Source organism: Anguilla rostrata, chromosome 14, assembly GCF_018555375.3.
Source record: "Anguilla rostrata isolate EN2019 chromosome 14, ASM1855537v3, whole genome shotgun sequence".
Taxonomy (NCBI): Eukaryota; Metazoa; Chordata; class Actinopteri; order Anguilliformes; family Anguillidae; genus Anguilla; species Anguilla rostrata.
The window spans coordinates 40,479,865-40,540,812 of record NC_057946.1 but is presented as its reverse complement, the minus strand read 5'-3'; the positions used below and the strand labels follow the sequence as shown (position 1 = coordinate 40,540,812).

Genomic DNA, 60,948 nt, shown 5'->3' with positions numbered 1-60,948 from the left:
TGGAGTCAGTAGATCACTGATGCACTGTGGAGCTAATCCATTTAGGACTTTAAATACAAATAGTAAAATTTTTAAATCAATCCTATATTTCACCGGTAGCCAATGCAAAAGAGCCAGAGGCGGAGTAATATGTAGCCTCTTCTTTGTTCCAGTTAAAAGTCTAGCAGCTGCATTCTGGACCATTTGCAATCGAGACAGAGTGGAATGGGTCAACCCCATGTATAGGGAATTACAATAATCCAGCCGAGAGGTGATGAAAGCATGGATAACTGTTTCCAGGTCCTTATGAGATAAAAACGACTTTAATTTGGCTATGGTTTTAAGCTGAAAAAAAACTGCCCTTCACAACACTACTGACTTGTCTGTTAAAATTCAAAGACGTGTCCAAGAAAATACCAAGATTTTTAACTACAATTTGCGCATTTTTAGACAGGGGACCAAGCGCAGTGCTTAGGCTAGTGACAGAGCTAGGAGGGCCAAATACAATTACTTCCGTTTTGTTATCATTCAGTTGAAGGAAGTTTCTCGCCATCCAGCATTTAATGTCATCTAGACAGTTAAAAAGGTTATTTAATGAGCAAGCATAGTCAGGTGTAACTGGCAGGTAAAACTGTGTGTCATCCGCATAACAGTGATACACAATATTATGATTCTCAAAAATAGTGTAATTGGAGAGTCTAAATTAATCCTGGCATATGAATGTTGTTTGGGCCCTTCGATTGGTGACCTGTCCAGGGTGTATTCCTACCTTTCGCCCAATGTGTGCTGTAATAGGCTCCAGCCTTCCCAGGACCCTGACCAAGAGTGAGCAGTTTAGAATGTATGGATTATTATTATTATTATTATAACAGCAACCACAGCCGGCTGCTGGCATAAATGTTCTATGTAGGTGTTTAGGCCTACAGCCATCCCTAGGCTGCAGAGACATTTAAATTATTCAGTATAAATATTAGTTATGTGTCTACGGCGATTGGCCCCCAGATCCGCGATCGCTTTCAACAAAATGAATGTGTGTGAAAACTAAACAAAAAGAGCAGAAAGTAATTTCATCAAAGGAGGGACAATTCTTCACTGATGAGATTGACACTGAGACACACCCACCTACATATTATATTATATTATATATATTATCCATCCATCCATATCAAAACCCGCTTATCCTGGGCAGGATCATGGGGGGGGGGGGGGTGCCGGAGCCTATCCCAGCATGCATTGGGCAAGAGGCAAGAATACAGCCACCAATCTATCGCAGGGCACACAGCATTCACTTATCATTCACTCACACATGGGCAATTTAGAGTCTCCAATTAGCCTACCTGCATGTCTTTGGACCCTGGGAGGAAACCCACGTGGACACGATGAGAATATGCAAACTCCACATGGAAAGGCCCAGTCCGGATTTGAACCCAGTGAGGCGACAGTGCTACCCTCACGCGCCACCATGACTACATATATAGTGCCCACCAAAGAATATGGGAACAATAGGGTGAAATTTGTTATTTTTGCTATATACTTAAGGCATTTGGATTTGAGATCAAAAGATGAACATGAGACAAAAGTACAGGTAATCAGCTCTTATTTCATGGTATTTACTTGCATATGGCCTATGTTTAACTACTTCACAGAAACAGCTGTTTTTGTGTTAAGGCTTCCCATTTTAGCTGTGCAAAAGTAAGTTACAGGTTGAACTTAAAATAAATCAAAGCAATAAACCAACTTCAACACAGTATGCACAGTAAACTTACAGTGAGCACCATAATTCATTGGACAGTGACACATTTTTTGTTACTTTGGTTCTGTACTCCAGCACTTTGAGTTTGAAAGGATACAACGACAATGAGGTTGAAGTCTAGACTGTCAGCTTTAATTTGAGGGTATTTTCATCCATATCGGGTGAACCATTTAGATGACAGCACCTTTCGTACATGGTCCCCTCATTTTAAGGTACTACAAGTATTGAATTGTTGAATTGGCTTCACAGATGTGTTTGTTAGGCAGCTGTATTCAATTGTGCCATTTGTGAATGCAGAAGAGAGCTGTTGACGTCTAGTCTTGATTCTAGACTTTGCAATTGCCTTTGGAGATTGTTGTTGGGGTGCGACAACATGAGGAAGACAGCAGTGTTGATGCAAATTAAGCCGGCTGTCATAAGGCGCAGAAATGAAAATCAATCAATCAGGAACATTGCAAAAACCCTGGGCATGCCCAAGTCAATAGTTTGGTTCATCATTAACAAGAAAAAAATAACTGGTGCACTCAATTATGTCAAAGACCTGGTAGACAGAGGAAGACCACTGTAGTAGATGACCGGAGAATACTCTCCATGGTGAAGAAACCCCCCTGATAACAGCCCAACAGATAAAAAACACTCTCCTGGATGCAGGTGTAGATGTGTCAAAGTCTACCATACGTAGAAGACTACACCAGCAGGACTACAGAGGGTACACCACAAGATGCAAACCACTGATAAGCCTGAAGAACAGAAAGGCAAGATTACAGTTTGCTAAAAAGCACCTAAAAGAGCCCCAAGAGTTCTGGAACAAAATCTTGTGGACAGATGAGACAAAGATTAACATGTACCAGAGTGATGGAAAGAGGAAAGTGTGGAGAAAAAAAGGAAATGCCCATGATCCAAAGCATACCACCTCATCCGTGAAACATGGTGGAGGGGGTGTTATGGCTTGGGCCTGTATGGCTGCCAGTGGAACGGTCTCACTTGTCTTCATCGATGATGTGACTGCAGACAGAAGTAGAACAATGAATTCTGAAGTCTACAGAAATATTTTATCTGCTCAGATAAAACCAAATGCCTCCAAACTCATTGGACAGCACTTCATCATGCAACAAGACAATGACCCGAAACATACTGCTAGAGCAAGAAGGGGTTTTTGACGGCCAAAAAGTGGAAATTCCTTGACTGGCTGAGTCAATCACCGGATCTGAATCCAATTGAACATGCATTTTACATGCTGAAGAGGAGACAGAAGGCAAAAAGTCCCCAAAACAAGCAGGAACTGAAGATGGCTGCAGTACAGGCCTGGCAAAGCATCCCCAGGGAAGATACCCAGCGTCTGGTGATGTCTATGCGTCGCAGACTTCAATCAGTCATTGCATGCAAAGGATATGCAACCAAATATTTAAAATGATTACCATATTCTACATTATGTTAAACTGTCCAATTTTTTTTGATGCCCAAAAATGGGGGGAACTGTGTACAAAAGGTTCTATAATTTCTAAATGGTTCATCCGATATGTATGAAAATACCCTCAAATTAAAGCTGACAGTCTGCACTTCAACCTCATTGTCATTGTATCCTTTCACACTCAAAGTGCAAGACCAATATAACAAAAAATGTGTCACTGTCCAATGAATTATGGTGCTCACTGTATATCACTTTTTGGCAGAAACTTCTTTAGTACCTATCTAAAATATCCTTCATCACACATAAAAACTGTTTTAGCCAATCAAAAAAAAAAAACACAAAACACAAAAACTTAAATGACTAAAGCCCCAGAAAGCGATCTTTTTAGGCCCATCCACCCACCTCAGCAGTCAGCAGATAATATAGCCAGGCCTTGAACCTGCAAATACATGGCCCACTCTGAACTCAAAGCAAGCTATTTTATTGATTTTGCCTCTCAGAATCTAAGAAAAGAAAAATAAAACAATTGAATGCCTTTCAGAATGACATAATAAAATAATTGTCCTTCAACAGGGAAACTTGAAGGGTTAAATATCTCACATCATATTATCATTTATATGTCTAGATATTTAATTAAAAATCAGCAAGCAGCATTACCAGAAAATTGAGGGTTTTTATGTTATATTATGAGTCCAGTTCCTGAATCATAACACACAGTTGCATTAACAAAAGAAAAAGTACCATTATGATGTAAAGAATTGTATGATTATTTAAATCAGATGGGTGATTGCGTGGAAAATAGAATCCGTAGGCCATGCACAGAAGCACCCATAGAACTTGCCTGAGTTTCTGTCATTTCTGATGATACAAAAAACTCAAGTAATGAATAAAACATTTGACCTCTTTAAGGATTTAGTTGTCTTTTAAATGACAATGACGTTAAAATGAACGTGATTTTACTAGTTGGCGATACAATGCGCCTAGTTATAAATAAAAAAAATAGTAGATCAGCACTTTGGAGCTTGAAATTAATTGTTAAAAAAGACGCCGACCCCCATAAAGACAAAATAAGAAATATACTAGCCAGGCTTCTCAACGCCTTTTTCTCCGATTAAGTGAATGAGTCGTTCGGCTGGTGAAAGCCATCGGTTGAGGGAAAACTGGATTCACAAAAATAATTATTTAATACCACGAGAGGGTGCCCTTGTACTTATTAACAGAGACGATGACTGAAGTGTTTTGACAAGAGAATCGTAATCACGTCTGAACACAACTCAGGTCATGGAACAGGGTAGTAGCCCTGGAAGTCGAACCGCGCGGGGAGCCTGTTTAATAAATTGACGTTATATTAGTAGCGCGAGCACAATCCCAGCCAGTTGTAGTAATTGATACCATGGTTCATGATATACCTACTGTGGCGAGGGTATGCATGAAATATTAATCTGAGGGAAAGAGTTCCCCGAGAGGGCTCAACGCACCCGCGCACACTCCAGACAAGGCGGAGTCTCTTTGTACACTGAGGCTCTGAGATTAGTATCAATTCTTCTGTCTATGTAAACATATTCAACTCAATCAAGAGTTCAAATTAGCTTCCTTAAGGTGACCTTTAAAATGATATCACCACTTTAATTATTAATTCTGATACTAGTATAATTGAACTAGGCTTATCTGAGATTTAGTATGACGTCGTCAAAGCAGAGCCAAACGCAAGAAATCTGCACTAAGTAGGCTAGGTAACTAGGTAGGTTATTTTGAATGGGCTTCTCTCTACGTCAGTCTGTCCAGACCATAGGCATTTGCAGTATGTGCTGTCAATTAAAATGGAGAAAACAAGGGATTAAACCTTAATCAATCCAATTTGTGTAACGCTTTTAGCAGAGAACTGTTACAAAGATACTTTACATTGTAGTAAGGCAAGAGACAGAGCAAACAGAGCAAACACCAGGCCCGAACCCCCAAATAGCAGCTACATAAGGTTAAAAACTCCCAGTGAGGGGAAAACCCTAAAACGTCTGCGAGAAAAAAAACTCCCCAATGGGAAGAAATCTCGAGAGGAACCCGGCCCATCCTCCACTGACCAGCCTGGTGTGGAGTAGCAGACAGCAAATAAAATGGGTTAAGCAGGTTACAGCTGAGACGACAGCTAACAGGAATAGGCTAATAGAATACCAAATGGTATAGTTCGGAATAGTGGAGTTCACAGCAGCCGGATGATGGATCTGGGGGTCGAGACATCGTCGAGGCATGGGCAGGGGAGGAACAGGGCTGAGGCAGTCCACGACCGTGGAGCGAAGGACCGGACTGGAGCGATCCCGTAGATTCAGGCCGAGGAAACAGGCTGGAGCGGTCTTTGAACTCAGAGCGAGGTAAGGGGCGGGTGCTATACCAGTAAGATACACAGTGATCCAACAGACGTGCAAACTGAGGTTGGTATAATATGGATTCTCATTTTGTGAGTTGAAGAAAGGGGTAACCAGGAGAATGCTGGATTAGCTGTTTCTTATTTAATGCGGAATAATGACATGACTGTAGCCTACATAGGCACCAGAAGTTTTCGCAACAACGGTTAATTTTCTGGGAGGAACTGAAATTTGAGACGCTCAGACGATTGCCCACACCCACTGAAGTGGGCGACCCATAAATCCCCAAAGATCACAGTTATGTACCGTCCCAAATTTCTGCTTTCTGCTTCTAGTTTAATACGCTGCCCTTCGGTTTAAACTAGAAGAACCGTCAGGTGAGTCATTCAAATAAAATAGATTATTTAATGTTTAGTCTACACACATTTTACACACGTGACAATGCCTGTCAACTCGGAAAAAAGAACATTTTTGTCTTTGAAAGTGTCCGCGGATAACCTATACGTAGGACATTTTCAATGCGAATGCCATTTTGAAGGTTACTTTGCTTTCAGGTGAGATCTGTGGCATTCCGTTGGCTATGTCGAAGGGCAACGATTGTCCGGCGACAGAAAAAATGATGCGTGATATCTCAAATGGTTAGGCTATTGTTGCAGCTCGTAAAATAACTGATCGCTTGTTTTTCCTGTTCATATATGTTGTTATTATAGTGTGTTTTCCCATTATATTTACGTTCTAGGAAGTGTCCGTAGAGAATTCAATACTTTAATTCCTGAACCTCTACACTTCCATTCGGTACGATGTTCGCTGACAGACGACGGATCGGGGCGCGGCGTGGCGTGGCGTGTTAAAGTGGAAACCGACTATAACGGAAGCGAGATTCTCTAATGGCTTGCTATCCTTGTTCTTATGCCACTAGCCTATATTTGAGAGGTACACATGACCTGTTTCCGCGTCTCCCTCTTTTTGGTGTTAATTTGTGTTGTGCACTGCTGCGGGAACGTCAAAGAAACTGAATCTGAACCGAGTTTCATCACATCTGGAGCAACCTACTGTAGCCCTTCTCCTACGCTGTCATATGACTGCCTAATAACTGGGTTCATAACAATAGCCTACTTATATTGTACAAAGCCTATTATTTAAAAAATACGAAATTAATAATAATGAGATTAGGTTATAGCCTATAGCAAAATATCGTAGCCCACGATAATGGAAAATTTGGCGCTTTATAGGAATGAAGTAGCCTAGCAACGAAAATTAGTGAACGTTTTTCACTAGCCTATCAGCAAACAGCATTATGACTGCCTACATCCCGATGTCTACCTTTTATTTAAGTCATGTAATAATTGTCAGAAGTGAGCAGGCGCGTAGCCTACTTTTGCATGTCCAGCAGTTCAATTGCGTAGCCTACACATGAGTATAAAGCTGAACAATATTTCAGCCGTAGCCTACTCTCTAACATGCAACTTCATGCAAAGGCCAGGGAAAGTTTCGTTTTGTTCTAAACAATGTTGTTGGAGATCAATCCTTTTGTACTGAAAATTGCATATTAGGCTACGTATTGTATTTGATTATGCTTTCAATATTTACTGGATATGCTTTCAATATTTGGCCGCAAATGGATAATTAGCTATAGTTAACCTGCCGATATGTGGTGACGTTTTAAAGCTGGATACACAGGCCTAAGGGTAAAGCGCAGACTAATACCGCTCGTTCAAACTAACTGTATGGGCTACCAAATTTTCGAAACGTTCAGCGTCATGATTCTTAAAAAAAGGTGCGTGCGGATTTTGTCACGAATATAGTTGAAAATATTTCGTACTTATAGGCCTACAGTACCAAATATGCTATTTGTGTAGTATTATATGTTTGTAATTGTGTAAAACAAATGTGACTTAAGGGGGCCTACTTGGGCAAATGTTGTAGTCTGTAGGCCTATGTTACAGCCTCTGGTTACAGCCCTTCCAAGACAAGGCGCGCCGTCACAAATAGAGCCGAGGCAAGCATATGGTGAGCGCTTCGCCATCAAGTTTCTTGGCTTTCTAGTACACAGGGAAGTTTCCTATGGACATCGCAGAACTTTTACGAAGCCACGTAGGCTACAGCTTATTTACGGACGCCGTGACCTTAATTGCGTTGATTCTGTGTGTATGGTTCCCTATTTCTATGCAAATGCACCAGCGCAGAGATTGATGCGAGTCGTTTTTGTTAATTGGATCCCAGGCAGAAGGTCTAATTGTTTCAAGATGTAAGCTGATCTGAGGGAGCAGGCCAGAGCTGCCTGCGGACCGTGCCTGCTGTAGGCTCATTCCCGGCCGGCACAGTGCCTGTACCACTGGAAATAAAATGAGCCACATGGCGCCATTTATGATTATAGTGATATGATGCGTCTGTAAATGGGGTCTATTTTGTATGCGAAGTGAACTAAAGACAAAGCTAGCGAAATATATCTGAGTTGAAAAGTAAATAAGATGTAAATTAATTTCAGATGTTATTGTTTTAAATTAATTGAGAATTGGATATGTTAAGAATGTTTTGTCATAGTTTATATCCAGTTTCTTGGAGAACAGCACCGACTGTCCATTCATCCATTATGCCTGCTTATCCTGGGCAGGGTTGCGGTGGGTGCTGGAGCCTATCCCAATGTGCGTTGGGCCAGAGGCAGGAATACACTCTGGATAGGCCGCCAGTCTATTGCAGGACACACACACCATTCACTCACTATTCACTCGCACACTCATACCAATGGTAGGTTAAGTATCTTCAGTTAGCCAACCTGCATGTCTTTGGACTGTGGGAGGAAACTGATATACGGGGAGAACATGCAAACTCCACACAGAAGGGCCCAGGCCAGGATTCAAACCCAGGATCCGCTTCATGCTGTGAGGCGACAGTGCTACCCACTGCACCACCGTGTCGCCCCAGCACCGACTATTAAATTGCAAAATATCCTACACACTCCCCGGCCATTCGCTTCAACTTGTGGAAAAAAAACCTGTTAGAGCAATCTGAAGTTGGTGAGAGTGACAGGATATCCTGTGTGTCAAATGACGTACCATGATATTAAAATAAATACTACAAACTGTAGCCAAAATGTTTTTGAATGAACATCTAAAAAACACAAAAATTATTTTTTTCTTTCAGCTCAATTTTCTCCTGCAGCTGAAGACACACTGCTTGGCACCATGGCAGCGGTGAGTCCTGTCAGCTCTCTGTGTGCCTGACTGTCCCGGTTTGCATGTGCACATTAAAATGATGGAGTGCCTATTTTAGACTGACTTTTGACTAGTTTCACTTCCTGCAATTTCATGCTGTTTTGTATGAAGGATGGAAGTAGAAAATTTCCATAGGTATGCTTATCTGTGCTTTATGTTATGATACCATGAATCCTCTCATGAAATCTTTCCAGAGCAAACAAGCTACCTGTTACTTTAAGCCCTTCCCACAGCCCCCCCCCCCTCCCCCTTTTAACGCAAGCCTGAAAATGACACACCCAAAATAAAATGGTTCCTGTTCTTGAACCTTTGACTACAGACATAATCCTGGTCCCTTCTGAAGGGTAACTCTTGCGAGTTTGTTTTCCAGACTGGAGATAATAACATTTCCAATGTAGACTGTAGTCTCAACATGTATATCATGGAGAAACTGACAATAATAATAATTCCTCCAGGGAATTGCTAAGTAAACAACGGACGTTCTATTGATGCTTGTATGAACACGTTTTTGGGACTAAAAACTATTATGGGTTTAGTTTGCTGGACCCTTGTCGTGATAAGGATACCATCTTTACGGTGACTTGTGTTGTCTGTGGATGTCCAAAACACACAAGGGAGGACTCCCAAGCCTGTTTTGTGTCCACTCATGTTACAAAATGAGATGCCCATTGTCGCTATATCATTGGGATCATAAAATAGCTTATAGAGATAGAACCATGAGATTCAACATTTTCAAACAGGATGTCCATGTGACCAGATGGACTGAACATTTCACTGTAAAAAAACACAATGAATGCATGCAAACCCAGTCTGGCCTGAATACGGGCAGGTGTGAATGGATGCAGACCCAGTCTTTCAGTAAACAGTACCCTCCTCCTCCACCAAACACACACACACACGCATGCACACACACACACACATATTATTCTGCCCTACTCATATGTTGATGGTTGTTGAAATGGCAGTCCAGCCATGTCACTCTGAACATATTCTCTGAAACAGAACATCCATTGTCTGTCAACAGTAGTCATTCAGCTGAGCTGGGTGTTTACATGTGTGTGCATGCGCGTGTGTGTTTGGTGGAGGGGGAGGGTACTCTTTACTGAAAGGTGTTTCCCTGCAGATGGGAACCCGTGGAGTTGTGAAAGAAGCTGCTGGATTTAAAGCAGAGGAGGACGTCGAAAAACTGAGGGGGGCCATGAAAGGAGCGGGTGAGTGATGTCACTTCCTGTAAATGTGTACATCATGTCATTACAGACACAAACAGTTGCATCATTCTTGAAAGTCTGTACACCTGTAGTTAGAGGATTGGTGAGCAACATCTCTTGTATGCAGCTATATGGTTGTCTCAGACCGAATTCAAGTGTGACTTAGTGTGCTAGGACATAAGTGCATCTCCTGATTTCTGAGTACTAATGCCAGACCATAACCTGTACTACTATAGGCAGGAAAGTTGGAAGGGGTGGTGCGTGCAGTCTGAAAGGGTGGGTGTTAAATCTGATAAGGTGGGTGTTCAGTCTGCATCTGAAGATGGATATTGATTCTGTTGTCCTAACCACTGTGGGAACTTTGTTGTGCCGTTGGGGCCTAGTCCAGACAGACTGTCCACATGCTATCTTAAGCAGGTTACTGAAACTCTACACAGACTTAAGGAAGCTGATCAAGTAAGGATGGTGGTTCTGACCTGTGTATGGCTATTCTACAGTACTTTACAGTAATAGTCCTTAGCACAGACTGAACCAGGGTGGATCTTTCAGTGAGGTATGTTAAGCCCAAGCAGTTCTGTTAGCATTCTGGATCAGAATTTCCACATGCATGACCTGAAATGATCTGTTTTCTCTTGCCAGAGTGTGCAGTTGGCTTTGTCCTATAAAAATGCTATGTGCCCTGTGATGGGATGATGCAGCTCATGAGTTTATCTCTGTATATCCCAGCCCTGTGGTGAAGGGATGAATGATGCAGCTCATGATTTTAACACTGTATATCCCCCAGCCCTGTGGTGAAGGGATGAATGATGCAGCTCATGATTTTAATGCTGTATATCCCAGCCCCGTGGTGAAGGGATGAATGATGCAGCTCATGAGTTTAACGCTGTATATCCCAGCCCCGTGGTGAAGGGATGAATGATGCAGCTCATGAGTTTAACGCTGTATATCCCAGCCCCGTGGTGAAGGGATGAATGATGCAGCTCATGAGTTTAACGCTGTATATCCCAGCCCCATGGTGAAGGGATGAATGATGCAGCTCATGAGTTTAACGCTGTATATCCCCCAGCCCCGTGGTGAAGGGATGAATGATGCAGCTCATGAGTTTAACGCTGTATATCCCAGCCCCGTGGTGAAGGGATGAATGATGCAGCTCATGAGTTTAACACTATATCCCAGCCCCGTGGTGAAGGGATGAATGATGCAGCTCATGAGTTTAACGCTGTATATCCCAGCCCCGTGGTGAAGGGATGAATGATGCAGCTCATGAGTTTAACGCTGTATATCCCAGCCCCGTGGCGAAGGGATGAATGATGCAGCTCATGAGTTTAACGCTGTATATCCCAGCCCCGTGGTGAAGGGATGAATGATGCAGCTCATGAGTTTAACGCTGTATATCCCCCAGCCCTGTGGTGAAGGGGTGAATGATGCAGCTCATGAGTTTAACGCTGTATATCCCAGCCCCGTGGTGAAGGGATGAATGATGCAGCTCATGAGTTTAACGCTGTATATCCCCCAGCCCTGTGGTGAAGGGGTGAATGATGCAGCTCATGAGTTTAACGCTGTGTATCCGAGTGTTTGCACAGCTGCGGCAGCCATCGGCTTTCTGAAGTGTGTTAGAGTGGAGAGCTTCGCCTGGCCTCTGAACATGGAAAATTCTTTAACTGAGTAGTTTCTGGTGATAAAACCCTAACTGAGCATATTTTAGTTTCTGGTGATAAAACCCTAACTGAGCATATTTTAGTTTCTGGTGATAAAACCCTAACTGAGCAGGTTTTTAGTTTCTGGTGATAAAACCCTAACTGAGCATATTTTAGTTTCTGGTGATAAAACCCTAACTGAGCAGGTTTTTAGTTTCTGGTGATAAAACCCTAACTGAGCAGGTTTTTAGTTTCTGGTGATAAAACCCTAACTGAGCAGGTTTTTAGTTTTTGGTGATAACACCCTAACTGAGCAGGTTTTTAGTTTCTGGTGATAAAACCCTAACTGAGCAGGTTTTTAGTTTTTGGTGATAACACCCTAACTGAGTAGGTTTTTAGTTTCTGGTGATAACACCCTAACACTGTAAATAGTGGCTTCTTTCTGCCCAGTGGGGTCCGGGCAGCAGGCTTGGAATGCAGATGAGTTTAAAGTTCAGTGCTCATGTGTTCTAACTCCTCAGGGGTGATTCAGAATTGCAGGCCCATTGTGCTGAACAGGGCGTGGCACGCAGAGAGAGATGTCTATGGCAGAGACTGCCCACCATAGACATCTAACCTGGTGTGGAATTGTGGAACAGTGTAGTAATGCAGCGTGTTTCCCGCAGGCACGAACGAGGCGGCTATAATCGAGATCCTGGCGCACCGCACCATTGCCCAGAGACAGCTGATCCAGCAGGCCTATAAGCAGTCTGTGGGGAAGGTGAGCTGAGCCGTCCATCTCCCAGAAGGCCACACTCACAATGAGGTGGCTGCTGATGTCACTCTCTTCAGTCAGTGATTGTGGTGCTTTGCATCCCCTTCAATTTGAATGCGTTTCCATATTCAAAACCTTTAAAATGTGAAACCAATATAATGGAGACCAAGGTAATGGCGTTCAGTGGAACTTCAGGAGACACAGTAAAATATAATGGGCTGTCAATCACAGACTTGTGTAAGCCAATCACAGTCTCTTTAGCAGCTAGCTCAACCCTTTTTGGGGTTCATGAAGTTTCACTCATCTTAAAATGTTACATTTTTCTTTTTAATATAGGTCCAAAATATATATTTTACATCTGTTATTCAGTGCTTTTAACTATGGTGAAAGAAATATGTCCAGTTTGTTTTTGTTTAATAGTATATGTGAGAGGAAATGGGGTTAGTTGGTAAAAGAGGCATAAGAGTAAATCGCTCTCTGACTGCTGTGGTTTTCAGGTGATACTGTGGGTAAGACGTCACTGCCAAAGTCCGCTCCCTTCAGTACACACAGCACATTGCCTGTGGCAGTGTTTAGACCAAAAGACAGAGGACAGAATAACAACATTCTCTAAAGAAGGCAGTATATCTAGCATTTAAGTCTTTCAGCCTCACCTTATGAAGAAGAAAATAGTGTGTATATACTTTTTGATCTGCAGGTTTGACAGAAAGAGCTATTTGTATGCATACACAGTGAAGTTAATCATTAAGTCTGACTGCAAAGTGTGTGGGTGTTGTGTCAGGTATTATCTCTGACAAGACCGTAAAGTGGCTGTGTGATTGTATCGATTGGAAAATCTCTTTTTCTCAAAGTTAGAGAATTCAGTTTTATAAGAGAGGCCCAAGACACACAGAGTACTGTTCTCAAAATCTTCTTCTTTGTGTCCATCAAACATTATCTAAACCAGTGGTGTCAAACTCGTTGCCATGGAGGGCCGTGTGTATGCAGGTTTTCATTCCAACCAATTAATGCTGCCTTAATTGAGTCCAATTACTCATTCAGCCATATGCGTTTAACTGCATTGAAGCACAGAATATAAGAAAATTTTTATTTAGACAGTGCGGGTCACCATAGACGTCAGGTCACCATTGTGCACAAACCTGCATCCCTAATTCAGCAAATAATTTAACTAATTATATAATCAAGATCTGAGGCTGGAATGAAAACCTGCATACACACGGCCCTCCATGGCAACGAGTTTGACACCACTGATCTAAACTAATTGGATCTGGTTGAAAAACTGCTTCAGTGTACCTACACAAGACGAGGTGAATCTAAATCTCATGTACATGACCGAAATTGTCAATAAAGTTACAGTATCTGTCCGCAAGTCACCTAAACCAGGGAAAAATAAGAGAGAGGCATGACCTTTCTGCGAACAATGACATTACACAGAGGGAGCTGGGGTTTTAATGATAATCAGTGGGATTGTTTTTCCAAAAAGTAGAGTGTAGTATCTTGCTATTCAGTATCTTTGCTCAAAGTGTGTGAGAGGAGGCCTGCTTCAAGGATTGGACATACCCACGGAATGTGCAGATGCCTCGCTGGCCAATCAGAATTAGTGAGCATGAGTCAGTCATGGGTGTGGCCTCTCTGTGACTCATTCTGACCAAGAGGATTGAATCCAGCGCTGGCGAGAGCTCTGTAACCCAGTGTGGTTATAAATGTGTCTCCGGAATTAGGATTGCCGACATTTGCATGTCTCCTTACTAGCTCTGGTGACCTGGCACCAAAACTATTTTTGTCCTATATATTTATTTTTCTTCTTGAAACTATGCTCTTATCCACTGATTTTAGACCATTCGTATTTTACAATTGTTAGCCATTTATTTTTATTAATTTATTTATTTGACCTTAAAAGAGAAGTTTTAAGTTTTAGTCTGCAACTTTCCGGTCTGCAGTGGCAGTTTCCTAATCGTGGCCAGTCAGGACCACAGTTTCACAGCCTCCAGAAACTTCCTCTAGTCACTTTTACTGCAGTGGAGCAGATAACATATCAGAGGCTGGAGGTGACACACACCCTTGACATATCAGTGTAGTCTCTGCTGTTCCTCTGGAGTGATGTTTCACACACACACACACACACACACACACACACACACTCTGTACACACACACACACACACACACACACACATGCACGCACGCACACATACACACTCACACACACACAGATACATGCACACACGCACGCACACACACTTACTGTAAATCCCCCTCCTGTCTTCATTTTCCCCACACACCAGCCCTGGGAAGCTTGTCATATCATTTCATATCTGGTTTTTGGTTGCACTCAAAATGCATCTGAATCTCTCCCTGTTCCATGGGAATGGAATAAACCACCTCCTCCTCTTACAAAGCCAGCAGCAACAAGGTCTCGACTCTTTGCAGTTCTGGCCCCACGATGGTGGAACGATCTTCCAGTGGAGGTCAGAACAGCAGAGTGTCTGAGCACCTTCAAACGGAAACTCAAGACGCACCTCTTCTCTGTGTACCTCTCTCCTCTTCCCTAAACCCCCTCCCATAACAATAAAGAAAAAAAAAAAAAAAAAAATTTTTGTTCAGACTATCTTGTTTCTCCTTATTGTATGCATCATAGTAAAGGCTTTTTATCTACATGTTGTTCAATGGACTTAAGTGGACTTGATCCTGAGTTTGGTTACTCTGTTGTAAATCGCTCTGGATAAGAGCGTCAGCTAAATGCCTATAATGTAATGTAATGTAATGCCAGCTGGTCTTATCCTGAGCAGCAGACAGGCCTGTGGGAGTCATTCACAGCGTGAAGTGCAGTATGTGCCATAACAGAGAAGAGCTAAAACACTGGTGTGCTTGGGTGTCACTAAAATGAGCATTTATTTATTACAGGAGTGTACCTGGTGTGTGAGAGCCTGGAGATAGCTAAACTGAGAGCTAAACTCTGTCTGTCTGTCTGTTTGTCTCTGTCTGTCTTTGTCAGGACCTGGCTGATGATTTGCGGTCTGAGCTGACGGGTAATTTTGAGACGGTGGTGCTGGGATTGCTGATGCTGGCCCCCAAGTATGATGCCTACGAGCTGAGGAATGCAATCAAGGTCAGAGGTCACGAGCAAAGCGATGACTCATTGAACAGCCTTGCTGAGATTGGTCATGGCTTCTGTGGATTTGTGTAAATGGAAGGGAATGAATCTGATTGGTCATGGAGAGGGGAAGTCCTGCTGATTCATCATGGTGTCTGTGGATTTGTGTAAATGGAAGGGAATGAATCTGATTGGTCATGGAGAGGGGAAGTCCTGCTGACTGGTCACAGTGTCTGTGCCACTCTGCCCTGCCTCAGGGAGCTGGGACTGAGGAGGCTTGCCTCATCGACATCCTGGCCTCCAGAACCAATGCAGAGGTCAAAGCCCTCACTGCTTGTTATAACAAAGGTAATCTCTCCCTCTCTATCTCTCTCTCTCATTCTCTGCTCCTCCCTCCCTCCATCTCTCTGCCTCCCTCTCTTTCTCTGTCTCTCTCTCTGCCCCTCTCCCTCTCTCTCTCTCTATCTCTACACTCTATCTCTGTCTCTCTGTGCTGTGTGTGTCTGTGTCTAGTGTGTACGTACCTGTATGTAAGTTTGTTCATGTGTGTGCTAGATGGTTGGTGTGTGCGTGTGTGTATGACAGGGCATTGTCCCTCAGACTGTGCAGGTGTAGAGAACTCCGTTCTCTCCCGCAGGAGTAGTTCTTTTTTTTTTTTCTCGTTCAGGGAGGACATCACAAAATTGGTAGAGGGAAGGGCAGCTCTCTGTTTTTTTTGTACATGTATGATGTTCTTACATATGAGTTCCGCATGCAGGGTTTCAGTTAGGTGTTTGTTCCATTTTGCTAAATTTTTATTTGTAACTGGACCCCACACTTGTAGAGAAATTACTGATTAAAATAGTTTAAGATAAAATTCAAATTGGAATTTCAATTTGTCGTTTTATGGCATAGTCAGCCCTGCATGCTTTCTCATTCAGTTCATTCACTGCAAGGGTTGAAGTTTCCTGTGGAACTTATTTTCAAACCCAGTAACTGGTATTGTTTCATTCAAGATTTAAAGTGGTTAATCCTTATGTCTTCATTTTGTATGGTGAATTCTTCTGGTTTTGATTTACTGAGGGTTTTCCAGTTTTCGCAGAAATGGTTTGTGTCTATTGACTCCTTAAATAATTTCAGTTTTTTGCAGGTATATTGTTTATATTTTTATTCTGAATATACTGTACATTTGTATTGCTTTAGGGTTTCAAAGTAATTAAGGCATAAAATGACACATTTCTATGTTCTTTTCTAATAATATTCTTACAGTCCAGTCGACCAACTGTGTTCTCAGTTAATGTAGCTAATGTTAATTAGCTATCTGTCTTGGGTACAATTCTGATTTTATTAGATATTAACTAATGTATTAACTAATATAACTGATTTCTTCAGGATTTTAAGGCTTTTAGTTGTCTACCTCCAGCTCTCTCTTGGATTATCTCCAAAAAAACAATCTCTGCTCTCCTTTTTTGTTGATGAATGTCCTTGTTTTGATTTTTGTACTTCCTTAAGAAAGTTTATCTCTCTGGCTGACCTTTTTTTGTCCAGATGTCCTGCATAATGTCGCTTTCCTTTTGTCCTTTATTTGTATTCTGGTCCTCTTTGCTGTTTATGAGGAGATCTTTAGTGGCTGGTGCTAGGCTAGGCTAGCTGTCTGATCACTGCTCTCTCTCTCTCTCTCTGAACCTCTCTCTCTCTCTCTCTCTCTCTCTCTCTCTCTGAACCCCTCTCTCTCTCTCTCTCTCTCTCTCTCTCTCTCTCTCTCTCTCTCTGACCCCCTCTCTCTCTCTCTCTCTCTCTCTCTCTCTCTCTCTCTCTCTCTCTCTCTCTCTCTCTCTCTGTCTCTCTCTCTCCCTCTCTCTCTCTCTCTCTCTCTCTCTCTCTCTCTCTCTCAAATTCAAATTCAAATTCAAATGCTTTATTGGCATGACATATTTAAAAATACATATTGCCAAAGCGTAGTGACAACAGCAATCAACTAAGTAAGAATATATAATCAAAAGGAAAAAGAAGACAAGCAGCATCAATGATAACAGCACAAATGATAGGAACATAATACTTATCTATTAACTGAATTAAACTAATTATATTATATACATACACACACACACACACATATACATACGCACACATATACATACAAACACATATGTATATATACACCCACACATACATATGTTTGCCGGATGCTCACCCACTGTCCCTCAGGCTGTGACAGGCAAAAACGTATCTAGCTGCGAGTGAGGCTGTCGCTCCTTCTCCTAATAGAACTCGCAGCTTTTCGTCGTTTGTTAGGGAGGGAAATTTGTTTAGGGATGTTGAATTTAGGATCTTATTAAAATATGTTTCCCTTATCTGCGAATATTTTTCACAATATAACAGGAAGTGCATCTCTGTCTCTACCTCTCCTGTCTTGCAGTGACCACATATACGTTCTTCTTTGGGTAGCCATGTTTTTTTGTGCCTTCCTTTTTCAATTGCTAAGGTGTGGTCACTGAGTCTGTACTTGGTCAGGATTTGTCTCTTTGCTTTGTATCTCTGACAGAGAAGAGATACTCTGCCAAATTGTATTCTCTGTTTAGGGCCAAGTAGCAATTAAGTTTATTTTGTGTTTTGGTTTCATTATTCCAGTGTTCCAGATAGGCATCTTTTGTTTGTTTAATTATTTGGTTTACTCTAATTTCTGGTCTTAAAGCAGCGCTGGTCTGAGTTTGGTCAGTATTTGGTTTTAGTTGGTTAGTCAGTCTCATGACCAGCTGACTGAGAGGACTCTTTTTGGGTTTCAGTTCTTGGGTTTTCAGTGCTTGAAATTGCATTGTGTCTTGGGGACTTGATTTGAGGTGCATCCAAAATTTAAGTGCTCTTTTTTTAATGTTAATTATCAATGGGTATCTGCCTAATTCTGCCCTGCATGCGTTGGTGGGAGTTTTCCTTTGGATGTTTAGTATTGTTCTGCAAAATTCTGCATGCAAGGCCTCTATAGGATGCTTGTCCCACCTAGTTCTCTCTCTGAACCCCTCTCTCTCTCTCTCTCTCTCTCTCTCTCTGAACCCCTCTCTCTCTCTCTCTCTCTCTCTCTCTCTGAACCCCTCTCTCTCTCTCTCTCTCTCTCTCTCTCTCTGAACCCCTCTCTCTCTCTCTCTCTCTCTCTCTCTCTCTCTCTCTCTCTCTCTCTCTCTCTCTCTCTCTCTCTCTCTCTCTCTCTCTCTCTCTCTCTCTCTGAGCATTGTAAAGTGAGTGAATATTGGTGTGATTGGCTGGACAAGTCCTCAGGTCTCCAGCTTGCAGTGCATTGTGTTGCAGAATGTGTCTCTCGGGTGCGTCTGCATGCAGGCAGTGGGAGTGGGGTCCTGATGTCTGAATGAACACGTTATACAAATTCAGAGAAGCCATGAGTTATTCAGTGCTTAGACATCTGCTTTCCACGTGCTGTTGAGCATGGTTAAATGTGTCCCCTCCCCCTAACCTCAAGCTGAAAGAGAGGTTTCGAGGATAGTGTGTGTATGTGGTCAATCAGCATTTTAATAGATGGTTTTCTTTACAGTTTCAAATTTCTATCCTGCTTAATTAATTACATATAAAATGGGGAAAAACGTAGGCTATGAAAGTAGGTTACAACTCATGTAATTGCATAGAATATATATTTTTATTTCTTACAAATTCCCATCTTGCAACTTCATTGTTTAGAATTTTTGAAAGTAAATTTTCCCATTAAATATACTTACCTGTCACTATTATGTGTTGTTTACAGTGGTGTGTGGCTCACCTTTATAAGATAACTTTGAGAATCCTAAACCTGTTGCAATAGCTGATTATTCATTTGACTAATGAGGACGAGTCTCTTCACATTGGTGGCTGCCCATATTTCTTTGAACTGGAATACGCAGACGAAGAGCTAAATTAAATTTGCGTGCACTCAGAATAAGGAAGTGCGGAATTATTTAAATTTTTTATTTCAGCAAATAATTTTCAACTTTCAAATTAATTTTCACTTCCAAATAGAAGGTTTAGATAAACTGGACTTGTTGGGGGGTGAATTGAACCTGCATCTTGATATGCCGCATAGATGCTGTTGTGAAGCTACTGACATGGAGAAAAAACCTCTAAATAGTAAAAAGTAAAATTCCTAATGATGAAAATGCCTATTTTTATTTACTGTTAATGCAGTGTCACACACAACAGAAGCAGAAATTATATATACCATTATTGCCATTGGTATTATGGGGAAAGCGTGAAGCACCTTTGAAGGGTGCTTGTAAGTGTGTGCACGTGCTTATGAGTGACTGGCTTGAACTCACCTTTTTGTCCTGTGCAGACCATGAGAGGAACCTGGAGGACGACATCTGCAGCGACACTTCCGGAATGTTCCAGAGGGTTCTGGTGTCTCTGCTCACGGTCAGAATGCTGGTGCTCACACTGCTGCATGGTCCATCACGCTGCTACCCCCCCCCCATCCTGCTGCATGGTCCATCACGCTGCTACCCCCCCCCCCCCCATCCTGCTGCATGGTCCATCACGCTGTTACCCCCCCCCACATCCTGCTGTTGACATAAACATGCTTTTCAGAGTACACACACCTTTACCTTTGTTTACTAATGTGCAGTGCTGTGTATGAGGATGGAAGTAGTCTCATACTGAATGTGCCCCGCCCCTTCTGTGCTCTGATTGACAGGCAGGGCGGGATGAAAGCGGGAAAGTGGATGAGGCCATGGCTGTGCAGGATGCCAAGGTGAGGATACAGACCACTTGAGAGCCGCACGAGTGTTACCTGAGGAGAGGGCGTGGCTACACATGTTACCTGATATCAGGGCGTGGCAGGGCATATTACCTGAAGACAGGGCGTGGCTAGACAGATCATCGATGAGCCAGATAGTGGGGAGGGTTTATGGTGGAATGAGCGCTACCTGGGAGAAGGGTGTGGCCTGACCTCACCTATGTATGCTGCAGGATCTGTACGAGGCTGGCGAGGCCCGCTGGGGGACCGACGAGGTCAAGTTCCTCACCGTGCTGTGCGTGAGGAACCGGGAACACCTGCTGCGAGGTACCGCCCCCTGCTGTTCACCCCGCCCGCACACGCCCACTGAGCTTCAATGTGCGGTGAACTTTGGGCCGAGAGGGTCCCCACTGCGGCCTGGGAACTCATCCATGAAACCACTTGTTTCCGCGTTTCCACCGCAGGAACTTTCCCCAGGAACTAGGAACCTTCTGAGGAACTCAGTGCATTTCCACTGCAGGAACCAGGGTCTAAATTAAGTTCCAGGGACATTATTTTACCACCAAAAAAAGGTCCCTGCTCAGGGGGTAGTACTTTCCAAAAGTACAGGAACTTTGGGGGTGGGGCGCAAGCGCTGAACATTTGGTAAATGGACTGCATTTATATAGCGCTTTTATCCAAAGCGCTTTACAATTGATGCCTCTCATTCGCCAGAGCAGATTAGGGGTTAGGTGTCTTGCTCAAGGACACTTTGACACACCCAGGGCGGGGTTTGAACCGGCAACCCTCCGACTGCCAGACAATTGGTCTTACCTCCTGAGCTATGTCGCCCCCCGATTTCTGATTGGTCGAGTACTCGCAGCATTTTATTTCAACCGCCATTTTAAAAAATCTGCAGCTGCAAACCGATTTATTATTTTCATAATAATAACTTGAATTCAAACTTGTTATGCGGCACAGTAGCCTACTTTTGGTTATAGCCTGCCAACGTCTACAGATGAGAAATTAACATTGAGGATTATAACGTGTGCTCTTCTGTTCTTTTCGTGCTTTAGCATTAAGTCTGTTTTATAAAATATTAAGCATTCGTGCTGGGACAGCATATTACGTACCAAACCATTCAAGCGGTTTCATTCTGTTGCTGAATATTTTCATCCGGATTTTTGTTGTTATAATTATAATTGACTCAAAACGCTTGACACAGTTATGTGAGGTATGCGGTAGTTCTGCGTAATTTACATTGCGGATACAGTAAATGCAAAATGGAAAAAATCACCTTCCACACTTTTTGTCACGGTAAAATAACAGGTTAATTCTAGTAATCGTCCCTTTTGCTTTTTCAAACTGTCATAATTTTACTCTGCGATTCTTCAATTCTACAAAAAGACCAGGAAGACTAGACATAGACTTATGGTGCATGGTTCCCATCTGGAGGGCAAAGCAAACGGTGGCTGTACCACTGCAATATTCATTTAAATTTTCACACAAGTCATTCTATTTATTCTTGTCATTTTGCAATTATATGGAAATGACGTGTGCATGTTTTCTGCTATATATGTTACCAGTTATTTGTGAAATGTGAATGCATTCTGTTGCCTCGGATGTCAAGACATGAAAGTGAATGTTTGCATAAAAACATAATGAATGTGTTTGAGAGGATATATAAAACAGTTACAATCTGTATATTGGCAGTTATATCGTGTTTGTTGCATAACAACGGTCCAAGTCGAACTACCAACGAGTTCTGCTTGACAACGGTAAAATAATATGCCCAAACGGCCGCGGAAGAATATTTCAATTTCAGGTGATTAAATCAATAAAAATCAATAAATACTAAAGTAAACATATAGTCATTGTTGGTAACCCGTTGTATAAGTGGAATAAACCTCTCCAGGCTGTCCCGTTATTGGAAAATAATGTACTTCGGTGGTAGTATGGAGTTACAGAAGAAATCATAGGACAGATGGACCGACGACAACGTCGCTTTTTCATACGTCAGCGGACTAATTTGCCTAATCTTCGCGGGTCTTTAGACCGTGGTGGAAACGCAGACAACAATGGGCTGAAGGAACCTTTTAGTTCCTCGAAAAATAGTTCCTGGGACTAAACGTTCCGGGTACTTCACGCGGCTTTAGTGTTGGAGGAAAATTAGCAACTAACGCAGTACTCAGGATCTACTGTCATAGGACAGAACTTTAATAATTTGAAAGTAATGAAATAATATAAGTCTGATATCTGACTCTTCACATTTAGAGTGTGGCTCTGCTACACCACAGCATTATCTGACTCTTCACATTTAGAGTGTGGCCCTGCATACAGGGGACCTGCTACACCACAGCATTATCTGACTCTTCACATATAGAGTGTGGCCCTGCATACAGGGGACCTGCTACACCCCAGCATTATCTGACTCTTCACATTTAGAGTGTGGCCCTGCTACACCACACCATTAACTGACTCTTCACATATAGAGTGTGGCCCTGCATACAGGGGACCTGCTACACCCCAGCATTATCTGACTCTTCACATTTAGAGTGTGGCCCTGCTACACCACACCATTATCTGACTCTTCACATATAGAGTGTGGCCCTGCATACAGGGGACCTGCTACACCCCAGCATTATCTGACTCTTCACATATAGAGTGTGGCCCTGCATACAGGGGACCTGCTACACCACAGCATTATCTGACTCTTCACATTTAGAGTGTGGCCCTGCATACAGGGGACCTGCTACACCACAGCATTATCTGACTCTTCACATTTAGAGTGTGGCCCTGCTACACCACACCATTAACTGACTCTTCACATTTAGAGTGTGGCCCTGCTACACCACAGCATTATCTGACTCTTCACATTTAGAGTGTGGCCCTGCTACACCACACCATTAACTGACTCTTCACATTTAGAGTGTGGCCCTGCTACACCACAGCATTATCTGACTCTTCACATTCAGAGTGTGGCCCTGCTTACAGGGGACCTGCTACACCACAGCATTATCTACGAGCTGCAGGACCGATGGCTGCTTATGACAACAAGTCTGCTCTCTTGAGCAGGGAAAGGTGGAATGAGCAAGTCAGAAATTCCATGACCGTCTGCTTCCCTCCCTGTTTTCCTCTTCTCCATCTCTGTCCACCCCCCCCCCCCCCCAGTGTTCCAGGAATATCAGAAGCTGTCGGGGCGGGACATTGAAGAGAGCATTAAGAGGGAGATGTCTGGCTGCCTGGAGGATGCCTTCCTGGCCATAGGTCCATATCTTTGATAGCTTTCTTTATTATTATTATTATTATTATTATTATTATTATTATTATTATTATTATTATTATTTATTTATTTTATTTATGATTTTTTTTATTTTTTTTTTATTTTTTTAAATTTTATTTATTTATTATTTATATTATTCTTATTAGTAGTAGTAGTTAAGTGTTTTTTTTTTTTTACAGCTTTTCTTTATTTTTAATTCTTAAATGTTCCTGCTGTTTCATTGAATTACTATGAACTTATTTTTGCTTCAGTCATTGAACTGTTATTACAGTTGTAATGTAAGGCATGGCTGATTGGTAATGCGTGACAGTAGAACTGTATGTAATTATGCAGGTGTATGTGATCTGTCCAGTGAATTTAAGCTGTGTCTAACAGTGGTGTGTTGTTCCACAGTGAAGTGCATTAGAAATAAGCCTGCTTTCTTTGCTGAGAGGCTGTATAAGTCCATGAAGGTAGGCTTTCATGTGATTTCATGTGATTTTGTGGCCCCTTTTGGTCTAACATTTAATTTGTTTCATTTTGGGGCACAGGACTTTGCATAATTGCCTGTGGTGTATACGGAATTAAATCTAAATAGCTCCCTCTACTGGGCAATGGGTGTTAAATTGTGAATGTTAGCAAATACACACATACACATATAGTACAGTACACACACACACACACAGTATACACATACAGTACAGTACAATACACACACATTTGCTAACATTTAACACGGTTTAACACCCGTTGCCCAGTAGAGGGAGCTATTTCGATTTAATTGTGTATACTGTGTGTGTGTGTGTGGGTGTGTGTGTGTGTGTGTGTACTGTACTGTTGCTCTTCCCCCCCCCCCCCTCCGGCTTCCTGAGACCGGCCCAGCGCTGCGGGTGACTCCTCCCAAAGGAAGTGGCTAACACCAGAATCTACACCCCCCCCCCCCCCACATCCTCCCCCCACCCCGCCTCGCATGAGTGACCTTTAGGTGACAGAAACACATCTGTGACAATGCACAGTGACTGAGCGTTACACTAGCACGGGGTGATGCGTTTCCTCAATGGCTCAATAGAGAGAGTGTGCGTCCGCATGTGAGCGTGTGTGTGTGTGTTTGTGTGTGTGTCTGTGTGTCTGTGTGTATGTGTGTGTGTGTGTGTTGTGTATGTGTATGTGTGTGTTGTGTGTGTGTGTGTGTTTGTGTGTTGTGTGTGTGTGCGTGTGTGTGTGTGTGTGTGTGTGTGCGTGTGTGTGTGTATGTGTGTGCGTGTCCCACTCCGTGAGAAACAGGCGTTAAATGCTCTCGGCCTGGGGTGGTTTGGCGCGGAGGGGAAGTGAGCTGGAAGGATATTTCTGTCCCGGTGTGTAAGGCACCGCATGCACGTTTTCTTTTTTTAATTAATGTCCCTTCGTCATTTACTGGAAACGTGTCCGAGTTTAAATGCAGAATTAGCATGGTTTGCCTGCAGAGTTAATGCGGAGAACTGCTCCGTTGAAGACGTGGCCTTGGCTGCACGTGGACTGCTGGAGTTATTGTGAGAATCTGTGGGACTAATTGACTGTTATTTTCAATAAACAGAGCAAAGGTCTGTAATAAACCACCTTAGCTCTTCAGTGAAAATGCTCAATTGTTCAGTTTTTGCCGGGACTTTGTGTATGAGTGCGTGCATGCGTGCCTGTCTGTGCACACGTGTGAGTGTGCGTGTGTGTATGTGTTTGTTCTGTGATGTTATCTGTGTAGTCGTGTGTGTGTACTGTACTGTATGTAGTGTATATGTTGTCTGTCGTATAACGTGTGTACTGTACTGTATGTATATACTGTGTATGTGCGTGTGTGTGTACTGTACTGTACTGTATGTGTATATGTGTGTGTCTGTATGTATATACTGTGTGTGTGTACTGTACTGTATGTATATACTGTGTATGTGCGTGTGTGTGTACTGTACTGTACTGTATGTGTATATGTGTGTGTCTGTATGTATATACTGTGTGTGTGTACTGTACTGCATGTGTATACTGTGTATGTGTACTTTACTGTATATGTATATATGTGTGTGTGTGTGTACTGTACTGTATGTGTATACTGTGTATGTGTGTATATGTGTGTGTGTGTGTACTGTATGTGTATACTGTGTATGTATGCAGGTCACCTGACATGATCCTTTGGTCCTTCCGCAGGGCCTGGGGACCACAGACAGCGTGCTGATCAGGATCATGGTGGCTCGGGCTGAGATTGACATGCTCGACATCAAAGCCGAGTTCCTCAAGATGTACGGCAAGACGCTCCACTCTTTCATCAAGGTGAGGCCTGCTCCGCTCTGGCCCCGCCCCGACCCTGTAGGCCGTATCCTCACACATGTAGGCCATGCCCCCTGATTCTCTAGGCCCCGCCCCCAGGACTGTAGGCCCCGCCCGGCACTAGAACAGTCATTTTTTTCAAAAATGGCTCCAAATGCAGGAGTTAAAAAAGTCTCCTGCATTTGGAGCCATGATTGTAAATAAATATCTGGTTTTACACTAATGTATGGACAGGTCTAGGTCTAGAAGCAGCCGCTTGGTAACAGGAGGGGTCTGTTGCCATGTTAGCTACGGGGTGACCGCTTTCCACCATGCTTCCTTCATGCACATTCATAAAGGCTACGTTCACGTCCCAGGTCTTGATGCCCAGTTCCCATTTACTTGAAACAACCCGCATGCATACACAAGGGTTTGGTTACCGATACGAAAGTAAACAACCACGTTGCCATAGCCATATTGCCACCTATAATGGACACAAAGCGAGACAGAATTAATCATTCAGTCTGTTGCTTTTTTAAAGCGTCTTAGGTCCACATCCCCTGTGTCCCATACAGACTCTTTGCCCCACATTTCCACCACTGGACTGAGTCTTCAGCCTCCATTTAACTTATTTTAACATTCACCGATACCAGCGGATAGTGGTTGTGAATGTAATACAAGTTATGTGTCATTCAAATGTGAAAAAAGTATGAGATATTTAAATGAGGTGCAAATCGCAATAACCGGGAAATGTCTATCTGTGCGTTTAGCCAGTCAGATACAACAGGAATCAGTCTGGCTATGAATGCAGCCCAAAAGACATCTGAAAATATCTGATTCAATGTGCTTTTTCCTGTTTACATGTTCATAGTACATATCCGATCCAAAAAATCTGAATTGGGTTGCTTTTACCTGGCGATGTAAGCGCAGCCAAAGAGGGAGAAAATCTGTACAGCTGGAATATGCTCTGTCTTCATTCTCGTAATGAAGAATTATAATGAACCAGCGAATCCCAGGACTTTTAGGCTCACTAATGGCGTTGGGTTGTCTATCTGGTCATTATAGATTATATGTAGCATGGGACAGGAGAGCAGGGTGATGTTTTGACATCAAATAAGGTTCACATGTTAAAGGAATTCTGGGATGTGTAGTTACTTTCTGGCCACAGACATAAATGCCAGATGCAAGGTGTTACGACCCAGAAGGGCAGCAACACAAGAATACTGCATTAAAAGAGCAGAGTGTAGTTCACTACCCAAACAGGGCTAGAATTTATTTACAGTTCATTTCCCAAACTGGGCTAGAATATATTTACAGACACACGCAACAAACAAAAAAGATAATACTTAAATAATTAATCATAGACACGGAAGACAGCTGGTAGGCAAAATCGTAAAATTAACAAAAGAAAGGGTCAGGCCCCCCAGCAGTTGGAGGTCGGACCTGGGGGCCCTCTCACCTAACAGTTTCAAATCTAGACAAATAAATAACAAAAATAACAAAATGAAAAAATCTACCATGCTTCCAGTCTGCACCAAAATCAAAACATAAGTGCTGGCAATGTAGCTTTTCCAGCCCGGCATGGCAAGTGATCAGGGGAGCCAGCTGCTCAAGAGCTGGAGTCTTCTTATAAGCAGAGACAGGTGTACCCAATCTGCAATTAGGCTCCAAATGGGCAACCTGAAACACACCCACCACAGGGGGGAGACAAAACGAAACAAAGCAAAACAAAACATACATACATACATACATAACAAAGGGCTTTCTATCTGCACTTCCTGTGAACAGAGAAAGTGTTTATATAATGAGTTTGCACAACCCCCCCCCCCACAATGCTCTGATGTGGCATGTATTGTTACCACTGCTGGTAGCTGATGCGTTGAGTCTATCTCTGACTCGACTGCTGTTTGACTGAAGTGGAAAGTGACAGGAAAATGTGCTCTTGTGTTGCCAGGGCGACACCTCCGGCGACTACCGCAAAATCCTGCTGGAGCTCTGTGGCGGGGAGAAGTAGAGAGCCCACGATGGCGCTGAGCTCTGACATCATCAGTGTATGCCAGCATCACAGCTCCCCGTACCGCATATGTTTGTAGTCTATGTTTGTACCAAGAGATTTGACGGTGCTTTTTTCACTGTTTGTAATGCTGATTTAAATCTGAAAGAAAATGTTTTGTTCTAATTCTTGGCCTGTAGCATCATTTCAGCTGTGGCAGTTTACTGTATTTACTGTACAGCTAATTGTGTGGGTTGTTTTTTGCGTTTCTTTCATTCCCAGTGTAGGCTTAATTAGTTGCTTAATTATTGTGTTAACAAACGGAATATCATTAAAGGTCCTATTTGCAGTGCTTATATTACAGAACGAAATTAGAACTTACAAACAATTTGGGAATAAAAATATCCAACAGTCAGCAATCCACATTTGTAACTCAGAAATAACTAATGTCAAAGTGATGTTGAGTACAGTATAGCATTGCAATTAAATTTGATTACTTGATATTTCAGTTGGAGCCAGTATTCACAATTTGATTAATCACTCAGACAAACACACATCTCTGAGAATGCTCAGATGGCTATGGCAATGTGTAGGTCTAGTGTACATTCCCAGTATGACCTGTAGGTGGAGCCATTGCCCATATCTGGTAGTGGGGACACTCTCCGTATAATATGTTTTCCCATGGAAAGCTGCACCTAAGAAGTGTAATCCATGACCACCACAAACAGTCAATTTAAATTGAATTTCTCTGACAGGAATTTATAGCATGTTTGCACTGGAAGCTTGATTACATGAGTGTTAAGTTTTCCACATTCAAAGTATTATTACCTCAAGTCAAATAATATGAACCATACACAGGTAAAATGAGATTGAAAAATATTTTTGTATGTTACAAAATAATTGGTTACAAATATGTTTGCACTCACCTACAAATCTCTCCTGAACAAATATAATACATTTTCATTTTTTGACATGCATCATTCTTTCTGAGGAGATTTACCAAGGCATTCATTTGACAGTGACTCGATGTTCACCTGGCATGTGTGGAATCGCTTTTATTTTCATTGGATCTGACTCAAATTCAAATGCAAAAGCCTAGGTTGTGTTCTCATTTTCATGCACTTTATCTGATCATTTCAAAATGTAAATGCAATGTCCATTTCACATTCAATTTTTCTTGCCCTCTATGACCCAACCCGGTCATAATGTATTGGAAAATGGAAAACATATATATATATATATAGTAGACTCCTTTTTTATTCACACCCTTGATAAAGATTAACAAAACAGATCATATGAAATAAATTATATAAGTAATAAGCTTTATTTTATGCTAAAAAAAAGTAAAACCTACAATACTAGTAACATTTTGTTTTACTAATAAAAAAATTTCTTCCAGAAAACACCTGGATCAAAATTATTCACACCCTAATTATTATTTTAAATAAAATCCACCAAAAACAAATCTTCATAAATATACAGCTTATTTGAGGTTCATTGGAAGGTTAGGGAACTATACAGTGGCCTACAATGGTTTCCTGTTTCCCTAGGGTATAAAGAGGAGGGAACACATGTTTGAAATACTGGTGTTCAGTCATCATCATGGTGAAAGGCAAGGAACTCACTCAAAGCATCAGACAAAAGGTTATTGACCTCTACAGATCAGGAGATGGCTACAAAAAAATCCATAAAAAGTTAAAGATTCCGCTTTCCACCATTGTCCGTTAATAGGAAATTTAAGGCCACTGGAACAGTGACTAACCTTCCAGGTAGAGGATGCAAGTCTATCTTGCCCCCACGTGTAGTGAGGTGGATGGTTCAAGAGGCAAAAAGAAGTTCAAGGGCTACAGTTAAAGATCTGCAAAACAACCTGGCATCTTGGGGTTACAAGGTGTCACAAGCTACCATTCTACGACGCCTACATGACAATGGCCTTTATGGCAGAGTTGCAAGAAAGAAGCCTCGTTTGAAGACAATTCACCGAAAAAGGCACCTTGAATTCGCCAAACTACATCTGAACTACAGTTGGAACCGTGTCTTGTGGTCAGATGAAACAAAAATTGAGCTTTTTGAACAGGCATATCAGCGTTATGTTTGGCGATCAAAGAATGCAGGTAATATTGAAAAGCACCTCATCCCTACAGTGAAACGTGGTGGATCTTTACTGCTTTGGGGTTGTTTTGCATCCACAGGCCCTGGGGCCCTTGTTAAAATAGATGGAACCATGAAAGACGATTGTGGGTGCCAGCTCAAAGTACGTGGCAAATAATTTGAGTCACAAGAAATCGCTTGATAAGTGCACTTGGGCAGGAAGCTCAAGTGTATGGTCAGAATGGAACATGTTCAACAAGACAAAGATCTAAAGCAGTCGTCCAGAGTGGATGATGTGAGAGAGATCATGCTGAGAGTGGGGGTGAGGTAGATTCAGGTGTATAGTTTGTGGTAAGTAGTGTAACAATTGTTGGTAAAGGTTTGAGTGATAAGTGGGGGTATGGATTGAAGGGATGAGCTAAACAGATTGGGGAGTGAGTAGAAGTATAAGCATGGTTTTGGGAAGTGAGTTTAAGAGATTGGGAGTGAGTGTAAGAGATTGGGGGAGTGAGTAGAGATTGGGGGGAGGATGTAGAGATTGGGGGTGAGGTAAGAGATTGGGGGAGGAGTGAGTAGAGATTGGGGGAGTGTAAGATTGGGGGTGAGTGTAAGAGATTGGGAGTGAGGTAAAGATTGGGGGGAGTGAGTGTAAGAGATTGGGGGTGAGTGTAGAGATTGGGGGAGTGAAGAGATTGGGGAGTGAGTGTAAGAGATTGGGGGGGAGGAGTGTAAGAGATTGGGGGAGTGAGGTAAGAGATTGGGGAGTAGGTAAGAGATTGGGGAGTGAGTGTAAGAGATTGGGGGAGTGAGTGTAAGAGATTGGGGGGTGAGTAAGAGATGGGGGGAGTGTAAGAGATTGGGGGAGTGAGTGTAAGAGATTGGGGGGATGTAAGAGTTGGGGGGAGTGAGTGTAAGAGATTGGGGGTGGAGTGTAAGAGATTGGGGGGAGTGAGTGTAAGAGATTGGGGGAGTGAGTGTAAGAGATTGGGGGGTGAGTAAGAGATTGGGGGAGTGAGTGTAAGAGATTGGGGAGTGAGTGTAAGAGATTGGGGAGTGAGTGTAAGAGATTGGGGGGTGAGTGTAAGAGATTGGGGGTGAGTGTAAGAGATTGGGGGGTGAGGTAAGAGATTGGGGGGTGAGTGTAAGAGATTGGGGGGTGAGTAAGAGATTGGGGGTGAGTGTAAGAGATTGGGGGAGTGAGTGTAAGAGATTGGGGAGTGAGTGTAAGAGATTGGGGGTGGGGGTGAGTAAGAGATTGGGGGGTGAGTGTAAGAGATTGGGGGGTGAGGTAAGAGATTGGGGGGTGAGTGTAAGGGGGGAGTGGAGGATGGGGGTGAGTGTAAGAGATTGGGGGAGTGAGTGTAAGAGATTGGGGGGTGAGTGTAAGAGATTGGGGGGTGAGGTAAGAGATTGGGGGAGTGAGTGTAAGAGATTGGGGGAGGAGGTAAGAGATTGGGGGAGTGAGTGTAAGAGATTGGGGGAGTGAGTGTAAGAGATTGGGGGAGTGAGTGTAAGAGATTGGGGGGTGGTGTAAGAGATTGGGGGGTGAGTGTAAGAGATTGGGGGAGGAGTGTAAGAGATTGGGGGAGTGAGTGTAAGAGATTGGGGGAGTGAGTGTAAGAGATTGGGGGAGTGAGTGTAAGAGATTGGGGGAGTGAGTGTAAGAGATTGGGGGGTGAGTGTAAGAGATTGGGGGGTGGTGTGAGTGTAAGAGATTGGGGGAGTGAGTGTAAGAGATTGGGGGGTGAGTGTAAGAGATTGGGGGGGTGGTGTAAGGATTGGGGGAGTGAGTGTAAGAGATTGGGGGGGTGAGTAAGAGATTGGGGGTGAGTGTAGAGATTGGGGGGTGAGGTAAGAGATTGGGGGGTGAGTGTAAGAGATTGGGGGGGGTGAGTAAGAGATTGGGGAGTGAGTGTAAGAGATTGGGGGAGGAGTGTAAGAGATTGGGGGAGTGAGTGTAAGAGATTGGGGGAGTGAGGTAAGAGATTGGGGGAGTGAGTGTAAGAGATTGGGGGAGTGAGTGTAAGAGATTGGGGGAGTGAGTGTAAGAGATTGGGGGGAGTGAGGTGTAAGAGATTGGGGGGTGAGTGTAAGAGATTGGGGTAGTGAGTGTAGAGATTGGGGGAGTGAGTAAGAGATTGGGGGGTGAGTGTAAGAGATTGGGGTGGGGTGAGTAAGAGATTGGGGGGTGAGTGTAAGAGATTGGGGGAGTGAGTGTAAGAGATTGGGGGGTGATGTAAGAGATTGGGGGGGTGAGGTGTAAGAGATTGGGGGTGGGTGAGTAAGAGATTGGGGGAGTGAGTGTAAGAGATTGGGGGAGTGAGTGTAAGAGATTGGGGGGTGAGTGTAAGAGATTGGGGGGGTGAGTAAGAGATTGGGGGGGGAGTGTAAGAGATTGGGGGAGTGAGTGTAAGAGATTGGGGAGTGGAGTGTAAGAGATTGGGGGTGAGGAGATTGGGGGTGAGTAAGAGATTGGGGGGGTGAGTGTAAGAGATTGGGGAGTGAGTGTAAGAGATTGGGGGTGAGTGTAAGAGATTGGGGTGAGTGAGAGATTGGGGATGAAGAGATTGGGGGAGTGATGTAAGAGATTGGGGGGTGAGGTGTAAGAGATTGGGGGAGTGAGTGTAAGAGATTGGGGGGGAGGTGTAGAGATTGGGGGGGGTGAGTAAGAGATTGGGGGAGTGAGTGTAAGAGATTGGGGTGGGGTGATAGAGATTGGGGAGTGAGTAAGAGATTGGGGGTGAGGGTGTAAGAGATTGGGGGGTGAGTGTAAGAGATTGGGGGAGTGAGTGTAAGAGATTGGGGGAGTGAGTGTAAGAGATTGGGGGTGAGTGTAGAGATTGGGTGGGAGTGTAGAGATTGGGGGAGTGAGTGTAAGAGATTGGGGTGGGGGTGAGTGTAAGAGATTGGGGGGAGTGAGTGTAAGAGATTGGGGGAGTGAGTGTAAGAGATTGGGGGTGAGTGTAAGAGATTGGGGAGTGAGTGTAAGAGATTGGGGGGAGTGAGTGTAAGAGATTGGGGGGGAGTGAGTGTAAGAGATTGGGGTTGGGAGTGAGTAAGAGATTGGGGGGGAGTGAGTGTAAGAGATTGGGGGTGGGAGTGAGTAAGAGATTGGGGGGGCGTGAGTGTAAGAGATTGGGGGGAGCTGTAAATTAGAACTAATTGAAAAACCGAGGGCAGAGCTGCATTCGGTTGCGGATCAGGATTAACGGATTTCTGGCAGGTGCTTCTTCTGTCACAACTGACACGGGGAAATCCTGTAAAATGAGTGCTAAGCCTAGCATGACAAGAAGATAAGCAGAAAAACAGCAGCAGACTCGGCTAAAAGGTCAGGGATACAAATTTACTTCCCTGGAACTAGTCAGAGGCCATTATATGGGAGAGATTTAATGTCCTTTTTATCTGACAGAATTTGCAGGTAAATAATCAATTTGAGCCCCCATTTTAGCCTGGAAGGAAACATGAGTATTACCTGCCATTCATCTTTGAGCAGCACTACCAGCTTACTGCAAGTGTCCTCTTCTGCTCTCAAGCCGAAAACAACACAAGAAAGAGCCACAGACTAAGGAAACAAATTCAAATGTGTCAGAACTTTCCCTGATGTTTTGAAGTTTTTGACAGAACATCAAAAAAAAAAAACATTTTGATTTGGCAGATCAGTTCAAAAACATTCCTGGATTCAATCGGCAAATCTAGAAGAATTGCTTACAGTACATGGCACTCAAAAATATATTGTTTCCACAGTTTCCAAAGTTTCTTGTTGAGTTACAGGAACCCACAGTGAAAATGTTCAATGGAGGCCTGGATGTCTTCGTGCTGTACATCGTGTATGATGATAACAAGGCTTCTCATATCATGATCTCCCTCCATACATATGTAGGTTTGGGGGGAGATGGGAAGACATGTGACACCCAATAACTTCATGCATGCATTGTCCCCCTCATCTAGGTGGTCCAGCAGGGTGTCACCATCAAAGCTGCAATGAAACCTGTGCCTACTGTGCCCTCCATAATGTTGAGGACAAAGTTTTTCTGTCTTGATTTGGCTCTGTGGGCCACCATTTTAGATCTTAGATTTTAGATTATAATCAAAAAATCCTCATGTGGTTAAAGTGCAGACTCTCAGCTTTTATTAAAAAGGTATTTTTATACACTTTGGTCTCACCTAGAAATAACAGCACTTTTTATATGGAGCACCCCCATTTTAGGACGCCATAATGTTTAGGACAAATGGCTCCACATATTAGATTTGTCAGGAGTGTTCAGTTGCTCATACTAACATGTTCGTAACGTTTGGAAAACAAACACTAAAACATTTTTAAAAAACATTAAAAACACTAGAATGTTAAAGAGCAAGCATGCGAGTCGCCAGCTGAGCAGCGCCAGGTCGCATATTGACAAAGTCAAAGTTTTTTTTTTTTAAAGTATCACAGGTACAGTCGTGATTGTGATCCCGTGTCTATGCACGTTCAGGAACATCAGCCACTGCACTTGGCTCAGCGTGTTTCACCTCTCCAGAGGGAGGGTGGGTTTCAGTGCTCATTGGTTTAAAACTATATTCATGCATTGAACCCCTGGAGCAGAAACACTTTGGGATGTCTCAGCCCTGCTACATTGCATCCTAGCCAATAAGAGCTGCTCCGCTGGGTGGGGGTGGGGGTGGGGGTGGGGACGGCGGTGGGCTCGGAGGGGGGCTAACAGGTGTGTGTGCTGCCGCCATCTTGTTTGTGTGGAGGTATGTGGGACGCAGAACTGGGCTGTTTCTGAGTTGACTCAGCTGAATGAAGATTTTTATCTCAAGGGTACGATGAGGTTGTTAAACCTGGCATTTGAAAACACAAACTCTTGACTACAGGGGAAATAAGTTTTCTTTAATGGTCTCAAAGTGCTGTATAGGTAGCAAACTCATATGCAGGAACAATGCACAGCGGCAGACAAGATCTGCAATCAGGATCTAGCTTTCAGTGTCAGGAAACCCCCTCGCTGATAAACCCGCGAGTCTCTACCATTCTGTTCAGCTCGTACTGCTATGCTGCACGTCAACGGTCTTGGCTTGAAACATCCGGGCAAATGCCATCTGCAAGCGATTAATTAGCAAAGTTCGATTCATTGTGGCTAACCACACTGCTGTCCCGTGAAAGAGGCTGGAAATGACGCTGACGATTGAGAACAAGATCAATGACATTTTTTCATGGGTCTGTCACGAAACCCTGCTAACATTGTCTAGATGCTGGCATGGTCACCCTGATCCTGCTAAGCAACTTTTATCAGGTCAAGATGATGCTAATACAAGAACAGTAACAATAGTAACAACACTACTACGACTACTGCTACTACTACTACTACAACTACAAATAATAATAATGAATTTGTGTGTGTGTGTGTGTGTGTGTGTGTGTGTGTGTGTGTGTAAGTTTATCTTATCTGTGTTTTTCATTGGTTAACCTCGGTGGTGATATTGGACGATATTGTCACAAAACATGAGTGCAATAATACTTTTCGGTCCCTGTTGTTACCATCTCTTTCATAACATTTCTGGATTATCATTGCAACATGTAAGGCAATCGGGTTACAACAGGCCACCTATTATATTAAAAGACTGAGCAAATAGCTTTGGCTCCGCATACATTTGTTGTCAACTGTTTCTGTTGCTATGGTGCACTGAACAGAGTGACTTTGCAGCATGGTTTCCACTAATTCAGGAAGAGCCTAACCACCAGTCTTAGGTAGACCGTATAATCGGCAATAGTACATCATGTTCTATGCAGTGCGCAGAGGAGCAGGAAGACGTGTGAACTGAAATCAACTCAAACCAAAATAGGCTACTGCGGTGGTGCACGGCCCTGCGGTGACATTTTGTTCAAGACAAACACGACCTTAAAAGTATAGAGTTAGAGGACCGAGAATTGGCTAGGCGCATCTGAAAACTTGCTTGCAATTTAGCCATGTTAAAAAAAATTTCAAAAATGTTTTGCGATAACGCCATATATTTTTCATATTCATAACACATAGCTTTATTTTTTTTTTGACACAGGCTTCATGTGGCGTTTCACATACAGCCATTGGAATAGGAACCATCTGCAAGCAATCATCGAATTACACTGCTTTATTCCTCTAAAAAATTTAAAATCACTAATCCATATCTTTAAAACGGAAATAGAAAAGTACCTGACCGATTGTTTTATTATTATTATTATTATTATTATTATTATTATTATTATAACAATAATACTAACGTATAGTAATAATAATCACGGGAAAGTGCTCTTTAGTTTTTCTTCGGCACATTTCAACCCGAGGTTTTACAGAACTTCCCACGCACAGTTTAGCGCGACAAGAAAATGCTTCACTTTATGGTGAACATATTGATGCGCTGCGACGCGAAACGACACTGTACAGCATTTTAGCGGCGTCTTGGTTTACACGCTTTGCGCACGGTCCCTCCCCTCGCGCAGTGGTGCGAATAAAGTTCTTTCAGACTGAGCCGGGCGTGCACTTGTCACTGCTGCCCCACGAGGACACAAGAGCCCGGAAGGAGGGGATAGGATGCATTGAAAATGCAACGTTAATTTTTTCGACAGGACTGCTCCAACTCTCATGCCCGACTGGATGATACGTTATCGAACCGAAACTCGGAATAAAAGTCCGCTCGTTTTGTTTTAATACAACTTTTTTACAACTTGGTCGCAGTCTTCCAAGGTTTCTTATTTTGGAAAGATATGAAAGACAAAGAAAATCTGTGTAATTATTATTATTATCATTATTGGTCTTTCTACAACAGTATGAAGACACAAACATCTGAAGAGAAGTCACATATATCTGCTTGCTCGTTTTGGTAAGTTTAGAAAATATCTGTGGATATTTCATTTGGAAATATGAATTGCTGTCGTAATGTCGCAACCATACAAGGTGTCATATCACTTTAGGTCTGGTCCTGGGACTTTAACAGAGAATGCCAGCTCCATTATTGAGCTCAAAGGATCCTTCTGTAGTTCGGGGGAACTATTGACCAGTATACCCACAATGAAACCAAAAGGCATTTCAAGCTCTCTACAGGCAGAACTGGCTTGATGGAAAATGTGTCAGATTGTCTTAAGCATCTTCTTGCTGATCACCTGATTGAGCACGCTGGCATGAATGACACGGGGCCCTACCACCCTGCTGGGGGACTGTGGCTCGGCATGGCCATAGCAGCCATCGTCCTGGTCATCGTGGCGGGAAACACGCTCGTGATCGTGGCCATCGTGCGCACCGCTCAGCTGCAGACCACCACCAACATCTTTGTCACGTCGCTGGCCTTCGCCGACCTCATCGTCGGGGGCCTGGTGGTGCCCCTGGGGGCCACTACCGTGGTGACAGGCAACTGGCAGCTTGACAAGCGCTTCTGCGAACTCTGGATCTCGCTGGACATTCTGTGCGTGACGGCGAGCATCGAGACGCTGTGCGCGGTCGCTGTGGACCGCTACGTGGCCATCACGCAGCCGCTCCGGCACCGCGCGCTCCTGAGCAAGCAGCGGGCGCGGCTGGCCGTGTGCGCGGTGTGGGCGGTGGCCGCGCTCATCTCCTTTGTGCCCGTCATGACGCGGTATTACCGCGTACAGGACACGGCTGACCGTGAGGCTCAGGACTGCTACAGAGATGACACCTGCTGCGACTTCATCACCAACAGACCCTACGCCGTCGTCTCCTCTGCGGTGTCCTTCTACATCCCGCTCGGGGTGATGATCTTTGTCTACGCCCGTGTCCTCCTCATCGCCTCGCGCCAACAGCGGGCCATCAACAGGGAGCAGCTCCGCTTCTGGTCGCACAGGTCACACTGCGAGGCCCCCGGCCTTCACCGGCGGGCATCGGAGGGGGCGCAGGCCTGGGTGGCAGCCATGCGGGAGCGGCGGGCGCTCGCCACTGTGGGCATCATCATGGGCTCCTTCACCCTGTTCTGGCTGCCCTTCTTCATCGCCAACATCGCCAATGTCTGTGGGCAACGAGCACCTTACGAGCTTTTCACCTTCCTCAACTGGCTGGGCTACGCCAACTCGGGCCTGAACCCCATCATCTACTGCCACAGCCCAGAGTTTCGGGCTGCGTTCCGCGCCCTGCTGTGCCGGCCCCCACCGCGCCCACGCATCAACCGCCTCTACCAGGGGTGCCAGGCGCACTGGCCCTGCCCCACGAGCGAGGCGGAGAGAGGCGGGGCACTGACGAGCGGGACCCCGGGGTGGTTTTGGGGGAAGGATCCCCCTGCTGAACCCCCCGAATCGAACGGCAGCATGCGGCTGGAAAGCTCTTCTGAGCTCCAGAATGAGGCGTAAGTCACACCCTTCTTTCTGACCCCGTTACGCAGCACCTAGCCACTCTCACAGCCTGCTTTGCATTGGGCTGGGCAGCAGGACTGAGTAGTTCTGTAAAATAAACTGATCACATTCATTTCCAGATCAGAAATATACTGCAAAGCAACAATTCTTCAGTACGATTTATGAAAACCTCATATGCATTTCCACTTAGCAATTACAGTATATATATTCTATATTTCCATATAGTCTGGGGGGGCGGGGGCGGGGGCGGGGGCGGGGGTGGGGATGGGGGGGGCTGTCGCTGGCCATCTCCATGCCCTCCTGGTGCCCAGGGCTGAAGTCACTGCCCCACATGGAAAGGGAACCAGTCTAGATCATTCTCATCCCAGCATAGTCCAACCACCCTTACATCACATGATCTTATTTATCTCTGTATATATATTTATCCAAGTCTGCTTAACGTCTACACAGATATTTTACTGAAGGAATTCAGGTTCAGATCAAATGTACAAGACGGGTCTTCCCCACCGAGGAAGTCTACAATCATCTGATAACAAATTCAGTTTTAGCACTGGCACAGTTCTGGCACAGTGGAGCGTGCCCGTGTTGGGCCAGTTTGAGGGAGGGTGCCCGTGTTGGGCCGGTTTGAGGGAGGGTGCCCGTGTTGGGCCGGTTTGAGGGAGCGTGCCCGTGTTGGGCGAGTTTGAGGGAGCGTGCCCGTGTTGGGCGAGTTTGAGGGAGCGTGCCCGTGTTGGGCCAGTTTGAGGGAGGGTGCCCGTGTTGGGCCGGTTTGAGGGAGGGTGCCCGCGTTGGGCCGGTTTGAGGGAGGGTGCCCGCGTTGGGCGAGTTTGAGGGAGGGTGCCCGTGTTGGGCGAGTTTGAGGGAGGGTGCCCGTGGGCGGTTGAGGGAGCGTGCCCGTGTGGCGGTTGAGGGAGGTGCCCGTGTTGGGCGAGTTTGAGGGAGCGTGCCCGTGTTGGGCGAGTTTGAGGGAGGGTGCCCGTGTTGGGCGAGTTTGAGGGAGCGTGCCCGTGTTGGGCCGGTTTGAGGGAGCGTGCCCGTGTTGGGCGAGTTTGAGGGAGCGTGCCCGTTGGGCCGGTTTGAGGGAGGGTGCCCGTGTTGGGCCGGTTTGAGGGAGCGTGCCCGTGTTGGGCGAGTTTGAGGGAGGGTGCCCGCGTTGGGCATGTTGAGGGAGCGTGCCGTGTGGCGTTGAGGCGTGCCCGTGTTGGGCGGTTTGAGGGAGGGTGCCCGTGTTGGGAAGTTTGAGGGAGCGTGCCCGTGTTGGGCCAGTTTGAGGGAGCGTGCCCGTGTTGGGCGAGTTTGAGGGAGCGTGCCCGTGTTGGGCCGGTTTGAGGGAGCGTGCCCGTGTTGGGCGAGTTTGAGGGAGGGTGCCCGCGTTGGGCCAGTTTGAGGGAGGGTGCCCTCGTTGGGCCATTTTGAGGGAGCGTGCCCGTGTTGGGCCGGTTTGAGGGAGGGTGCCCGTGTTGGGCCGGTTTGAGGGAGCGTGCCCACATTTGGTTTGTGGGTCCTGGCATTTCATGCGGCACTGCTGGGTACAGAGAAGGGGTCATAGCCTGGTGGCAGAGTTCTCTCCATTGGGAGCAGAACAGGGCCTGGGTGGCACAGAATGAGCAGTCAGGGGCAGTGTTATGTGCCTCTGCAAATCAATACACATAAACCACTATCAAATCAAACAGAGCACAATCTCCAGGATGCTGCATTGGGAATTGAGGTTGTGAATGCTAGTATAGCACAGGTAGTACAGCTATCTATCCATGAAGAACACCCAGAACCTCAGAGATAAAAAAAAATTGGGAATGGAGGTCTTGAACTCTGAAACATATATATTTGTAATGCTGAAAGTAATATTAAATTACACTAACATGAAGCTTTTAGCCTATACTACTGATTAAAACAGCCTATACCTGATGATAGATACCTTATGACTAACATATGCTAATTTTTATTTAAGCATCTAGTTAAAATGAAGTTTAAATGAACCAATAGCTAAGCTAAGCACTTATGCAAGGAATAATAATAATAATAATAATAACAACAATAATAACAACAATAATAACAACAATAATAATAAATGTATTATTATTATTATTATTATTATTATTGATTCAATTTCAGTGAAAAAAAAACATTTTCAGTATTTTTGGACTTTTAAAACTGTGAGATTTTTATGATCATCCTACAACAAGGGCCTTTTGGGCCGTTCCGCTTGTGTCCACCTGCCAAGGTAGCACAAATGGCCAAATAGCGCAAGGTTCACTTTAACAACCAGAGCCCAGATCACATTTAACCGCACTGGTTCCCAGGTTTGGCACTTTGGCTAGAGAGAAATCCTAAAAGTAGACAAACTCTGGGGGAGAAAGCACACACACCTGAACGCTGGCTGGGGGAGAGAGCACACACACCTGAACACCAGCTGGGGGAGAGAGCACACACACCTGAACACCGGCTGGGGGAGAGAGCACACACACCTGAACACCGGCTGGGGGAGAGCACACACACCTGAACACCGGCTGGGGGAGAGAGCACACACACCTGAACACGGCTGGGGGAGGAAGGCACACACACCTGAACGCGGCTGGGGGAGGGACACACACCTGAACACCGGCTGGGGGAGAAAGCACACACACCTGAACGCTGGCTGGGGGAGGCAGCACACACACCTGAACACCGGCTGGGGGAGAAAGCACACACACCTGAACACCGGCTGGGGGAGAAAGCACACACACCTGAACGCCGGCTGGGGGAGAGAGCACACACACCTGAACGCCGGCTGGGGGAGAGAGCACACACACCTGAACGCCGGCTGGGGGAGGCAGCACACACACCTGAACGCCGGCTGGGGGAGAGAGCACACACACCTGAACGCCAGCTGGGGGAGAGATCACACACACCTGAACATCAGCTGGGGGAGGGAGCACACACACCTGAACGCCGGCTGGAGGAGAGAGCACACACACCTGAACACCGGCTGGGGGAGAGAGCACACACACCTGAACACCGGCTGGGGGAGAGAGCACACACACCTGAACACCGGCTGGGGGAGAGAGCACACACACCTGAACACCGGCTGGGGGAGAGAGCACACACACTTGGGTTGTGTTAACTAATCAGCCCTGGTGCTTAAAGGTGTGCTTCTCTCCACAGGGCTTAGACCGGGAGCTCGCTTCAAGACAGCGCGCACACGCCAACACAACATTAAATAAACAAACACCTTCACCCTTCCCCCTCACGGGTTCCGGGCAAAAACAAAAAGCTGAAACAGTAAACTAAAATAATGACGACAAAAGACCCAGCGTGAAACCCAGCGACAGCTTTTCAGCTCGCCACTGGGATCCGCTGGCGAACTTTTCAGCAGACCAGTTGTCTTCAAGTGCTATGATAAACAAAACACAGAAACAGGCGCTCTCTCTGTGTGAGCTCCCGGACCGAATGCCACAATCTAAGTCTTTTAATGCCCAGAAGCGCCCATTGCTGTTAATACTGGTATGATTACCACCCTACTGGTAAAATAGCATGGAAAAGATAGCATTATGTTATATATTCATTTAATACAGGTATGATTACCACCCTACTGGTAAAACAGCATGGAAAAGATAGCATTATGTTATATATTCATTCAATAATGGTATGATTATAAGATTCTGCCTGATTGACTAGGACTGTATGAGAGACTCAGCTATCCTGGACTACCACAGACTCTGCCAGATCCCAAATCATTCTCAAATTGGGCGTGGAAATCATGTAAAGTGTTCCTAGCTTTAGGGACCTTCAGTTGGTTGTGTGAGGGGGCATTTTTTACCTATTTTTTTATTGAAAACATTTTTTTCAGTTCATGGAATTTTCCGGTATTCTCATAATTCTGTACATCACGCAGAAGTCCCTCTGTGCAGGCTAAGGTGTGGAAACTTGGCACATTTATGGTATAAATTGTATGAATTTGAAAGCCTAGTCGCTCAATCAGTGCCCAATCTCACTAATGCTCTTCAGGCTGAATTGAAGCTCCAACATCTAGTGTAAATCCTTCCCAGAAGAGTGGAGGTTGTTACAGCAGCAAAGGTTGGGCCAACTCCATATTAATGCCAGTAATTTTGGATGAAGTGTTGAATGTCAGGTGTCCACTCACTTTTGGCCATGTTGTGTATTTGAGTCCAGCCTTCATTTGCAGTCCTCTCTTGCAGGCTTATCACAGGGGCATTGTCATTGTAAAACAGGAAAGGGCCTTCCCCAAACTGTTGGGGAGGCAGAGAATCATCTGGAATATCATTGTATGCTGTAGGATTAAGATTTGCCTTGACTGGAACTAAGGGGCCTAGCCCAAACCATGAAAAACAGTCCCAGACTAAGGGGTGTACAGATACTTTTGGTCATATAGCATATATCTGGGATCCCATTGATCTTCAGACATTCCAATAGGACAGGCCACAACACTGAGAACACAGAGGCCAGCTGCATTACAGCCATTCGGTGGATGTTTTTTGCACTCGACAACATGTAGATGACAGGTCTGCCTTGAGCAGGTAACAGCCAGCCAATCGCATTCACTCCCTGTGGGTGAGTGAACTTTAACCTCTCCTCAAATCCTCAGAGGTTTATTACAATGACATGCCCATCCTCCGTGCCCCTTCATACACTTTCCTAAGCCCTTCATATGAAAGTACCATGATTGGAAAATCTCAACACGTGCTTGTTAACTTACTTACTAAGTTACTTTTAGACATTTGAAGTTGTTATTTATCAAGCAAGTGTTTCTCTGTATCTCTTTGGACACTTTAAGGATATTTTAGCTGCACCTTGGCTAAGGTTGGTTTTAGCACTGTCCCACAACTTGCAAAATAATTTAAGTCTGCAAAAACAATCATGCAATAACACCTCATTTGTGTTCCTGCCTACAGGAGACAGCCATCAACATGAGCACAAGATGGCCGGTGACTGTGAGAGACTTCACTGTGCTCGGCCCAGCTGGGGAAACTGATCAAAGCAGCAAGAAACAGCATCTGTGACTGGTTGTCAATATGCTGAATGTGAGGGGCCAGCTAATCATAGGGAGGATAAATGGAGCTCTCTTCTGACATGGAGGAAGGAGAATACTCGGTACAACCAAGCTCAGTATCATGAAATAACCTGGACCTTAAATCAGAATTCTGCTGTATGAAAAACTTTTCAACAAAACTAAAAAGTTCACTTGCTGTTCTTATATCCTTGTTCTTGTATTTTTTTTTTTTTTGCATTCTCTGTGAGAGCTGTGAAATTGTTAAACAAAGTGGCATTACCTTATTTGACAATATTTCTAAGGCTTTTGTGTAAAATAGTAGAAATGAAATAAAGATTTTATGCTTTTCCTTTTAATTGAAGGGTTACATTTGTAAAGTTTGTAGTGTATAACTGTTAAACACCCTCCTCCACTAAAAAAAAAAAAAAACATTTTTTAAGCTTTTAAGCAGTACGAACAATACATATCTGAAGATTGAACAGTAAAACTTTTATACATTGTGAGGCAATTATTTTCATACAGTTTTTAGAGTTCTTACACACCTCTTTTTCACAGTACGACAGCATAAACAGGATATATAGGAACACCCCTATGTTTCCTTCAGAAGTGTATTATCTTAATTCACGCTACACTGGTGGGCCCCCCAAGTCCAAGATACCTAACGCTAACTAGTATTTCACCCCACTGAATGTACATCAACATGATAAATGCTTTGAGTTGTAATAACATCTGCTGCAGAAGACTGTGTTGACCAGACTTCACTTCTGCAAATAAACCTATGGTTCTCCTAGATGTGCACTCTTACTGTCTTTAACTTTACATGCTTGACAGTCCTTTAACGTAACCAGTTTTACTTTTCACAGACCTCAGGTAAGTATCAACAATTCTTTCCGGAACACTTATTTAACTAATTTAACTAATATAACTATTTCCTGCCCTGTGATAGATTGGTGGCCTGTCCAGGGTGTGTTCCTGCCTCTCGCCCAATGCACGCAGGGATAGCTCAGGACCCTGCTCAGGATATGGATGGATAACTATTTTCCATAACTTATTTAAAGGATAAGTCTGGCTTCGTAATTCAAAATTTTTCTGTATTGTCAACATATCCTATGAAAAGACGACAATGAATATATACAAGCAACAGGTCATGTCCAATCGGCCAATGTATGTGGCCAAATATAGCCAATATCCTAGAAATCATAGAACTTGTTAACATAACAACATAACATAAAATCTCGTTCAAGATGCCATCAGGTCCACAAGCTTTTTTAGATTTGAGGGCCTACAGTTTCTTAAGGAGTTCCTGCTCAATAATTGGGGAGTCTAATGGATTCTGATTGTCTTTTATAGCTAGCTCCAGTTTAGTCAGCTTCTCATGAATTTGAGATTGCTCTGTGTTTACATCAATTTGAACAGTGTGGTACAGTGTTTTAAAATGAGTTGTCCATATATCACTGTTTTGTATAGCCAATTCCTGGTGTTGAGGTTTGTTTAGGTGTTTCCAATGTTGCCAAAGTTGTTTGTGTTGATTGCCTCCTCAATTAGTGTCAGTTGCTGTTTGTTGTATTGTTGTTTTTGAGTCTGAGTATATTTTTGTAGAGTTTTTTGGTCTCACAGTAAAGAAAGTGTATATCAGCATTATGGGGGTCTCTGTGTTTTTGGTTTGATAGCATTCTAAGTTTTTTCCTAATCATTTTACAATCTGTTTCGAACCAGCTGTTATTTGTTGCAGTTTTTGGTTTGTTTGTGGGCAATTTCAGTTGTGCCTCCTTTGCTGTTTGTCTGAATATATTGTTAATATTGTTTACTGCTAGATTGAGGCTTTCTTTACTGTAAGAGTATGTAAAATATAGAAAGTTATCTAGAAGTGTTTGGATTTTTGGGGTATCAATTGCTTTCTGGTATTGTTCTGCACTGTTTTGGTCCCATCTGTATGAATTTCTGATATTGTACAGCTTACTGGGTTGTGTGTGTGTGTGCCATTTTAATGTCTGATCTTTTAATAAACAGGGTATGGTGGCTGTGATCAGACAGAGGGGTTAGTGGTTTGACAGTGAATGAGCTGAGAGAGGAAGGGTCAATGTCTGTGATCATGTAATCTACAGTACTGTGGCCAAGAGGTGAGCAGGAGGTGAATCTACCCAGGCTGTCCCTCCGTACCCTACCATTGACAAAGTACAGACTGAGGCTCTGACAGAGCTGCAGGAGGTCCCTTCCACTCTTGTTGATGATCTGATCACTATTGCTCCTGTGGGGGAGAGTGAAAGTGTGAGAGACATTTTCATTTGAGATGTAAATGTCCCCTTGTGGATCTGTGAGTTCAGAAAGTGTTCCTGTGCGCGTGTTTGTGTCCCCACAGATGAGCACATTTCCCTAGGCCTGGAAATGACATGTCTCTGTCTCACGGGTGGGGAAGATGTCCTCTGAGAAGTAGGGGGATTCGGAGGGGGGGATATATATTGCACTAATAAACAAATCAGTTTTTGTTAATAGGAGCTCTTTTTTAGTTTTAACCATATGTAACATTTTTAGGGGGTCAATTTGATTATGTAGATCACATTTATACCAAATGATTAATCCTCCAGATCCTCTACCTCCATTAGTGTTGCTGTGTTTCTGAGATGGTACTATTATTTCTCTATAACCATTCGGACAGTAGGTGACAGTGTCAGCTTTACACCATGTCTCCTGTAGAATGATGATGTCAACCTTTAAGGTTTGTTTTGAGTTCTGGGACTAAACTCTTCAGCCCAAAGGTTGAAGATTTTAGGCCCTGGATATTCCACATGCATACTGAAAGGGATTTCATTACAAAAGAGAGATGGCATGGGTAAAACAGATAAAACAGTAACTACAGGATTGTCAAGAGAGGTATGAACATTGAACTGTATAACATGTGGTGTTTACTGTATTTTGTAAACGTGTGTGTGTGTGTGTGTGTGTGTGGTGTGTATGTGTGTGTGTGAATGCGTGTGTGTGTGTGTGTGTGTGTGTGTGCATGCGTGTGTGTGTGTGTGTGTGTGTGTGTGAGTATGTGTGGCTAATGATAACATCATTAGAGCTGACATGTTTGAACAATATCTAAAATTTTCTTTCAACAATATAAAATTATTTTAACTTTTTTTTTTTAAGTAGTAAAAATAATAAATAAATAAATTAGGTCATAATTAAGTCATTTGAGTATAGTTTGAGTGTGTGTGTGTGTGTGTTTCATTATGACACTAATTCAGCTTAGTGCAGATGTACTGGAGGAGCTGTTTAATCTCACACATTCCTTCAGAGTCCACTCGTCCTTGGAGGACCTCTGCGCAGCTGCGTGGGGCCTGGTGTGGTTCTGCATGCTGTTGCTGTCGGCTGGGGCTGGGCAGGGGCCGAGGGCCAGGCTCTTGGTTCTGGCAGCGTCTCTGGTTTGGTGGGTGGTAGTAGCCTGGGCCATGGCCTGTCTGGCTGTGCTGCTGGAGGTAGTGATGTTCTGGTGGAGTGGGGGGCCTGTGTGGTTCGCTGGGTCTGGGTGGATGTCTGGGAGGTCTTTGGCTCCTGATGGGGGCTGAGGTTTAGTAGGGGGGTCTAGGAGGTCTTTGGCTCCTGATGGGGGCTGAGGCGTAGTAGGGGTCTCTGGGTGGTCCTCTGGCTGGTGTGAGATGGAGGCTTTGATGGCCCAAGCCAAGTGGGTATGTTTTGGTAAACATACCCACTGCCTGCTTTTTTAAGTGGGAGTGGTCGTACAGGTGCTTGGGAGTTATGGATAGATGATGTGCAACATGCACATTAGGGATCGAGGCACACCCTCTGGTGATGTCTGTGTTTACCCTATTGATGGTCTTGGGGTGAAAGTTTCTGCAGGGTAGCAGGGTAGAGATGGTGATGTGTGAGTCTGGGAAGGACACAGATGCTTTCTCTGCTACTCTGGCGACCAGATTACCAACCTTTTCCTTTCCTTCCCGCAGGTTGTTGGTGCCGGTGTGGATCAGAATATCGCCTGGTGTGCTAAACTCAGGGTGGGAAAGGATTTGGAGTGCATCCTCTGTTTTGGGGCACCAGATCTTTGACACTTTCATGTTGGGGAAGAGTTTTTGTTCTTGAATGAACCTACGATTTGAATCAACAAGGATAGCAACCTCAGTTTCTTTTTTCAGGGTGGTGGGCTGATGGTGTGAGACGCTGGGGGGGAAGGGGTACGGGGGGCTTGAGAGCTTCTCTCTGCTGCATCCTCATTGGGTGGTGGGGGCTCAGTGGTGGGAGGGTTGTTGGGGGTGAGGGGTTGTGGCTGTTCTGTACTGGTAGACGTCTCTACAGTCTGTTTTCTGTGCTGCAGCTTCACCATGATGGCTGATAGTTCCCTTGTAATTTCATGTCTCACCTGCGCTATTTCTCTCCTCATGATGTCCTTTGTTTCCCTCAGCTCTGTGGTGAGGGCCTGGTTGTCCTTCTGCAGACTGGAGATCTGTTCCCTCAGTTCTTGTGTAGCAGACTCCAGCTTACACTGGCTGAGTTGTTCCTGGAGGTCGGGGTGTGGTGTAGTGCTGGTGGAGAGCAGCTGTTCTCTTAGTTCAGTGAGCTCCACTTCTAGTAGAGTCAGTTTGTCTCTCAGAAGACTGACAGTGTGGTGGTCTGGGTGCTGGTTATCATGACCAGGCATGGGGAAGATTTGAGCAGTGCTGTGGACCTGGCTGTCTGCTGTCGCGGTGCCTGTGGTGGTGGGAGAACTCGGAATGCTTCCTGTATTCTTTTTAGATGCTGCCACTTTCTCCAGAGTGGGGAAGTCTTGTCCAAAGGAGCCAAGGGCAGCTTCATTACCTTGCACCATGACTGTACCATTTTGGTAAAAGTTGACAGTCAGGAGCCTTCTCTCTTGGTCCTTGTCTTCATCCTCAAAGATCTGAATTTGTCTCCCCTTGCAGATCCCTCTCTTGGAGATGAAGCTGTAGTGCTTTGATATGGCTGCATGCCATGCAGTGCACTGTATTCTTCCGTTCTCTGATTTTATCTCCTCTGGGTACTCAAAAAAGCAGGGAAACAAAGTGTCTGCTACTGTTGCTGCTGCTGTCTCAGTGGCCATCTTGCTATGCCAACCAAATAAACAACCGAATAAACAATGCTATGGCAACCGAATAAACAAGCTGGATTGTTTAGCTAGCTAATAAAAACAGTTATTTTTTAGCTAGCAGCTAATATTAGAAAGTAAATTTCTTGTAGCTATACAGCTTACAGTGATATTTCCTACCTGGTTTGATAGAAAAAATAGCTTTGCTCTTTTCAGTGTATTTTTTCTTTTAGTTGGAAGCTGGGGCTCATGGCATAGGAAGATTAGATGAAAGCCTGTGCTTTACTTAGCAAGTCAAAGTTGTATAAATAAACCTACACTGAGGTTTCCCAGATAAAAATGATATAGAAAAATACAACAGTCTTCTTTATGAGGGTTTGTCCTCTTGTTCTAGATGTTTATCTCTCTCTTACCAATCCAAAAGTTTAATATTATATCAGGAGCTCTTCTTCAGCATGACATGTCTGTCTGATGTCATGATGACATCTCTCTCTTCACCACATTCACCAGCCTCTCCCTCTCTCTGCCTCTCCTCTCTCACATTCACCAGCCTCTCCCTCTATCTGCCTCTCCTCTCTCACATTCACCAGCCTCCCCCTCTTTTTCCCTCTCCTCTCTCACATTCACCAGCCTCCCCCTCTCCCACATTCACCAGTTTCTCCCTCTCTCTCTGCCACCTTTCTACAAAGGTCTACTAAGGGTGTGGGGGCGGATGGATGTGGTTACGTCAGCGTCACCTGTTTCTGTGAAGTGGCTCCTGGAGTCGTCGGTATACGGCTGGACATCACCACGGCAGCCACTCCGGGGTTATCAGACTTTTTAAAAGTGGCTAACCTTGTTACCTTAGGGCAACTGGTTAAGCTGGTAGGGAGCAACCTGGCAGATGCTGGGAGGTTGGCTGAGCGGCTGGGTATGAGGTCAACGCGGGTGGAGGAGGGGGTTTTGACAGGGCCGCAGCATAGCTTTGGGGCTGCTGCTGTACAGGGGCTCTCTCTGGCGCTCCCTGTTGGTGGTATCCTGAAACTGCAGGGTTAGTTCAGCAGTCTGCTGTAGAGGATCCCCAGCAGGTGTTTAACTTCTTCTAGTTCTGACGGGCGGGGGGGGGGGTCTGGTGGTGAGGAGGGGGTTTTGACAGGGCCGCAGCATAGCTTTGGGGCTGCTGCTGTACAGGGGCTCTGCTGGTGGGACGGGGCTGGTGCTCAGGGTGTGGGGTGCTGGGGTGGCATGGGGGGAAAGGAGGACGAGCAGAATAGTGTGGTCTCTGTGGAGCTTAGGGTGTGTGGGTAGGGGGGTGCGGCTGCATTGTCTGGCGCCCCCTGTTGGCAGATATGTAAGGCAGGACTGTTGGGTTGCATCCCAGGGCTGCATCTTTTAGGGTTTTAGCAAAAATTTTGACCCCCTCCTGGTTTAAATGGAGTCCATCGTAGAGATGCCAGGAGTGAATGGTGGAGTGGTGTGCCAGGTGCACATTTGGCAGTGTGGCACAACCCCGGGCGATCTCTGAATATATCTCAGGAGGTAAGAGCGGTTGTCTGGCAGTCGGAGGGTTGCCGGTTCGATACCCTGCCCTGGGCGTGTCGAAGTGTCCCTGAGCAAGACACCTAACCCCTAACTGCTCTGGTGAACGAGATACAACAATTGTAAAGCTCTTTGGATAAAAGCGCTATATAAATGCAGTCCATTTACCATTTACCATTTACCATATCTCCTGTAGGATGTGGGGAGGTGTATCTGTTCTGGGCAGCAGTGTAGACATGACAACTCATGAGTTGGGAAACTCTTGTGCTGCTCTTTCTGCCACCTTCCACACTGCTCTGGCAGTTTTGTGGTGCATGTTGGGCAGGTCATTGGTACCAGTGTGTACCATGATGCAGGAAGGCTTTCCCAGTTTGTCTTTCTTCAGTTTTTTTGATTTCTCCCTCTCTCTCCCTCCTCTCTTACATTCACCAGCCTCTCCCTCTCTCTGCCTCTCCTCTCTCACATTCACCAGCTTCTCCCTCTCTCTCCCTCCTCTCTCACATTCACCAGCTTCTCCCTCTCTCTCTGCCTCTCCTCTTTCACATTCACCAGCTTCTCAATTCAATTCAATTCATTTAAATTCAAAAAAGCTTTATTGGCATGACGTATATATATATATAAATATATATATATATATAGCCAAAGCATGGGTACAACAAACAATGAACATATAAATAGAATACAACTTTGTGTGTGTGTGGTATTTGTGTATGTTAGCTGGTGTAATGTCATGTGTAAATTAGGTGAAACAGTGAATTAATTAAAAAATAAAAAATAAATAAAATAAAAATAAAAAAGGAGATTGTGTCATTGCTTATGTGTTATAATTATACTTACTGTCCCTCAGTTTGTGGCAAGTGGTAATGTATTGCGCAGCCAAAGCCACACATTCTCTCCTCTCTCCCAAGAGGAATGGCAGCTTCTCGACCTCTGAAAGTTCCTCAAATTGAGGGCAAATTTTTTAAAAAAAATTTTATGTTTCATTGTATGTTTTACATTTTGCGAGGAAATGAAGCTCTGTCTCCACCTCCTGAATATTACACAGTGAGCACAACCTGTCATCTGTGGGCAGCCAAGTCTGCCGGTCTCAATGGCCAGGTTGTGATCACTGAGTCTATATTTTGCCAATGTTCTCCTTGTTTTTGTTTCTTTCACTGTGGTCAGGTAATCTGCCACAGTGTACTCTCTTTTTAAGGCCCGTTAGCACTCTAATTTGCTTTGTGTTTTTGTTTGTGTGTCCCAATTGGTGATGTAATTTTCTTTATGTTTTGCTATAATTTGGTTGACTCTAATTAACTGTATAGAGCTGTCTTGGGGCTGCTTTGCGTTAGGGGTGGTTAGTGAACTAAGCCTCAAGACTAGCTGGCTGAGATGGCTCTTCTCTGGGCTCATCTCTTGGTATTTCAGGGCCTTGTAATGATACGAGTGGGGGAGTCGCTGTTTTTGAGGTGATTCCAACTGCCCATTTTTGGATGTTAATCAATAGTGGATATTGGCCTAGATCTGCCCTGCATGCATTGTTTGGTACTTTTCTCTGTACATGGAGGATGTTTTTACAAAGTTCTGTATGCAGAGTTTCTATGGGGTGTTTATCCCATTTTGCAAAGTCTTGTTCTGTGAGCGGACCCCACACTTCACTGCCATATAATGCAATTGGCTGAATGACTGAATATTTTAAGCATAATTTTGATTGACAGTATAATTTGGGTGTTTCTCTTTATGGCATAGAATGCCCTGCGTGCTTTCTCCTTCAGTTCATTTACCGCCAAGTTAAAGCTTACTGTTGAGCTTATTTTCAGGCCTAAATAAGTGTAACTGTTAGTGTTTTCTATTGTCTTTTTTGCTAGTGTGAATCTATATTTGTTTCCTTGAGATCTGCTTTGAAAAGTCATAATTTTGGTTTTAGTCATATTCAATGTCAGGGCCCAGGTTTGACAGAGTTTCTCTACCAGGTCCAGGCTCTGCTGCAGTCCATGCTCAGTGGGCGACAGCAGAACCAGGTCTTCTGCATAGAGAAGGAATTTGATTTCTTTATCATCAGGTGTTGCAGATTGTTCCAACACCATCGCCAGTTCATTGAGGTAAATGTTGAACAGAGTGGGACTCAAGCTGCAGCCCTGCCTTACTCCCCACCCCTGGGAGACGAATTCTGTTCTTTTGTGTCCAATTTTGACTCCGCATTTGTTTTCGGTGCACATTGATTTGACTATATCATAGACTTTGCCCCCTACACTACTTTGTATAAGTGTATAGGACAAACCATTGTGCCAAATTGAATCAAGGCCTTCTTGAAATCTATAAAACAGGCAAACATTTAGTTTTAATTTTTGTTGACATGTTTTTCTACTAGTGTGGGTAGGGTGTAAATATGATCAGTTGTAAGGTGTTTAGGAAGAAATCCAATTTGATTTTTACTCAAGACATTGTGCTCAATAAGGAAGTCTAGAAGCTATGTGTTTATTATGCGACATAGAACCTTCCCCAGATTACTGTTCACACAAATGTCTAGGTAGTCATTTGGGTCTAATTTGTCTCCACTTTTAAATATAGGGCTATGTCGCCCCCAGGGGTAATTATATAGGGGTAATTAATCCTTGATTACAGATGTCAGGGAAAAGGCCCACACTCAGAACCATTGTCTTTTGTATTTTTGGTCAAGGTATTTTTGCATTTCATTTTAAATGCTGTCTAGCCCGCTGGCTTTTCCAGATTGGAGCATGTGAAGTTTGTCAGTCAATTCCTGCTCAGTGATTGAGGTGTCCATTCAAGTTTGTTTAATTTTTTGCAGATCTCTTTCTCTGCCTCTCCTCTCTCACATTCACCAGCTTCTCTCTCTCTCTCTCTCTCTCTCTCTCTCTCTCACATTCACCAGCTTCTCCCTCTGCTGGCTCCTCTGAAGTCTCTACAGTGTCTGTGTCCTGATGCTGCAACTCTAGCTGACCTACATCAATATTATCTGTGAAATGGTTCGGCGACACAGGATGTCTGTCTGTCTGTCCGTCTGTCTGATATGCAAGAGTTCTGGTTAATACCAATTAGCATACAGTTTGGTTCACATTAAATTTTCCCCCTTCTTCCCCTCTACTCTCTGTTCTAGCTCTTTTAGACCTGAAGAAGTTAGGTCTTTGTCCTCCCCCTAGACACTGCATTGCACAGGTGGCTGAGAGAAAGAATACATGGACATGGTGTTACGTGTCTACATTTATACTATTAAGGCCATGATGCACAAGCAACCTTTTTGAGGAATATTGCCACAGACTGTTATCAGCATTGTTGCACCAGGTCTGTGACTAGATGTTAAAATTAGCTTTCAGGATGTAATGTTTTGACATGGCAAAAATAGATGGCGAGATATAAACATATGTCAAAAACAGGCCTAAGCCACGTGAAGAAAATTATTAATTAATATTTGACTGCAGTATTAATGCAGTCACCAGAATTAATATGATTTCTCATGGCCTTGTGTCTCTATGTATCATGTAATTTAGTTGCCTGTTGTTGGCAAATGTTGCTGGTGAAAAGCTGCATCATGGGCTTTTCTCAGCTAACACACTAACAATGTGGCGACAGCTCAGATCACATTAGCTTGTCGCTAACCAATGAATCCTGCTTTGTGAGACAGGCCCCACAACTTTTTAAAAATTACATTTATCAGACTTTGTCACAGCATTGCCATGAGGTAATATCATACATGACGAAAAGATCACTAACTCGCCATATTGCCACAACGTCCTGTGATAGCTGGGTTCTGATTAATGTGTGTTTCATATGAAAGGGCTTAATTGGACACTGTTTACCTCCCGAGTACCACTGAAGTGAATACAAGTCAAACTTGAATGCGAGAAGCTAGTCTTCAGCTCATAGGAAGCATGGATTGTACCATGAGATGTTGTATATACACTTTGGCACAGGACGCAGTCTGTAGTGGACTGGGTGGACCATCATTTAACAAACGGACAAATGAACAAAATCATTCTAAAATAACTATAATATAACAGCACAACTATAATTTAATAGCATTCTCCTACAATAATGTGAATGTTACGGATGTGTATTGATATATTTTTCTGTATTGAAGTATTGTTAAAAGATTTAGCTACATACTCTGTATGAAAGGTGCTATATAAATAAAGTTATTATTATTATTAGGGGTGTAACGGTACACAGAAGTCACGGTTCGGTTCACACCACGGTTTGGACATCATGGTTCGGTACGAGTTCGGTACAATGGGAAAAAGGCAACAAAAAACCCCAAATGCATAAGGCTTCGTTTCTTTTCATTTATTTCATTTATTTTGAACAGACAGTAGTGCAAGTTACAGTTTGTTCCACCTAGTATAGTCCCCCCTGAGGTAGTTGGTACACAGCATGTAGTGTATTAAGCAGTAAAATGTAAAATGTAAACAGTGAACATACACTCTCGCATAGGTCATATTTTTATGTAGGGCTGATAGAAACAAAAGGCAATAGGTCACAATTGGCTACAAAACTGAAAAGCATATCTTATGTTATGAAAATACTACAAAATAAATAATAATGAGTGCCTCTAGAGGCTGCTTAAAGCAGCGGGGATAAGTAGTTGGACTCCTGGTTTTTTTTCCCTAGCTCTGGTGATTGGCACATCTGGGTGATGCTGTTGAATATGCGTTACCATGTTCGATGAGTTTCCACACACATAACCTACCACTGTCGAACAACGCTGGCACACCGTCCTCGTCTGATCCACCACTTACTCTCCATTGCTGTCGTAGTTCACTGGGGACCCAAAATTTTCCCACACAGCTGATTTGAAAGAAGCAGGCGGGTCTTCTAGCTCCTGTGTGTCATTTGCACTCTCCATAGTGTGACTGACTCAGTCAGACGCCAATCACCTTGAGCTAAGCTTAGCATGGCATGTTGCTAACTTGCTAATGGCTTATAGCTTCCAGGTGGAACTCGTGCTTGTGAAATTTGGTTCCGCATTACGTTCATCAATCTTCGCACATAGGCTACCGCGTATTCTCCGTACGACTGCATGAACCGAACCGCAACGTCCGTACACGTACCGTTACACCCCTAATTATTATTATTATTATCATGGGGACCCCAGGAAGAGTAGCTCCTGTTACAATACAGTATCTAATGGGGGTCTAAATAAACAAACAAACAAACAAACAAACTTTACAACTTCAATTTTTTTAACATCTCAGAAAGATCTCGAGTCAGTGTGGGATTTGGTGTAAGTGGCCTTATATATTATATTATATAAAATATTATATAATATTAAAAATGCATTTCAGATGTTTGGACTGGTTGAGTGGTGCATTACAACATAGCCCTCAAAGTCAGTGCTTTCTTTGTGGCACGTTGTGCTCTACACGATCTACACCACAGAGGGCAGCAGAGCACATTACCGAGCCTCATTCAGAAGGAGGCGAAGCTGCACTTGCTGGTTGTGATGGAGATGCCCTGCAGTGGCCCTGGTGAGGTGTAGAGAAGGAGGCGAAGCTGCACGTGCTGGTTGTGATGGAGATGCCCTGCAGTGGCCCTGGTGAGGTGTAGAGAAGGAGGCGGAGCTGCTCGTGCTGGTTGTGATGGAGATGCCCTGCAGTGGCCCTGGTGAGGTGTAGAGAAGGAGGCGAAGCTGCACGTGCTGGTTGTGATGGAGATGCCCTGCAGTGGCCCTGGTGAGGTGTAGAGAAGGAGGCGGAGCTGCTCGTGCTGGTTGTGATGGAGATGCCCTGCAGTGGCCCTGGTGAGGTGTAGAGAAGGAGGCGGAGCTGCTCGTGCTGGTTGTGATGGAGATGCCCTGCAGTGGTCTTGGTGAGGCATAGCTGTCACAGGAAATGTAACAGCGGGTTGCATATAGCATCATGAGAGGAAAAGACAGACCTAATATGACCCTCATCAGACAAACACAGGAAATGCACAAAGTGACGTTTTAAAAACAGAGTAAATGCCAAATACTGACCATACACATTACCATAGTAACAATCATGTCGTGGCATATAAAAAAATTGGTGCACTTCAACCCAGTGGGTAGCATCTGCTAAATGGATGCAATGTAATGTTGGGGATTGCAAGCCCCATTAAAAAAAAACATATAATCATGCTATCATTATTGAGGCAGAAAAATCATTCTTACTGTAGTCACTGAGTATTAACGCCAGTTGCTAAAAAACTATGGAAAACTGAAAAAAAGAGACAAGAGAGTGTTTAGAAAAATGAAAAAGGCCTCATTGGCATCTGATTGACATTGAGGGCTAGGCTGCATTTGCCACTGTCAAGTCTGGCAAACATGGCACCTTGCAAGCGGCACTGTTGTGTTGAAGGATGCACAAATAGTGACTCACTACATGCAATCCCGAAGGACACAAATGTAAAAAACAAGTGGGTAGAATTTTTATCAGGTTCATTAGTGTCAAACAGCACAAGAGTCTGCACTCTGCATTTTAAACCAGACAACTTTTTGAATTGGGCGCAAAAACAGAGTGGATTTTGCAAAGAACTGCGACTGAACACTGGAGCAGTCCCCACAATTCGATCAAGCACAGTACGGAGCAGTACGGAGGATAACCACAAAGTAGGTTTCTTATATTATTCTATTTTGGATGTATAATTACTGAGTGTATGAATTACCTTCGCTTGGCTTACAAGGAGGATAGCTAACAGCTACATTCACTAACGTTAACTGGCTTAGCTGAAAAGCAATCTTAGCATCAACATATTTATCACACGAAATAAAAGCAACAATTCATGAAAGCCAAATATTATTTATCAAGCTAGCTACGGAGATTTGTTGTCTTTGTGCAATATGACAACTCATTTAGCTTTACCTATCTACTGAAATGTAACCTGTCACCCTATTTATTATTTCATCTTGATGACTGTCAGGCAACATTTTCCCACCATCCGCACTTTCATTTTTTTCCCACCATCATAATTTGAGTTTGCCAGAGTTCATTGTACTAGCCTACTGGGAGGGAATGCTGACTTCAGCTGTCTACTTTTCTGTCATTTTAAAACGTATTTTTTGAATAACTTTGCAATTAATTGGTAAACGAAGTGATGCCACTTGCCAGGCCGCCACCCGTGACGTGGGTTGTCACACGGAACCAAGACGGCCACTAGCTGTCACTCAAAATGCAAAGAGTACGCCCTCGACCCCGCCCACGCAGTATCTGACCTCCATAGTAACATGATGTCCAAAAGTATAAATGTTTATCATTAAAGAAAACCATTTTAAAACCATTTAAAAACAATTTTGCAATGGTATAGAATATAAATATTGATACAGTATTTCAAATTTCAGTCCGACTTTAAGGCTGGCAGCTACCATCCAAAACTGCCAAAAAATCACAGAAAACACCAAAAAGGAACTGCCCTTACTTTGATGTGGATATCTCTACGCAAAGCCTAGACTTGACGCAAGTGATTTTCCTACTGGTTATGTAGGGGTATTGCAGTTTGGGACGCATATGCGTCCAAGCCTGTGGTGAACTTTGCATTAGCTTTATGAACAATTTAATAGGAATTATCAATTAAAAGTGTGAGGAACTAATAGTTTGTCAACCCACTATTTAGTCCACCGAATAATATGTGTTGACTGTCTTCCATCTCCTCTACCATCGCCGTGATCTCGTCTTCCAAAAAGTTTGCTTTTCTCTTTTGGTCCATGGTTATTCCTGACTAAACCCTCATTTGCGTTGCCGTTACTAGATCTCTAGTTAATAGTAAATATCATTACCTGACGAAAATGGTTAATTGATGCACAGATTTGCATATATTAGTACACGGGTTAAATAAACACACAGGTGGTATTTTAACAAATGTATTTATTGATGTTTGAGCCCAGCCACTGGGGATGTGCATGCCAGTGCATCCTTGGTGCCGGTCCCAAGCCCAGATAATTGGGGAGGGTTGCGTCAGGAAGGGCATCCAGCATAAAACCCATGCCAAATCAAATATGCGGATCATAAATCAGATTTCCATACCGGATCGGTCGAGGCCCGGGTTACCAATGGCCGCCACCAGTAATGGTGGTCAGCAGGGTGCCGGTGGAAACTATGTTACTGTTGGGCGAAGGAGAAGGAGAGGGGGAAGGCATGTCCGGAGGCAGCGGGAGAGGAGGAAGGGTAGGAGTGTGGAGGTGAGAGTCGGAACTTTGAATGTTGGCACTATGACTGGTAAAGGGAGGGAGCTGGCTGATATGATGGAGAGAAAGAAGGTAGATATACTGTGTGTGCAAGAGGCCAGGTGATAGGAGAGTAAGGCCAGGAGCATCGGAGGTGGGTTCAAACTGTTACCATGGTGTGGATGGGAGGAGAAATGGGGTAGGGATAATCCTGAAGGAAGAGTATGTCAAGAGTGTGTTGGAGGTGAAGAGAGTGTCAGACAGAGTGATGAGTATGAATCTGGAAATTGGTGTGATGATGAATGTTGTCAGCGCATATGCCCCGCAAGTTTGGCGTGGAATGGAGAAGAAAGAAGAATTCTGGAGTGAGGTGGATGGAGTGGTGGAGAGTGTACCCAAGGAGGAGAGAGTGGTGATTGGAGCGGACTTCAATGGGCATGTTGGTGAAGGGAACAGAGGCGATGAGGAGATGATGGGTAGGTACGGTGTCAAGGAGAGGAATGTGGAAGGACAGATGGTGGTGGATTTTGTGAAAATGTATGTAACGTATGTAATGTATGTATGAGGGAAGTGTGACAGCGGTGAGGTGTACGGTAGGAGTGACGGATGGGTTCAAGGTAGAGGTGGGATTACATCAAAGATCAGCTCTGAGCCCTTTCTTATTTGCAATGGTGATGGACATGTTGACGGACAAGATCAGGCAGGAGTCTCCGTAGACTATGATGTTCGCGGATGACATTGTGATCTGTGGTGAAAGTAGGGAGCAGGTTGAGATGAGCCTGGAGAGGTGGAGGTATGCACTGGAGAGAAGGGGAATGAAAGTCAGTAGGAGCAAGACGGAATACATGTGCGTGAATGAGATGGAGGACAGCGGAATGGCGAGGATGCAAGGAGTAGAGGTGGCGAAGGTGGATCAGTTTAAATACTTGGGGTCAACTGTTCAAAGTAACGGGGAGTGCAGAAGAGAGGTGAAGAAGAGAGTGCAGGCAGGGTGGAGCGGGTGGAGAAGAGTGTCAGGAGTGATCTGCGACAGAAGGGTACCAGCAAGAGTGAAAGGGAAGGTCTACAAGAGGGTAGAGAGACCAGCTATGTTGTATGGTTTGGAGACGGTGGCACTGACGAAAAGACAGGAGACAGAGCTGGAGTTGGCAGAGTTGAAGATGCTAAGATTTCCGTTGGGAGTGACGAGGTTGGGCAGGATTAGGAATGAGTATATTAGAGGGACAGCTCAGGTCAGACGGTTTGGAGACAAAGTTAGTGAGGTGAGATTGAGATGGTTTGGACATGTGCGGAGGAGAGTTGCTGGGTATATTGGGAGAAGAATGCTGGAGATGGAGCTGCCAGGCAGGAGGAAAAGAGGAAGGTCAAAGCGTTGCGGTTCGCTTCACTTGGGTCTGGTGTTTCACAATAACATTTTTTGGGGAAATCGCTGATTGTAAGGCACATTCAGGTGCCATCAATTTTAAGTTAATTTGAGATCTATAGATCACAGGTGTGTAAGTTATATATGGGCTTCTTAGAACCTGTGTAAGCAATGTATTTGATGCTCAGTATCTTTTATGAATCGAACGTAAGCACACCATCGGAAATTATCTTAAGACTAAGTTCAAGTATAAATATAAGAACATTTTCATAAATGAGGCCCCTGCAACTTCTGTGACAAACACCCAGCCATAATAATTATACATCCCCGAATGCGATGGCAGGCATTGCATGGTTATATGGTGCACTATCGTAGCAAGAATCATCACCACAGCAGTACACAGACAGCCCAGGATTGACCTCAAGACAAAATGGGCTGATTCAAAGTTTGATTTTAAATTTCTCAGTGTCATTCTGGTGACATAAAAAAGCTGAGTAAGACTATTGAGTATAACAAATGCAAATTGCTTTAGGATGATAAGACATTACATACAATACCACATAAGGCTGGCCAGAAGTATATGTGCGTTTTTTTCACATTTATCATGTTGTGTGACAGTATGGAGGCAGGTCTCCTACTGAACTAGTACACCAATCCTATCACTATACAAGCAAGCTTCGAAAATAATGGACAAGAAATCAATTACATGGCATCATTGCACAACTGAGAAATTATAGTAAGTTATATTATAATACTTACGTATAGAGTACTTGTAACAGCGTTGACAGTTTTATCAAATTCTCCTTCTTAAAAGCTGATGTTTAAATGTGCACATAAACTTGCCCCAAACGGCATCTCCAGCAGCACAGTGTCCCAGACTTGCAACAACAAAACGTGACATAGAATCATGTGAAATTCCACATGTGACTGAATTTCCAGCTTCGTTTTCTAAGTGGGATCACTTTTATGTTCACATGTGTCGGTTTCTGGACCCATGTGTTAGGGAAGTGACCCCAGGGTGAGAAATCTGATTGCTGTACACAACGAATGGTCTCTGTAATGCAGTAGTATGTGCATTCAAACACACCCACACACACACACAAACACACACACACTGTTACCGCTCAAGACCCTTAGCTGCAATAACTGGCAGCCAGCACCATGGCCAAATAAGTTTAAAAACACAACAGCGTACTTTTGCACAAGAAGTAAGTCAGTATATTAAGACATGGTACAACCAGAAAACATACAAATACACGGTAAAGCTAGCAGAAGAGACCTGTCTCTCAGACCAGAACCGGTCTGAGTTGTCTAAAAGTTAACCGGGTAGTTATTCTGGCCTCACTCACAACGAGAACGGGACAGAGAGTGAGTCGAAACAAAAGGAGAGAAAAGGGGGAGGTGAGTCTTCCAGCCCGCTACTGACCTACCCTGACTGACTGAAAGGATCAGAGAGGGAGTGGCTGCCTGGAATCGCTATGGTATATAGTGTGTGAGAGGTTTACATGCACAACCGAACAGTGCACACACATCGCCTGTGCACGCACCCGGGAGAAGCCAGCCAGCCAGCCAGCGCCGCAGCCTGTGAGGGGAAAAGCAATGTACACACAACGCAAAGCACACTCATCATGACAGAAAGAGCATTACAGCAAAATTAAATTATATAAAAGAAAGAACTAGTAGCACATAGCACACACACACACAGGCTCTATATGGCAATAATAAGTGCATTCAAAAATGCACACATAATCACACGGGCTCTGTATGGCAATAATATGTGCATTCAAAAACACACACAAGCTCTGTATGGCAATAATTGTTGGACTGAATGGCCTGTTTTCGTCGTTATGCTATGTTATGTTATGTTATATTATGTTCATTCCAGAACCTTCTATCGAGCCTTAGTTTAAGGG

The 60,948-nt window shown here is 44.1% G+C and overlaps 2 protein-coding genes across 5 annotated transcripts; both read left to right on the top strand.

Moving 5' to 3' along the window:
- Positions 1-5,726: 5,726 nt before the first annotated feature.
- Positions 5,727-27,794, top strand: LOC135239548 (annexin A4-like). 3 transcript variants are annotated; one of them, XM_064308272.1, is made up of 13 exons: positions 5,727-5,880; positions 8,648-8,697; positions 9,842-9,929; positions 12,229-12,323; positions 15,312-15,425; positions 15,668-15,758; positions 19,705-19,784; positions 20,062-20,118; positions 20,337-20,430; positions 23,254-23,349; positions 23,759-23,817; positions 25,517-25,639; positions 27,570-27,794. In XM_064308272.1, exons 2-13 carry the CDS (start codon positions 8,689-8,691, stop codon positions 27,627-27,629), a joined length of 966 nt encoding a protein of 321 aa, XP_064164342.1. In that variant the 5' UTR covers positions 5,727-5,880; positions 8,648-8,688; the 3' UTR covers positions 27,630-27,794. The 3 variants fall into 3 exon arrangements, with proteins under 3 accessions (XP_064164342.1, XP_064164344.1, XP_064164345.1); XM_064308274.1 differs by lacking the exon at positions 5,727-5,880 and adding an exon at positions 5,973-6,057; XM_064308275.1 differs by lacking the exon at positions 5,727-5,880 and adding an exon at positions 7,173-7,280.
- An 8,379-nt stretch (positions 27,795-36,173) lies between these two features.
- LOC135239626 (beta-3 adrenergic receptor-like) lies at positions 36,174-43,787 on the top strand. Of its 2 annotated transcripts, XM_064308435.1 has the most exons (3): positions 36,174-36,533; positions 36,625-38,003; positions 42,900-43,787. In XM_064308435.1, exons 2-3 carry the CDS (start codon positions 36,769-36,771, stop codon positions 42,916-42,918), a joined length of 1,254 nt encoding a protein of 417 aa, XP_064164505.1. In that variant the 5' UTR covers positions 36,174-36,533; positions 36,625-36,768; the 3' UTR covers positions 42,919-43,787. The 2 variants fall into 2 exon arrangements, with proteins under 2 accessions (XP_064164505.1, XP_064164504.1); XM_064308434.1 differs by having other exon boundaries at positions 36,174-38,003.
- Positions 43,788-60,948: the final 17,161 nt, after the last annotated feature.

Excerpts from the sequence above, each read along its gene's own strand:
- LOC135239548 (XM_064308272.1), top strand. Across the intron at positions 19,785-20,061 it reads TTCTGGTGTCTCTGCTCACG|GCAGGGCGGGATGAAAGCGG; the intron begins GTCAGAATGCTG and ends TCTGATTGACAG. Across the intron at positions 20,119-20,336 it reads TGGCTGTGCAGGATGCCAAG|GATCTGTACGAGGCTGGCGA; the intron begins GTGAGGATACAG and ends TGTATGCTGCAG.
- LOC135239626 (XM_064308435.1), top strand. The coding sequence starts at position 36,769 with ATGGAAAATGTGTCAGATTGTCTTAAGCATCTTCTTGCTGATCACCTG.